The sequence below is a fragment of the Rutilus rutilus genome (genome assembly GCF_951802725.1).
Source record: "Rutilus rutilus genome assembly, chromosome: 13".
NCBI classification, from domain to species: Eukaryota; Metazoa; Chordata; class Actinopteri; order Cypriniformes; family Leuciscidae; genus Rutilus; species Rutilus rutilus.
The window spans coordinates 9,466,859-9,538,947 of record NC_140218.1 but is presented as its reverse complement, the minus strand read 5'-3'; the positions used below and the strand labels follow the sequence as shown (position 1 = coordinate 9,538,947).

The window sequence follows — 72,089 nt, the reverse complement described above, 5'->3', positions numbered from 1 at the left end:
TTTAATAACCACTATTAGTCCAAAAATAAATACACAGTATACAGAAAATAAACTTAAACAAGGCTACAATGATAAATTAGACAATATATATATACACACTGTATATATATTGATAGATAGGCCTAAATACAATATATATACTACAGGTTTTCTTTTATTACTGGCTGAAAGCTTTGTGCCCAAGATTTAATTAGATTGTTTTAAAGATTTATGAATACATTTCTCTCTGGTTTTGTTTGGCAGCTGTAGTACATGTTTATGATTAGAAGAACATTAGAACACAAGCAAAAAAAAAAGCTTTGTAAAGCAGAAGTTAAAATCACAAAATTAAAAATAAATAATTACAAAAGCACAGTATAAATTTTAACTGGTAAGATGAATCTGAGCTTAGTAATTGACAGTGTATTAGCCTACATTTGATTTACCCCATTACAATAGTCCCTTTTACAGTTATTGCCATCATAAAAATACACTTGTAGGTTTAAAATTCTAAATAAGGCACATCTAATGTCCAAATAACAAATATTTTAGCACACACACACACACACACACACACACACACACACATGTCTGGTTCACTATCTTTGTGGGGACTCTCCATAGACGTAATGGTTTTTATACTGTACAAACTGTATATTCTGTCCCCTTACACTAACCCTACCCCTAAACCTACCCATCACAGGAAACATTCTGCATTTTTACTTTCTCAAAACAACTCATCCTGTGTGATTTATAAGCCTTTTGAAAAGTGGGGACCGCTGGCTGGTCCCCACAATGTAGGTGATCTCAGGTTTTACTATTCTTATGGGGACATTTGGTCCCCACAATGTAATATAAACAAGGGCACACATACACACACACACACACACACACACACATTATATATATATATATATATATATATATATATATATATATATATATATATATATATATATATATATATATATATATATATATATATATATTATTAAGTACTTTATTATGTCTTTCAATTCAAACACATTTAACACAATTATACAAATTGACAGTTCCTTTAAAGACATCATATTTTCCCACAGTAAATATTCCTTATTTTTCCTTCTACTTTTTTTCTTTTGTGATAATACCCGCCAACACACATGATTAGAACAATAACCAAAAAGTACATAGTTAGACACTTTTACATATGATTTAAGGGGGAAAAGACAAAAAAACAATAAATAAATATTAAATGTAACATTCACATATTTATATCAAACTCGTATGACACATTATTCCTAATAGTTATTCAAGTAACATTATTTGAACATCAAATATTCAATATTAAATAAGTAAATAAATAAAATAACAAATAACTAGGCTAGAAATAAAAGGGAGGGAGGGTTATATAAAAATTAATGTAGGCTAATATATATTCCTTTATTTTATGGAATATTCTTTGATTTAGAGTTGCACATATCTTTTCAAAATGTATACATTTGCTCTTAATTTCATGTTATCCTCTCCATAATGTACTTTAGAAACTAAATCTAACCACTCATTTAAAACTGGGGTTCTTGCTTTCTCCAAAAAATTATTTCATTAAAAGCTGCAATTCTCAGCATTCTAAATACTAGAAGTTCACTGCAACTTATCCAACATACTAAAGATAAATTATTATAATTAGAAGATATTTCTAGTGTTATAAAATATCGCATATTAATTTTCCGAGCAAAATGTATATTTTAGTCAGAATTATTGCGCTCCTATATGGCGCGCATGCGCGCAGCAGCGCTCGTTCAATATGAAGATTAGCAGCAAAATGGATACATTTTACATCTAACATTTACAGATGGAGAATATAACTGTAAAATGTAAGTTTTGCACTGAGGGGGAAAAATAAACATGTCACAAACGCATAAAACAGCACAAAATATAGGCTGTTTGATGGTGGATCGATTTGATCCACGATCGACCTCTAGGGCTGCTTCAGAAACGCGTGCACACGCAATTATCTTGACTTGATAAACCTGGATCAAATTAGTGAGATTGGGTGAACTTCAATTACCTTTTATGGAACCACTTTAGCCCCAACTTATTTGTTAGGCTCATTCAAGTCCGGTTTTGGACTTTAATCCCCGCTTTTCTACGCGGCTTTTATGGAACAGCCCCCATGTCAGACATGGGCATTTGAATATGTTTGATTTATATTGAAATTGCTGTGGTGGATTAGAAAAGTGGAAAAAGTTTTTGTTATGAATTGTGGTCTCTGTTTGAATAGTAAAACAACGCAATTAAGTGATTAATTAAACTAGCATTAATCGTGCTAGTTTGGGCTAGCGGGTGTTTCAAAACCAGGGCCCGTTCTTCGTATGTTGCTTATTACATCCGAGATCAAATGACACATCCAAGATGATATCATCGTGCGAATCATGATCTGGCTAACTCGGTTCTTCGAACACACTTGCCGGATATGATTAATATCGCTGGATTGAGTTATCTGAGATAATTGCGCGTTCAAGCGCTGGTTAAAAGGGGATATGTATCGATAGTAGAAACATTGATCAGCAACGCTGCTATTGGCTGCTCAGCGTGGCCAAAGAGCGCACAGTTTTTCTCCTCAGCAGAGCAAGAACTAATAGTCGAAGTTTATTCGGAATTTTAATGTTTAATCAAAACGCCAAGAAACACCTCAAAGTCTGCAAAAGCCAGGAGAGAGGGCTGGCAAAAAGTAGCAGACAATTTAAATCCGTTAGAAGTGGCCATGTTAGATGTTTTTATCACTTATTAGCCTATTGTTGGCGCACATTTAAGTCGTTTTTGTACGCGTGCTTACCGGCGTGCTGTTTCCTTGTAGCTTAAACTATAAATAATACACTTTCAAAACTGTGAACTTAAAGTTGGATATACCAATCCATTTAATAAAATAACAAAAAACATAAACAATTCGCCGTGTCTCACGGCTCACGCATGGGTTTCACGGTCAAAAACCATATGCCTCGCTGTACGCCACACCTGCACTAATTAACCCCAGTGTTAAATAGACCTGTGGCAGAAACAGCGCCATCTCATTCCATTACTCAGAATGGCTCCAACACAACCGGCCCCTAATTGTTCATGGCACTTCAGGACATAACAATTATAAACATATTCATGTATGGAGACATTCATACAACAAAAAACATTTTGCAATAAAAATAATAATCAAATAAACAAACAAATAAACCCCTCCTTTGGTGTATTCGTTCACTTTTATATTGACTGCTCTACCAATAGTCCTAGTTTTGTAACTGGTCTTTCAATTACATTTGTTTTGGTTTTGATTTGCACAGATCTAACTAGGCCTGATTTGTCTGGAAAGCATTTAATAATCCTTCCAATTATCCAAGAATTTCGGGGTGCTGTAGCATCTGCAATAAAAACAATATCTCCTGCTGTAAGATTACGTTTTGTTTTGTTCCACTTTTGTCTTTTCTGTAGAGTAACAAGATACTCTTTTGTCCACCTCTTCCAGAATAAATCTGAAAGATACTGAGTCTGTTTCCATCTTCGTCTTACGTATTGGTCCTTTTCATCAAACAGACCTGGAGGCAAAACTGGCTTCCTTTTCAAAGTAAGAAGATGATTAGGTGTTAGTGGCTCTAAATCGTTAGGATCCTCAGAAACTCTCGTAAGTGGTCTATCATTTAAGATTGCTTCAGCTTCGCATAAGACTGTAACTAAGGTTTCATCGGTTAAAGTCTGTAGATGTAACACAGATACCAAGACCTTCCTGACCAGTCTGATCATGCTTTCCCAAGCACCGCCATGATGGGAAGCTGCAGGTGGGTTGAATGTCCACTTGATGTTATCATGAATTAGAGCTTTCTCAATTGATTTGTGGTTTAATTCTGCAATTGCTCTTTTTAGTTCTTTTTCTGCACCTGTGAAATTTGTGCCATTGTCGGAGCGAAAGTGTGCTACAGGTCCTCTTCTGCATATGAATCGACGAATAGCACTGATGCAGGAGTCTGTGTCTAAGGAGTGTGCCACTTCTAAATGAATAGCCCTGCTAGCCATGCATGTAAAGATAACCCCATAGCGTTTCACATAAGAACGTCCTTGTTTTACCTCAATGGGCCCGAAATAGTCCACTCCCACGTTAGTAAATGGAGGAAAGTCTGGAGTAATCCTTTCTTTGGGCAGATCAGCCATTTTTTGATCGCACAATTTTCCTTGGTGACGTCTGCAAAAAGCACAATTTGACAAGATTTTCCTTGCTGCTGCATTGGCATGAGTTACCCAGAACTTTTCTCTCAATTTGGAAAGGATGTAATTTCTCCCGCCGTGCCTTGTCTGTTCATGAATATTTTTAAGAATTAACATGGAGATGTGCTGATCTTTACACAGGATGACTGGATGTTTGCTCTCTTCGGGCATTGCAGTCCTGGACAATCTTCCACCAACTCTTACCAGTCCATCCTCAAGAACAGGATTAAGCTTGTAGATAGGGCTACACCTTTTTACAGGTTTTCCTGTATTTAGTGCACAAATCTCTGTGTCAAATCTTTCTCTCTGACAGAACTGAAGGATAGCTTTTTCTGCTGCTAATAGATCCTCAGTTGATACACGTTCACGTTTCAATGACTTTCTGACTTCCAATATTTTCTTGTTAACATCAAGATTAGGCATTCCATCTTTCACAAGTTGCTTCCTTCTTTGACTCAACTCCAATAGAGTCTTTTTTATCTCGAGTAACCATGCAACTGCGACCTTCAACCTTTTCCAGTCAGAGAAATAGGTGATGAGTTGGCTGGTCGCATTATCCTCTTGAATGGTTATTGTGTTTGTAGAGATCTCCATTTTGACCTCTGGATCATCCTCCTCCAATGTGGGCTCTACTTCATACTGTAACCATGTTTCTCTTGCTCTCCACAGGAATTCTGGACCTGATAGCCACGTTTTGCTGTTCAGAAGCTTATGGACTGTCAGTCCTCTAGATGCGTCATCTGCAGGATTTTGTTTTGTGTGAACATACCGCCACTGTGCTGGGTCTGAATCTTCCCTAATGATGGCTATTCTGTTGGCCACAAATGTTCTAAACCTTTTGTTTTCATTGATGATGTACTTCAAGACTGTACTACTATCAGTCCAGAAACAGGATTCTGACAAAGAAAGCTGTAACTCTGATTTTACCATCTTGTCCACCCGAACAGCCAAAACAGCAGCAGTGAGTTCCAAACGAGGAATGGTTACAGGTTTAAGAGGTGCCACTCTGGACTTTCCAAGAAGAAATGAAACATGAACTTGACCTGCTTTGTTTTGTAACCTCAGGTAAGTTACCGTGCCATATCCCCTTTCGCTGGCATCAGCAAAGTGATGTAACTGGGCATGGACTGGTGTTCCAAAGTCGTGTGGTTTCAAGCACCTACTCACTCTGAACTCTGAGATCTCTTTCAGGTCAGTTAACCACTTTATCCATTGCTGTTTTAATGTTTGTGGAATTTCTTCATCCCAGCCATAATTCCTTCTGCACAACTCTTGTAATATGTGCTTAGCTGGAAGAAGGACTGGCGCAACGTACCCTAAGGGATCGTACACTGAACTAGTGACCGATAGAATCCCTCGTCGTGTTTGCATCCGTTCTTTGCAGTTCACATGGAAGTTAAACTTGTCATTTTCCAGACACCAATGTAGCCCCAATGCTCTTTCAACTGGAAGTTGGTCTATGTCCAAATTGAGTTCACTCACACTTTTAGAATGTTCTTTTTCAGGAATTGTTTCAAGGACTTTGCGACTGTTACTTATCCACTGTGTAAGATGAAACCCTCCTTTCTGGCAAAGGTCAGCCAGGTCATGGACGATCTTTACTGCTTTCTGCACAGACGGTGAGCTTTTCAGACAATCGTCCACATAGAAATTTCTATGTACTGTGTCAATTACTTCATCTGAATAACTCTTCCGATTGTCGTCTGCAGTCTTCCTTAAAGCATAACATGCACAACTAGGCGACGACACTGCTCCAAAGAGATGTACAGTCATTCTGTATTCTTCTACTTGCTTGCACAGATCACCCTTAGGCCACCATAGGAACCTTAGAAAGTCTTTGTCTTCCTCAGCCACTCTAACTTGATAGAACATAGATTTCACATCAGACATAAAAGCAACTGGTTCTTGCCTGAATCGTAGAAACACTCCTATTAAGGAATTTGTGAGGTTCGGACCCTGCAGAAGTTGTTCATTCAGAGAAGTTCCTTTAAACTTAGCTCCACAATCGAAAACAACTCGCAACTTGCCCTTTTGTGAGTGATATACTCCATGATGAGGAATATAAAACAGGCTATCTTCTCCACAACGCAATTCATCCTGTGGTACTATTTCTGCATAGCCACTACTGATGACATTTTCAAGAAAGCTTGTGTATTCTTGATGGAACTTCTCATTTCTTTCCATTTTCCTTTTTAGTCCAATGAGGCGCTGTTGAGCAATACAACGATTGTTTGGCAGAGTAACCTCTTGGGCTTTGAATGGCAACTTTAAACTGTAATGTCCGTCCTTTAACTTTACAGATTGGTCCATTATTTCAATAAATCTTGCCTCTTGCCTTGACATTTCTTCTTTGTCGCCTGCGATTTTTTCATTGAAGTCACTTTGGTACTGCTTCTCCAATAGCAGCTGAAGTGATTCTACAGATAATCGGTTTACAGTAACAGTAGGATAACCAATGTCATTCATGTTGTCTTTGGAATCCTTTCCTAAGCCATTGATCACCCACCCTAATAGGGTTTTAACAGCAAAGGGACCCTCACCTTGGCTATTCACAATGTCCCATGGTTCTAGCAACTTTGAAGCATTAGTACCTATTAATAACTCCACGTTAACATCAATTTCAGGGATTTCAATGTGATCAAGGTAAGGCCACTGAGTAATGTCCTCTTGTTTTATGATGTTTGCTGTATCAACTGGCATCGTTTTCTGTGTGTAAACATCTGGAAGACTGTAGTACCTTGTTCCATTAAAGCTTGCTACTTCAAGTCCATTTACAATGTAGGTTGACACTGATGTTTTTGGGCTCATTGTTAACAAACATATTTTTGACTTTGTCCCAGAGAGATTAAGTCTACGCATAAGAGCTTCAGAGCAGAATGTGGATGTTGAGCCATTGTCCAGAAAAGCATAAGTCTGAATGACCTTGTTGCCCTTTTGTGCTTTTACCTGAACTGGGAGGATGGAGAGCATTCCACTACTACCGGCCCCGGTCTGGCTCCCAAATGTCTGAGCTGACACAAGTGTATGGTTTACAGCTGGTTTAGGTTCATAGCTGTTGCCGCTGATGTTCATCGATTTGTCTTCTTGTTTGACATAAATGTGTAAAGCTGTTGGATGGCTCTGTTTGCATTTTTTACAGGTTTTACGCTTATCGCAATTTTTGCTCAAATGCCCAATGTTGAGACACCCAAAACATACCCCTTTTTCCTTTAAGAAGTTGATCTTTTCACGATGTTTGTTCTTTGCAAATCGTTGACACTCATCCATACTGTGATCTTGTAAACAGAATAAACAATTGATGTTGATGTTGTGGTCTCTTGGTTTATCTTCTTGTGTGTCCTTGTGTTGCACTTTGCTAACAGCACAGACGTTTGTAGCAAAGTTATCTCGCTTCAACTTAGACTTGGCTGTATACACATCCCTTTTAACCTGCTTTTCTCTTTCAGTAGTTTGAATATCACCAAAAATAGGATCAGACAAGATTTTGACTTGATATTCCACAAAGTGTACAACGTCTTTAAAGTTAGGTCTGCGGAGGTGTCGCTCCCGAATATCACATGCAGAACTTCTAAATTTTTCCCTCAATTTAAAAGGAAGTTTTGAAACAATAATTTTGAGGTTAGCCGGCAAGTCCAGCTCTTTCATGTCCTCCAAATCTGACATTGCATTATAGCATCCACGTAAAAATAATGCATAATCCTGTAGTAACAAAACACTTTCAGGCTTCACCGCAGGCCAGTTGAGAACCTTTTCCATATATGCTGCTGTAATCTTGGTTTCATTACCGAAGTGTTCACGTAGGAGAGCTTTAGCTGTTTCAAAGCCTCTCTCCGCACTCATATGTAAACAGCTTTGCACAAGGTCGTGAGGGCGCCCCCTGGTGTACCTTTCTAAAAAATACATGCAATCACCTTTAGATGCAGCTTTCTCCTCCACACAATGCTTAAAGGCTTGCATGAACATTTCGAACTTCAGTGGATCACCTTCAAAAACAGGTATTTGTCTTGGTGGCAGTTGGCTTGCTTTGTGTTGTTGTAAGAGCAGCTCGGATATTTCATTTTGCCTTTGCAAAATCTGTTGTGTAGAATTGTCATCAACTGCATGTGCAACATTAGCAGTGGATCTTGCAACTGCAATAGGTAAATTTTTACTACTCATCAATCTGGTAGATTTCTCAAACTTTACATCAGAAATGTCAGATTTTTCTTTCAATTTTTGCTTCTCAAAGTAAGATTCCATACCATCCTGATCTGAAAATGTTTGCAGTACTGCCAACTCTGCATCTGAGGCTTCAATCTCAGCATCCATTTCCACTTGTTCCAGTTTTTTACGTATTGACTCCGCCTCCTCTTCCAATTCATGCTTCTTTTTTAATGCTGCTGCACGTGCTATGAGTGCAGCTTTCTTGGCTTTTGCTTGTGCATGTGCAACTTCCAATGCAACTTTGCTTGATCGACTTGATCTTTCACTGGTGCGGCTTTTAGTGCTTGATGTTTCAACATTTGATACACTGTCCGTTGGCTTTATATCATCCACAAGGGAAACAGTTTCAGTAGTACCATTTGTACTCTTAAAATGATTTTCTACACACTGGCAAAATTCATTCACACTTAAAAGCTTTGCTTTGAACCAGGTTTCATGCTTTTCTTTTTCATCCGCAGGTAGCAACTCAAGCAGCTTGTTATGTGCAACTTTTGCTTCTTTAATCAAGGCTTGATATTTGCTGAAGCTACTTTTTATTTCAGTTTTATAACCAGACTGACATATTAAACCCTGAACAGTTTGTTTTATGTTGGCAGCTTTACTTAATTTAGATTTTCTTAACGTCTCTAGGTCACTTAGTTTAGAAAGCAGTGCTTTTGCTGTCAGTTTTATAGATCTTTTCCTCACAGAGGCTTCATCCTCATTAACTTTTTGTAAGTCAGCTGAAACCACATTTGTTACCTCAGTACTTTGACTATTTTCATCCATTTTACCTCGTTTTTAAATCAACAACCCAAAAACAACAGCAACATTTCAAAATATCATGGAAACGAGCATCAGAATCAGAAATAAAGCATAAACACTTTCATCATTTTTTTTTTTTAAACACAAATGTCTCTTATTTCAAGTCCTCGTTTGAAAATGTCAAGTTCAATAAATCAAATGTCAATGCATTGTTCTTGTCACTCTTGCCGTTTACACTTTAGTAACTGCAGGCAGTTCTGGTTCATGTGTCTTCTTACGTGTGTGTGTTCTGCTCATACCTCATTTACTCGTGCAGGTCCAACAGAACTTTCCTTCACTTGGTGATGTGTCCAATCCTCACTGACCAATGCGAGAACGCTCACCAACCTCCGTCGTGACCGTGTCCAATCCTCACTGACCAATGCGAGAACGCTCACCAACCTCCGTCGTGACCGTGCCCGGACAGCCACACCATCCACTGTGAGGCTCAAAGGGTTTTAATCCGTCATCCGCTACCGATCGCCGCTCATCCGTCACCGACCTCCGCCCATCATCACTGCATGGCTGCCTCACTGTCCAGTGTGAGACCCGCTGCGCCAGTAGCATAGGCCTACTATATCCAATGCACGCGCCAGCGTTTCCACTCAGCCGATCGCCGTCAAAGACAAGGTGCTCACACCGCACAAGGATCGTGTAGTTAAAACTTGATCAGTCTTTTTCTCTTACAGAGGTGGGTTTTTGACTAATTGTTGGCGCACATTTAAGTCGTTTTTGTACGCGTGCTTACCGGCGTGCTGTTTCCTTGTAGCTTAAACTATAAATAATACACTTTCAAAACTGTGAACTTAAAGTTGGATATACCAATCCATTTAATAAAATAACAAAAAACATAAACAATTCGCCGTGTCTCACGGCTCACGCATGGGTTTCACGGTCAAAAACCATATGCCTCGCTGTACGCCACACCTGCACTAATTAACCCCAGTGTTAAATAGACCTGTGGCAGAAACAGCGCCATCTCATTCCATTACTCAGAATGGCTCCAACACCTATATTTTTGTATTTTAATAATTGCATAATTACTTTGTGCATTGTAATGTCAGTCACCACACTAGAACATGGGAACAAATAAAAGTGAAGTACAAAAATATTCTACATAAAAGTCTCTTTTATAAAAGGCACTGTTAAATAAATGGTTGTCTGATTATAAAAGCAACCAAGAAAAAAGCTGAGAAAAAAAAAAGAAGAAAAGATCTTACTCTCCTACACCGTAAAATAATTTTTGCTGCATTAAATAAAGGTTGTATAGTCATTTCAACTGTTAAATCTTGAGTAATGATGAATTGCTTTGACTTGTGAAAGTGAAAACTGATAAACTTATGTTAATGTAAAAATATTTTGCCATGAGTTATTGATCACATTTTTCCCGAGTGTAGTTCATTGTAATGACATTGTGTTTTCCTCTTTTGTGCAATTTACACCAACACTTGTAGGCCTATCTGTTCCCAAGAAAGTGGTGGCTGAAATATGTGCAGTAAGTGGACATTTTCTAACTTTCCAAAGGAAAGAAAGTATAAGACTTTGTAATGTCCATTTGTTTCCATTGCACTGGACAGTGAATAAACCCTCTCAGATAACTGTCATATGGAGGAACTAGCCTACCTGCAAGTGCATAAATAACTTTACTTCATTTATACTTGTATGCTTTATGGCTGCAATATAAGTTGCATGATTCCACATCTACAGAAAGGCATACAGAAGAGTCTGCACAGACAGAGGACACATAGGCCTACAGGTGGGCAGTGTATAGACAACTTCTCCTTTTTATTTGTTGCATGAGGCATGTGTCTAATATCTCTTGTTGCAGGCACTTGACCACTGGCTTTTCTTTACAAAGAACAATTGAAATAAAACTCAAGGAACTAAGCATATTTGTCTTTTATTAAACATTTAATGAAAAGTGTTTTTTTTTTTTTTTTTTTTTTTGGCAATGTTGTGTAATATGGCACATGCAACACAGGCCCTGTCAGGTGTGCAACCCCTCAGACTTTTCAGACACTGAAATCTTCCCTTTAGTTAGTAAGTTCATTTCATTGTGTGCCCTTGTCCTGGCTAGAGATGGTGGTTTGGGTCAGGGAATGGGGTCATAAAACACCTGTCTGCAGGCAGGAACATGTCATAATCACCTATGAAAAAATGCAGTTCTGTTAGGATCAGCATAAGTGTATGTAATACAGTGAGCTTGATATTTAATTGTGGAACTTTTCTTACCACTTTCAAATAATGTGCATAAATGTGAATCTCTGAAAATTCTTAAGTCATGCACAGATCCAGGCCATTTTGCTTTCACATTTGTGATATGGAAGATTTTAGTCAATTGCCTTTTTTATTTTATTTGATATAATATTACTAATCTGGAATATTAAGAATCACAATAGTAACTGGGCTGCACATTTACATTGTGAACCCCCTTTCTGTTCACATAATCCCCTTCATTGAGACCTTGATGGCAGTCTATGGTCTAGCTAGCCTATATGGTACCAATCACGTTATGCTGGGTACACACCAAAAGATGTTTTACATCTTATAAGATTTTCAAAATGTGACAGACCACAAACATGAGGACAAAAAAATCCTAGATTTAACCGTTTTGCTCCTATAGTGTGTGGTGTGCCATGATGTGACAAAGACAGCACACCACACACAAACAGATTTTCAACCAGAGTCTCGACTGTGAACACAGGAAATCTCGCAAAATCTCGCGAGACTTCAGAATAAGCATGGCGGACGATATGCAGGAAGAAACTGCGATGATAGTTTTTGGAATGATTTTCACAGAACACGTTGTATAAACATTCGTGCTGTTGCCACAAATCAACAAGCTGATCCTCCATCTCTACTGTCCACATCAATTTCACTTTGTTTGTGCAGCGCCATGACTGCGTTTGTTATGCTTCCGTCTTCCATCATCTCGCTTTCTGATTGGATATTGTTTCTTTCACGTGATAATCTCCAGAGCCTGCACGCGTTTGTCCTCGGGGTTCCCCCCCACACATCAGGATATCTGATCATAAATATTCAACATGTTGAATATTTACGATTCGCGATCGGGGTGGCTCCGACGTTCTTCCGAGCAGGTTCAGACACTCTTAACACACCTCACACCAAGGGAAAATCTGATAAAATAATCTGTAGAACCATCAAGATAATCGGGACATAGCTAGGATCGTCGGAAGGGGGGAAATCGGCCCAAAATCAGCCCGATTATCTTTTGGTGTGTACCCAGCATTAGTGAAGCCTGAGTGACATATACTATTACAGTATATGGCATGGTCATGATTGAATCATCTTCATAAAAAATTATGATAGCCTAAAAAAAACCTGCTTTAAAAAAAACTGCTTTACAACATTGGGTCTTAAGTGGCTTGGAAATGCCACCCCCCCCAAAAAAAAAAACTATAACTGTTTTTTAAACCTAAGTGCCAGGTAAAGTCTGAATGACACGACAGACAGCACTTTCCATCAAGTTCTCCGCATCTCCAGTAGTGTAAAGGAAAGAGCCACTCGCAAATAATCTTAGGGCAATGCAAACAGTTTGTGCTGTAGTTAAAGCCCGACTCCGACAAGTCTAAAATAAATGTGCGTTTCCAACAAATTAATAATGTAAACGACAATCTCACGAGTCACGAGAAAAATATATATCTCAGAATGTGCACTATCGCGCTGCGCTGGACTTCCCGTATCAGCTCCGCTTATAAAGCCGCAGTCTAATCCTGATAACATGAAATAAGCCTGCTCCCGAGCAGGTTTAAGATTGCGCACCTGTTGCTATGACAGCAAGTCCAGGATGAGCGTCGAAGAACCAAACAATCCAAGATCATGCCAAATCGCCAACAATCAAATCCAGCTAACTGAGTTAGCGACGTACGAAGAACGGGCCCCAGATGACAGTAATACATAGATAAAACCTATATTAATAGAAAACATTGGGAAACATCGTGTGCTCCATTCTATGATAATGTACTGCGTAATGATGTAAAAGGCTGATTTAAAAAGTTATCGGCACCGTCATAGAAGTTTGTTCTGATATGTGCGCGATCAGACAAAACATTTATCATAACGACTAACTTAGGGTATGGTGGGGGAAAACGCCCCCCACCTGTTTTTCCCAAAATAACCACTAAAAGTAGTCAATATAGGTTTTTACTGTTGCTATGCACTACGTTGATAACGGGGATATACAAATCTCTATGGAGAAGCTGACACCAGCGACACATTTGAAGAGAAGAGGATTACATGGTAAATGCTATAATTTTCAGATATTAGTAAATAAGTGTTTAAGAGAATATTGTTCTGCAGGATATCACAGTGATGTATGATAGATGAATAGTGAAGTCTGTAGTTTGAGATCATATATTATTTATAAGGAATATAATTATATTTTAAAAATTAAACATTATTTTAAAAAACTCATAGCTTGTGGGGTAAAATTAATAAATATTAATATATATACATGTTGATACATTACTTGCCTTTTACCTTTAGAGATTAAAAACTATTGTCTGTTATTTTTGCTGTTTATCTATGAAGCAAACTGGTTGGTAAGAAAGGGGGCATTTTACCCCACCTTGGGGGGCGTTTTACCCCACCGCTGGGGCAAAACGCCCCCTTTGTACAAAAATATTTTCAGTGGAAATACTAATTAATTATGAAGGCTGAGCAATTTTAATATTTGGTGAATAACTCCTGCCATAGTCACTCAAAACCGGGATGGCAATTCTAGTCACATTTATGTTTTGTTTCACTGTAATGTCACATTTTCCTTAAGGGGGGCGTTTTCCCCCACTCTACCCTACTTGCGCGAAAGACTAAACATGAAAACTTGAATCACTCTTGCGAGAAATTTTGAGGCTGGAGAGTGGAGAGTATTAGAGCAGGGGTTTTCAAACTTTTTGTGTGTGTGGAGTGTGGACCACTATTTGTAATCAAGAATTTTCGCGGACCACCTCATAATACACATAATAAAATATGTCTACACACAGTCAATTACTCCGCACCTCTAAATAGGCTTACTAGCACTAAACCTATAACTGGTCATCACATCAGTACAACAGGCTTGTTAAAAGAAAGTTTACTGCACACAACGGCTGCCACATATTTTATTTATTTATTTACTCAAGCGCCCGAGGGCATAATCAGGTTCATTTGAACAACAGGCTTATTTCCATAGCAATGGACTATATGAAATCTATAAGCTACAGTAATAAGAACACTTGGATATAGTCAACATTTCAAAACCTTTGGCGATTTTAGGGGATTATTAATCTTCAGAGTTTTACAAGTCCTCAAAAAGTACCTAGGCTTGAGTTTGTCCACTTAACAGCACATCCGCAAAACATTAAAGAAACGCGAGATCAAGAAACTAACTGGAAATTAAAATAATAACAGGCCTTATTCATTCCATTTATAAACATTTCGTTTCATATAAACTGCCTATAAAGGCTATGCGTGTGATGTGATAATGAGAACATATCTGCCTCTGCCACTTTTCTCTTAAGAGAACCTGTTGCTATCCACCGATCCATGTTGTGGTGGTTCTATCGGCACTGAACTTACGTCACGGCCGAGCGCCACTAGCCTATTTTAGTAATCACACAATAACTTGACAATTTAATTTAAATGTTATATCAATATAGGCCTACATATTCTTTTTATTTTTTATTTTTTAATGGTAATTTCCTGGTAAAATGAAGGTAAAAAAATATTATTTTATATTTTATTTTGCCTTTCCACGGACCACCTGCAGTACCCTCACGGACCACTAGTGGTCCGCGGACCACAGTTTGGGAATGGCCGTATTAGAGCACACCCTCACCCTCGACTATTACCACACATGACACGACACACACACACACAGGCACAGGCGTGTTCTGTTCTCCATCTTAGAACAAACTTTTACTTTACTTTTTGTTACGAACATGCAGGCTAATGGCGTCCAGTTTAGGTAAGACTCAAATCAGACCATATAAATATGTTTAACGAGCCAAAATACCATATTTACTGAAATCCTAACTGCAATATTCTTTTATTTTTTAAATAATACAGTAAATATCTAAATGCTGGAAAATATGTCGGTACAAGTAGGATAAGGCCTGCTTACAGAACGCGCTTTTCTTCTATCGTAATCTAACGGAGCAACGCCGTTTGTTCGCATGCGTTTTCTTGTGAATAATAACACAGCGAGGCATGTGGTAAATGTGATATAGCCTAGGCGGAATTAATAATAATAAGGGAAAGTTTGTCACCTCGAGAAATCATAGGTAGCACAATTTTTTCAGTAACATTTTGATTAACCATTTCATCAAAGGTTGTAACGTTACCATTTTATTTCCCCTTTCGTCATTTCGCAACAATCATACAGGACTAGTAGACCTATTCCTGCAATATTTTGCTCATACTGTAAAAAGTTTAATTTTTAAAAGTTTTTGAGCATGTTGGTCAGAATAAAAAGGGTTATGGAGATCCACCCATGCGCTTCAGAAAAACATTTTGAATAGGAATAAAAGCAAAAAATAAATAAAGAGCATATTTAACTAAAGATATGCTACTAATCTTTGGCATGCATTGCCTTCAATTAGTAAAAGTATCGCGATTCTCGGAAATTAAAAACGTCACGATTCCTAAATGTATTAGTATCGATACTTGTAAGAATGACCGCGTTCCAGATTTGTAAGGCCGGCGACACACTGGGTGCGTGGCGTGCCGCGTGTCCGTTTTTATTTCAGCTCCCATGTTAACAGGTTAGAGCTAGCACACTGCCTGCGTGACACTCGTGCATGCTAGAAATAGAACCGACGCCTATTTTTCACGCGACTCGCAAGCGTGTTGGAATCTCTAGCACCTGTCAATACAGAACGAAATATGCTGTAGCCTATTTTGCCGTCAACACTGCCACGTTGTCTTTGCTGCTATATATTTATGTTTAACATGAAGTATAGGCCTTCCACAACTCTCTCCCCATATGTCAAATATATCACCAATGAGGCTTATCATATGTTACCAATATTAAACATTGTTTAATATAATAATCACTGTTCATATTTTTATTCAAAGTTCAGAATCAAGATAAAGGTATTACCGGTAACTCTTATGTTTCTTATGATAACTGAGATAATGCTGCTAAATTTATTATTTTTTTACCTTGAATGTCATTGCTCTAATTTATTTTTTATATTTTGATATTTCATATTTTGTTCAAATGTTTAATATATCTGCTGTTCATATGTTCATTTATTAGTGTGTTATATGATTAGAATGTTGTCCCGGTTTTAAAATAAAGCACTGCAATGATATTTGAGAGTGTTTCTCCCTTTTCAGGAAAAGTATCGAAATCGCAATTCTTGACTTGGTATCGGTATCGAAACAATAATTTTGGTATCGTGACAAACACTAGCTTTAATATTAGATATGGTCATACACTGCAGCCATTCATATACCTCTCAATCAAAAACAGGGAAAATAAAAATATATTTATTGTTTCTTTTATGTGCAATATTTTTCCCCCCACTTGTATTCAATTGACAGATTTGTATTAGTCTGCAAAGACAATGCAAAGAATTGCACCCCCCCCTAAAATAGTGTATAATTTAATTATCCCCATGCAGGAAATCCTGAGGTGGAATAACATGTCGACAAATTGTTCTTTCTGTGTGAATTATTTATTTAATATAAAACATAGAATTAAGTAAAATAATTTGTGAATTTTTGAATTGCATGTTATTTTCTTTTGCAGTTAAAAGAGGACAGCGGAGTCCATCTCTTGAACGACCTAATAGTAAGTAAACAAAAATGATAATTCATAATATTCAATACTGAAAATATCATCAAAATCCTTGAGTGTATCAGGGAGGTTGATATACTGTATACCTAGAGAAAGGAGGGGGTTAACATTTCCACTCATCTCAAAGGCATTTACTCAGCTGGTCCAGGAACTGAAGTATGCAATCTGAAATCTGCCATGCTCATGGACTCACTTCAGGGGCAGACTGACCTCTGGACTTTTTGGAGAAGTCCGGCAGACAAAAGGAGGCGCTAATGCAATCTTTTTTTTGTGCTTATAATAAACCGAAACTGACGCAAATGAGAGTGGTACGGTGGCCCAGTAGTGCACAACACAACTAAATTTAAAAAGCAAACAAAAGTTCACAACACAACGAAATTAAGCCACAACACAAACGGAAATGAGCCACAACACAACGGAAAATGTAGCCTACAACACAACGGAAATAAACCACAACACAACGGAAAATGTAGCCTACAACACAACGGAAATAAGCCACAACACAAACGGAAAATGTACAACACAACGAAATAAAGCCGCAACACAATGGAAATGCTCCCGACCACTAGAGGGCTCTCGGAGCGCGGTAAAGTTAGTTTTCCATGCCATTGATAGAGTCGGCAGTCTTAATATATCAATACCACGTCCACGATTAGTTTTTACAGTATTTAACCATTGTATATCGACATAAAATATACTTCCAAATCATCTACATGAATTATAGCTGCGTATTTATACCCTAGAATGCTTTGACACGCTACTACAGCGCATCCCTAAGGGAACCTCTGGAAATTCCACCAAGTGGTTAAAACATATAATTTATTATAATATAATATAATTTGATAAATAAAAATAAAAAACATTTGGTGAATTGCAGAATTACAGGAAGGTATTGGCACAATTTCACCTGTAATAAGTCAGTCTGGTCACTAGGAACCTACCACAAGCTTTGGGACATGAAAAAAAAGAAAGAAAACCTTTAGGTGAATTACAGTAACTTAGGCCTACTGTTTTTATGAAAAATAAATTGTTTACTGTGCATATAGGGAGCTATTGGCACAATTTCACCTGTTGTAAGTCAGTCAGGAGTGCGTTTCCCGAAAGCATCGTTATCCAACTATGATCGCAATGTCCATTGAACTCTATTGGTAACGACGGAACTTGCGACCATAGTTGGCCAACGATGCTTTCGGGAAACGCACCCCTGGTTAATAAGAACTACAACCTTTGAAACATGATAAAAGAAAAAAAAAAACATTTTATTACAGAAATTTCCTACAAAAATGATTGTTTACTGTAATGAAGGGAGGTATTGGGTAAAAGTCAGCTGTAGTAAGTCAGTCTACTACCAATCAAGCTTTGGAATTGGAACATGTCTGTTTTTGAATGTTAAAATTAATTTGAATTAATAAACAACTTGGAAGAATTGGCGGACGTTCCCTTAGGGATCATGCGCTGGTGGCGCGTCAAAGCATTCTAGAGTATAAATATGCAGCTGTAATGCACGTAGGTGATTTTGAATTAATAAATGTCGATATACAATGGTTAGCTACATACTGTTAAAACTAATAGTGGTGTTGATCCATTTTTTAGACTCAGTGGCATGGAAAACTAACTTTACCGCACTCCGAGAGCCCTCTAGTGGTCGGGAGCATTTTCGTTGTGTTGTGGATTAATTTCCGTTGTGTTGTATATTTTCCGTTGTGTTGTGGCTTATTTCCGTTGTGTTGTGAATTAATTTCGTTGTGTTGTGAACATGTGTTTGTTTTTTAAATTTCGTTGAGTTGTGTACTACTGGGCCACCGTACAATGGGCTTCTGATGGCAAGCAAAAAAAACGTAAAGATAAAGGTGGTTGGGAGAAGCTAAAAGAAACAAAAAGCGAAGTCCTTAGAGACCGACGCTACAAAATGCAAAAAAATAATAAAGATGTTTGGCAATAGTTCTGCAGTAGCAGTAGCCCTCATCTTGAGGCTGATGAGAGAGCCGATGGTTCTGGTGAGTCTCCTGTCAGGACAGTAACACCAGGTTACCTTTGCTCTCCTTCTCTCACTGTAGAGCATGTCGCCTATGAACAGAACTATAGTAAAATCCCAGGACATCCCTATAGTCCGAACGTTTACTTCTATTTATCACTCGCATTGTCTGACGTGAATATTCTATTCATTCGTAACGAGACAGCAGCGATTTTACAACGGATTACATTACATTTGACAGCTACTGAGTTACAAAATAGAGTAAATGAAGTAGCAGGGCTCCAGACTAACTTTTCCACTGGTTGCGAAGTTTGTCTGAAGTTTAAAATCATTGGTTCCCGTAAGCCAATCACATGACGTTTGGTTATAGCGTGTGTTATGCGCATGCTCAGCCGCATCTAACTTCCACTGTAAACACATGTATGATGCGAAAACAAAACCATCGAGCGAAATACCGGAGTGAACATGGCTGTGAACGACTTTTGCAGATTATGTGAAGTAAATCTATGCATCCACGGTACAATCAGTGTCTACGTCACGGCTCTCAGCCCGCCCTCTGTTCGTTGATTGGCCGGCTGTTTTCAGGCCGGAGGAAAACGTAAAGCTATTACGCTGTCTCAGACTGAGTACAGAAGCGAAATGAAATTGAGCGGAAGTAAGAAGTCTGACGTACTCAGGCTAACATGACCATGCACTCGCACAAATGCGACCACATAAAATTTTAACTCGCACATTCTCAAAAAATGGTCGCAGTCTGGAACCCTGAGTAGCCTAAGGTGATCGCTCCGATTAACATGTAACAAGAGAATGAGTTTGCAAATCATTTGTGCACACATGGTCACTCTCACTCAGCTTGGCTGCAGCGTGACTTTTGTCATTGCGTGGCAATAGTAAACGCCAAAACTATATTATGTTGATCATGCATGTAGGCTAACCCATCCAATATCCAAATTCACACCCATTCACACAGACGTATGAATATTCAAATTGTAGAATAGCTCTGTTGTTTCAGGTTTCTAGATTCTAGGTCATGTTTATCATTATATGTCATACTATAATACATTTTTGCTTTCTGCTCTTTTGTGTAGATTTCAAGTATTTTAGTTCATACAATAATAAATTGATTTCAATCACCATTGGTTTTGTGATGTTATTTGCCATAAATGCGATACATTGACTGCTATAATATTGTGAGATAGTAGTGGCTGTTTGTAGTTGTGGTGGGGCCTATTAGGGGGCAAATCCAGGGCCGTTTTTTACTCCCAGTCCGTCCCTGACTCACTTGGTCGAGTATTATTTCTGTGTTCTGTGTCCAGTGAGTGATTTGAGGATTGTTCTGCTGGGGAAGAATGTAACAGAAAACAGCAGAGTGGGAAACTTCATCTTAGGAAGAGCAGCGTTTGAGAGTGAAGCACCTGCTGATGTAGAGCTGCACATTGAGAAACACAGAGGAAAACTGAAGGACAGAGACGTCAGAGTCATCAACGCTCCTCAACTGCTGCATCCAAACCTGTCAGTCTCTCAGATCACACAGAGAGTGAAAGAGTGTGTGAATCTGTCTGATCCTGGACCTCATGTGATCATACTTGTCCTGCAGAAGAACGACTTCAGTGATAATGACAGACATAGAATGAAAGGTGTGCTGAATGAATTCAGTGACGAGGCTCTTAAACACACTATAGTGCTGACCAATGTGGAAGAGATAAACAATAACTGTATTCATCAATTAATAAAGGAATGTGGAGGTGGACATCTTCAGTTCGATGAAAGAAAATCAGGATTGCACTCTGAGATACTCGAGAGAGTAGAGAAGATACTCAAAGAAAACCAGGTCCAATTTCTTATCTGTGACTTGTATGAGGAAGCAGAAGAAGCATCAGAAGATGAAGAGCAGAGCAGATCTGGAGTTTCAGTCACAGCAGAAGAAGAGGGAGATCTTGATCATGAAGATGATGGAAAAATCCAGAATACCTTGTGTAAGTATTGTTGGCAAGAAAGTTAGTTTAACCCACACATACACATCACTTCCTTCAAGAGAAAGAATAAATTGAGAAAATAGAAAAAAAAATTATAATGATAAATGATAATACAAAAACAGTATTATCATTTTATAATGTAAACTCATACAGTAAATTTACAGTTGTTGCTGGTGTTTATTTTATGATTAAAATAAATATTAAAATGAATATTTTTATGGAGTAAACTTTTTATAAAAGCAATAAGCCCCTTGAAGCCGTTTTACAGTGGATTTACAAACAACCGCTCTGCATCGTAGCTAACAGCGCCCCTTAGCTGTTCTAAATCCACTGTAAAACACGGCTTATTGCTTAAATAAACAAACAACAAAACGAAAGTATCATTCAATTTTAATTAATACAAATTGTATAAATCACATGAACATTTTTATGTAACTCATGTAATTGACCCAATAAGCTTATTTGAAAATTTCTTTTTTTTTTTTTCTTTTTTTTTTCACTTGTCACTAACTAATAAACGTGTCATTCAATTGACAGATTTGTATTCATTCTGTAAAGACAATGCAAAGATCCCCCGGCAAGGAACCCAAAAACACGACTGGTGGTAAAAAATTAAAATTTAGATGTAATTAGTCTTGAAAAAATGAAAAACGTGTAATTTTCTTATTCCACATGCAGGAAAAAACGTTTGTGTTTTATGAAAGAAAGAATATAATACTGAGGTGGAATAACATGTTGACAAATTGTTCTTTTTGTGTGAATTATTTCTAAAATATATAAAGATAACAGAATTTGGTAAAAGAATTAGTGAAAATTTTAATTCCATGTTATTTTATTTGTAGTTAAAAGAAGACGTTCATCTTCATCTTCTGACCGACCTAATAGTAAGTAAACAAATTTGATAATTCATAATATTCAATACTGAAAATATAATCAAAGCCCCAGAATAGGACAGAATCTTTATTTCTATTTCAATGTTGTACATTAGCTAAATGCTGCTGCACATTATATAATGACTGTTGAAGATGTATTAATAGTTATTGTAGAGGTGATCATTCTATTTAAATGAATAAAAATGGAATAAATCACATGAACATTTTTAGTTGACCCACTAAACTAATGTCATGTTTGTTTCTCAGTGGCAGAGAGTGTCTGTGCTTTGTCAAAGCTGAATGTGGTTCTGTGTGGGAGAGACAGAACATTAAAAGCCTCCATATCAAACCTCATCCTGGACCAGAGAGACAGAAGATCCGAGCTCAGCTCAGAGTGTGTGAAGCTGGAAGGAGAAGCTCATGGACGTCGGATCACTCTGGTGGAGCTTCCAGCTCTGACTCGACTCTCACAGGAGGAAGTGATGCGTCAGGCTCTCCGCTGTGTGTCTCTCTGTGATCCTGGAGTTCATGTTTTCCTCTTTATTATTCCTGACAGTCCACTTACTGATGAAGACAAAACAGAAACAGAGGAGATCCAGAAAATATTCAGCTCAAAGATCAACAACCACATCATGGTCCTCATAATCCAGGAGTCAGAGCATGAGACAGAAGAACAGAATGAAGCAGTGAAGTCTGTCATTCAGTGTTTTGGGGGAAAACATCATTTCCTTGAGCCAAACACACAGGTGTCCGTGTTGGTGACTAAACTGGAGCAGATTGTGGAAGAAAATAGTGGAATCTGTTTCTCCACGGAAACATTTTTGGATGCACAAATAGAGAAATTTGAAGAAATGAGGAAGAAAATCTCACTAGACACACAGATTCAACAGCAAGGTAATGATCAGAAAATGTGTGTCTCACACCCACTTTAAATGATAAAACATGTGGACCGAAGAGTAGTTGCTCAGTTACTCATTCAATACTGGCAGGGGGAGAAAGTGCTACTATTGCACTACTAGAAATTGCAGACTAAAAGACCAGGAGAGGCTGTAGCTCAGACCTTATAACCTGCTTTTTTCATATTTTCTGCAGTGACTTTATGGCTTGCAGAATCTGGTTATGGTCCACCTAAGTTTTGGTGCTCAATAAAGACTTAAAACCATACAGTTGCTGTAAAATTTAGATACATTGAGAATTGTTTTGGAATCAGATCTCAACACCCTCCAAACAGAGATTAAAACCAGTTTCATTAGGCCATAAAAAAATGTTAGTTTGGATAAGCAATTTCAGGAAATTGTCATAGATGTTGTGTTAAATACATTTTCTTCATGTCAAAATAAAACATTAACATAATTGTCAAATTCACGTAAAATTCTAATTCTCAATATATTTGATTTCAGTTTGTTCTTTTGTAATTTGTAATAGTTCAGACAGATTGCTCTTAAATGTTTGTTGTATCTGACTTTTAAAAGACTAGCAGAATGACTCAGCAGTTTTCTCTTTTTCAGATTCAATAGAGGATTCAGATGATGTGAGGATTGTCCTGCTGGGAAAAACTGGAGTTGGGAAGAGTGCAACAGGAAACACCATCTTAGGGAGAGAAGTATTTATAGAAGACGTGTCTCAATATTCAGTTACTAGAGAGTGTCAGAGAGAGACTGCTAAGATCAATGGCAGACAGATTACTGTGATTGACACTCCAGGATTGTTTGATACTAAACACAGTCATGAAGAGATCCAGAGAGAAATCACCAACTGCATCTCCATGATTCTGCCAGGACCACATGTGTTTCTGTTACTGATACCAGTGGGACGATTCACTGAGGAAGTTGAAAATGCTGTCAAGATCATTCAAGAGACTTTTGGTGAAAGCTCAATAATGTACACTATGGTGCTCTTCACCAGAGGAGATGATCTGAAGAAGAAGACCATTGAAGAGTATCTGGATAAACCTGGATCTGGTTTGATGAAGCTCGTTGAACAGTGTGGAAACAGATATCATGTGTTCAATAATAGTGAGACTCGAGACCGTGTGCAGGTGTCGACATTACTGCAGAAAATCAATGACATGGTGACAGCAAATGGAGGGAGTTACTACACATGTAAGATGTTCAGACAGATGGAAAGAAAAAAACAAGAAGCACAACTGAAGATGCTAACAGACGAAGTGGAGAAACTGAACAGAGAAAGAGAAGAACTGCTGGCCAAACATGAAGAAGAGAAAGATAAAATAAAGATGAAGATGGAGGGAGAAAGACAGAATCATGATGCAGAGAAGAAGAGAAGAGAAGAAGAATTTGAGAAAAAGAGGGAGAAAGAACAAAAAGTGTGGGATGAATCTTATCAGAGACTTAAAGAAGAAAAAGATGAAATCAACAGAGAGATTGCGAGAATAAAAAGAGAGAAAGATGATCTTCAGGCCAAATATAAAATAGAAATAGAAAACATAAAAACAAACATGGAGGAAGAAAGACTGAATCATGACAGTGAGAGGAGGAGAAGAGAAGAAGTCAAAGGGAATGAAGAACAATACCGAAAAGATATCAAAGAAAAAGAGGAACAACTGCAGAAATGTAAGGGGGAAATGCTAAAACAGATGCAAGATGAAAGGAGGAAGCGGGAGGAAGAACTATGTAAGTATGAAGACAAAATTAAGTCAATAGAACAACAGAAGCAAGATGAACTAAAGAGACTAAAACCTGCAAACTATGAAGAAGACAGAAGAAAAGACATTGAGAACATGAAAATCTGCTGCTCTCAAACAGCCTCTTCTCTACAGGTAAGTGATCAATGTAAATCAAGGGTCAGGAGCATTAGAGGACTTAGAGGTTTTACAGTATAACCATTAAGAGTTGAGTTCAGATTCCCTCATTCACTTTTTTTTTCTCTGTATGGGCAATACTACACATGTACAACCTACAATCATAATCTATTCACTAGACCTGCAAATATAACACCACAGAGAATTACGTTTTCATCTCTTTTAAAGGACAGGGCCCTAAGTTTAATTCATTTAGTCTATAATCACCAAAATGCTTATTGCAAAACTATTTCTTATCTAAATTTTCATTGTCGTAGGTCTTCATTATAATATGTTTTTTTTTTTGTTTTTTTTTTTAATCTGTGTATCAGGCTATTATCTCTACTAAAGTGACAATAACAAATTACATTTATTTGTTTAATGTGAATCTGTTCATGTATTTACAGAAAGCTGAAACTGGTCAAAACCAAAACCTTGGACCAAGAACCAGTGAACAGCTCGAAGAACTCTATGATAGATTAGATCTGAAAAAAAGACATCAAGATAAAATGAAAACAGCAGACATTCTTCAAATCACCAAGTCTTCATTTCAGTCCCAGGAGCCACAGAAAGAGAATGAACTGGTAAACTCATTCTTACAAAAGCTGATTAACATGGACTACAGAGCAAGATACACAGCCATAAATCACAGAGAGAAAGAAGATAACACAGACAGTGTAAGCCCTGATATTCACCCAATGGATGTTCAGATGGCCGTGTTTCATTGTGCTGATGGTCTCCTGAAGCAGCTGATGGTGACTAAACTCTCACAGTGTCAGTATTCACTGCCTCTGCTTGTTCCTGATCCATTCACACAACAGATTGAGTTTCCTCTCTGGACATTCAGACAAATCAACAAGAGCTGGAAGAAGAAAGACTCCAATAATGAAATCATCAGTCAAACTCAACCGGTCTACAAGGCTGAGACTCCAATGGTGGCTTTCTTCAGGTTTGGTTCAGTGTCTTCATCTAAGTCCCAGCTGATAAACGGCCTCATCAATGAGAAACACCACACGTTCTTCCACAGGAATTGCTCAGGCAGCAGCAGAACCAGATTACTGATGGATGGAGTGGTGGAGATCGCCTGGTACTGCCCTTCTGGGAAAAAGACTGATGCATTTGATGACTGTGTTGCTTTCTGTAATCTTCATGGTGATGCAGCAGCCAATGAGAAACAATATGAGATTCTGACCAGCATGGCATCCGTAAACGTCCTCTTCTTACCTGATTTCGGACAGAAGAACCAGTACAAGGGTTTGGTGAGATCACTCTTCAAATCTCCTCAGCCGCTCATTTGTCTGCTCACTGACAATCACTGTGGTGAAACCGAACTCGGGAATGGAAAATTTGTAACTGGTCTTTTGGACAAAAATAAATCTGATGTATCTAATCAGATAAGGGAGATGATCAAAGTGAGTTTGAGCAAACAGAAAATTATCTTCAAACTTGAAGATGTGGCCAAACACACAGGAATCAGAGTAGATGAGGACGATCCAGAGTGCCGGAGAGGGAAAGAGGCAGCGGTTCAGATCATGGGATTACTGAGAGGAAAGGATCCATCAACAGTGAAAGAAACAAACCTGCCCTGTCAGGGGAAACTGTGGCATGACTGGTGTAAAATCAACAAAGAGCTGTATCATCTAGAAGGAGAAAATCTAGAGGAAGATAAAAGTAACAAACTCAAGAACATGAGAGAAATAAGAGAAAAGCAGATGAAACAAGGGCCGAGTGAGTTTATGAGGACATTTATCGAAACAATGAAATCACAGAGAGAAAATGAAAAAAACTATTTCCTCAGATGGATTATGAACATGTTGGATGGCTTCACTTCAGAGAAACTCTTTGATCTTCATAAAGATTATGACAAGAAATGGCATGAAGTCTCAGCACTGAAAAGAAAGCCTTATAATCTAGATCAACTGCAGCATGAACAAACAAACCTGGAAAACATATCAGAGCAAATCAATAGAACAACATTTGGCTTGGAGCACATCCTGAGAGAGCTTGGTCAGATCTATGAGTCGTGGTCGTCTGTGAAGAAGAACAAGAAGGACAATCTGCAGTTTGACTTCTGTTTTCTCCCGAGTCTTGCAGCAGAGATGATGATCTCTGGATCTCCAATGGAGCTGATGGATGGAGATGCTGCTCATATTCCTCTCTCCTGGGTCACTGCTGTTCTAGATGAACTTGTTAAGAAACTGGGAAAGCAGACCAGAATCTTTGTACTGTCAATTTTAGGGATTCAGAGCTCTGGGAAATCCACCATGTTGAATGCCATGTTTGGACTGCAGTTTGCCGTCAGTGCTGGAAGATGCACCAGAGGAGCTTTCATGCAGCTGGTCAAAATATCAGAGGAGATGAAAACTGAACTGAAGTTTGACTATATTCTGGTTGTTGACACTGAAGGACTTCGTGCACCAGAACTGGCTGGAAGCTCAACAACACATCATGACAATGAAATGGCCACATTTGTTGTTGGTCTTGGAAATATGACCCTGATCAACATCTTAGGAGAAAACCCATCTGAGATGCAGGACATTCTTCAGATTGTTGTTCAGGCCTTCATGAGGATGAAGAACGTCAGACTGACTCCCAGCTGCATATTTGTGCATCAGAATGTCTCAGATATCACAGCTGGAGAGAAAAACATGGAGGGAAGGAGACGTCTGCAGGAGAAACTGGATGATATGACAAAACTCGCTGCTAAAGAGGAAGTCTGTGATGCAGAAGGATTCAGTGATGTGATTGCGTTTGATGTACAGAATGATGTGAAGTATTTTACTCAGCTCTGGGAGGGCAGCCCACCCATGGCACCACCAAACCCAAACTACTGCGAGAACATTCAAGAACTGAAGAAAACTATTCTTTCACACGCTTCAAAATCAGATGGCATAATGCTGACACACCTAAGAGACCGTATTCGAGATCTGTGGGAGGCTTTGCTTAATGAACAATTTGTGTTCAGCTTCAAAAATTCTCTGGAAATCGCAACATACAAGAAACTAGAGACTGAATACAGCAAGTGGACCTGGAGCCTCCGGAGTGCCATGCTGGAAATTGAAAACAGACTACACAAAAAAATTGAAAATGAAGTAATTCATGATGTTGAGGAAACTGATCTTAAAGCAGAACTGAATGCAAAAAGTGAAGAAGTGAAAAAGACAATGTCTGATTTCTTTGAGAAAGACAGAGACGCAGCTGTACTGAATCAGTGGAAAGGTTTCTTTGAGATAAAAGTCAAACAGCTTCAAGAAAACATTGTGAAAGAAACCAAGAGGAAATTAAATGGGGTTCTTCAGCAGCGTCACCTGAAGAAAAAGATGGATGCTGAGAGGACAAAACATGAAAACACACTCTTTGAAAAGAGCAAAGAACTTGCTTTACAATTCAAACAAGCGAATGATGAAAATCTCATGAAAACACAGTTTGATTCCTTTTGGAAACAACAGACAGCTGAGATCATCAGAGACTCTCCTTTAGTCAAATATATTGACATATTAGGAGATGTGAAAAAGCTGTTCAGTGAGACCTATGCAAGTGTTCCTTTAGACCGCATGAAAGAGAGCAGTGAGCACAAAGATATTATCGGTTTGACAAGCTATTCAGAATATGTGCATTTGAAGAAATCCTGTGGATTTACAGCACCTTTAATAAATGTCTACAAACAAAGTAGAGAGATGATCGGTCTTGTTTTATCTGAAGAGGATGAAGTCCAGATAAGATCTTTAATCACAGACATTGCTGAACACACAGATAAAATGATTCAGTCATATAACATTGTAAAGATGGGCTACAACAACAGCTGCGTTCAACAACTGGTAGATTACATAAAGGCAAGAATAATGCAGCATGAGGAAGGGCCAGATGTGAAATATGTGTTCAAAAGTGAATTCTTCATGGATCTGGTACTTTTCATATGTCACAGAACAAACAAGACATTCACTGATCAATACAAAATGTTCAGGGAAGCCAATGATCCTGTTCTCTATTTTGAGAGGAAGAGTCAAGAGTATTACAGGATTTTCAAGAAATACTGTCAAGGAGCATCATCAACTGCTGTTTTTGGGGAATTTGTTTGTAATAAACTTAAAGAGCCCATTCAGCAGACAGTCTACAAAACAACTGCCAGAGATTTAGCAGATGAAATGAGGACAAACTGTGAACCATTAAATGGGAACCGATCAAACCTGGAGAAACACATCTTGAGGAGACTGGCAGAAAAACATGATTTCAAAGCTTACATGACTTACATTAAAAATCCCAAAGAACACTTCAAGAATTTCATCAGAGATGAAGTCAGTCAGTACATCACTGAAAGATTTGAAGATAGTGTTCGACCCAAGATGGAAAACAGCATTAAACTGCTGGAGCAGAAGATCACAAACGCAGCACATCAATCCACCAAACATGTTAAAGAAAATGGAGAAGCTGATTTGTGGTTGTGTCATTTCACACAACAACTCTCTGATGAGCTGGTATTCTCTGTAAGGGACCTCACTGGAGTGAATCATAATGATGTTGAAGTCAGCTTCTTAGAAGAAGTGATAAAGAAAGAACTTCCTTCTATAAAATCTGACATATACAGTAAATTCAGCACAGAAACTTTTCCAGTAAAGCTGGAACACACAGACAGACCAGATGAGCTTCTGATCGATCACCTCTGTGACTGCTGTTGGGTTCAGTGTCCTTTCTGTGCTGCGATCTGCACAAACACAATAGAAGACCATCATGGAGATCACAGTGTTCCTTTCCATCGTGTTACTGGAGTAAATGGGTGGAGTTACAGAGGAACAACAAACCTATCTATCAGCATCTGCACATCAGCAGTAGCCAGTGATCGATCTTTCTATCCAAATAGCTCAGATGATAAAGTCCTCTGGAAGGAATACAGAGAAGGAGGTCCTAAATATGCGTCATGGAGTATCACCCCGGATCTCTCTGAGCTGCCGTACTGGAAGTGGTTTGTGTGTGAATTCCAGGAAGATCTGGAAAAGCACTATGGAAAAACCTTTCAGGGACGTGGCGAGATTCCAGATGAATGGAGAAGATACTCTCAAGAGGAAGCTATTGAGAGTCTGGATAAATACATTTAATGAAACAATTAACAATGACTCTGATACACAATACACAGTTGAAATGAGATTATGTCTCACACTTCAGTGAATGAGGAATATACTAAACTAAATATAGCACACTAAAACAGCTCAAAGAAGTTGTTCACAGAATAGATTCTATTTTTTTAATAGATCAACACTTTTATTATATCTTTGTTTAAAATAAGTGTTCAATTCTACACAGCAGAAACTGATCTATGCTTACAGGTAGTGACGGCACTTTCAAAACACTGCTTCATGAAGTTACCAACCCTTACGAATCTTTTGTTCCGAATCAGTGTTTCGGAGAGTGCTTCAAACTGCCAGAGTCACTGATTTCAGTAAACGAGGCTTCATTTCGTCATAACTGTTTCGAAACTCTTCAATGGTTCACCGCTGGGAGCTGATCCTTGTCAACCAATGAATCTCTGAGAACCAATGAACAAGTGTCTGTGGGTTTTACCTGATCTCTGATCAGTTTTATACATTTGCAGACGTTTTAATTAGACATTAGTATAATTAAAATGAATAATGGTAGTTAATATTCTCTTATTGGCCTGTTTAGCTGAGCCATTCAAAGAACACACCCTGACAATTGATAAAAGAACATATATACACTTGATAATCTTATAGGATGATTAGATAATTGCATTTGAAAGATTTTACTTTCTATAAAAAAACAACAAAAAAAGTGCAATAGATTTGTAAAAGGTGTTTTTATGAATGTTTGGCCTGGGTTTTTGTTGAAGTTACACTGTTCTGAAGAGGGTCACATTTCTGTTTATATTTACATCTGTGTGCAATATTTCACTCACCTACAGCTTCCTGCTAGTGCTGCAATGTTATAGAGAACTAGATGTGCATTTAAAAATAAAATAATTTAATAAATAGACACAAAAGAACAGTTTGTTTTGTTGTGTGGTACTTAATTCTTGGAAATCACATGTTTTGTGAACCCCTGTTCAAGATAAACTCGGCTGGAAAAATTGGACACCCCTGCCATGTGCTTTAATTTGATAGTGAAGCATTAATAGATTTGAGAAAAATAGATTAAATAAACAGAATTTAACAATAGCCTATTAAATCAGAGTTGGATTCCTTTGTGTTGAGCAAATAAGAAAAGTGAATCAAATTGTGTTTAGCATATTAACATTCTTACAGTAAATGTGACTGTTTGACAACTGAATTGACTTGCTCTTATAAGAAACATTTTTCTTTCTTTTTAAGATTTCAGAAACCCAAAGGAAAAGAGGCATCGTCTTAAAACCTGAACCGTTAGACCGCTTGTAGTCACAATGACATCAGACTTCTGAAAGTAATGTTAATTTTAAAGGTTTTAATGCTTTTGTCCTTTTTGACCCACTTTTTTTTTTTAAGAATGATCTTTTAAATATTTGTTTGTCATTGATAAACTGATAATTTAAATAAATTGACTCAATTGCAGGAAAGTCATTTATACTTTAAAAAGTTTCCCCCAAAATGTTAAATGGTCAGGAATTTGTTGATGAAAAGTGTAGCTGAAATATTAATGTTGTTTAAAAATTAACCTTGGTACATCAGGGGGTCAACATTGTTTTTTGTACATTTCAGTTGTATTTTCAATATTTCAACATTGTAACATTGATTGAACAACATTACCAATGATTATTTTTGTTAACTTGTTAATTTCAATGTTGATTCAACAGCAGTAATGTAGAATCAGTCATGATGACATTAGCATTTATGTTGTTTTTGTTGAAATTTCACCATTGTTTCAACATCATTTATGATTGCAAAATTGATTTTGAACCAACATCACATTCTAAAGTTAATTCGAAGCGTTGACGCATTAACATTGATTCAACATTGTTTCAATGATTGCTTGCTATCTGGGTTAACTGTTGTCCTTCATCCTCAATAAACAAGCTACAATTAGTCCAAAATGCAGCTGGTAGAGCTCTTACTAGGTCAAGAAAATATAATCATATAACACCAGTTTTATCTCAACACTGGTTACCTATTAAATTCCATATCAATTACAAATTATTTCTCCTGACCTATAAGGCCCAAAACAGTTTATCTCCTGTATTTAACCAATCTTCGATCGCCTTACAATCCACGCTCTTTAAGATCACAAAACTCTGGGCTTCTGGTAGTACCTAGAATATCTAAGTCCACTAAAGGAGGGAGAGCGTTTTCACATTTGGCTCCTAATCTCTGGAATAGCTTTCCTGATGATGTTCAGGACTCAGACTCACTCTCGCAGTTTAGATCTAGATTAAAGACGCATCTCTTTAGCCAAGCATTCACATAATGCATCTCATAACCTTATCAGTTATCAGATCAAATGCACATGATTCTCTTTTGCTTGAAATGTTACAAACAGCATCTTCACTAATTATTTTCCATGTGTTTAACTGTTTCTACCTCGGGATACCACACACACCAGCTCCAGTTTGGATCCAGACTCTTATGAAGGCATAATCATTACACCTGTGAAGAGATGATTTCAACTCCTGTGAAGACTTCAGATGATGCAAACTCTGAATCAACATGCACCACTGCAAAAAATGTTCTATATATTAATCATTTGTAAACAACATGTATTCATTACTTCAATAAGCTCATTGTTTTTGCCATATTTCTGAAATATATAACGGACACAGTCGCCTCTGATAACAGATCACTCTAAACTGTAATTTAGACGCATACATTTTCTGTAAAGCTGCTTTGAAATGATGTCTATTGTGAAAAGGGCTTTACAAATAAATGTGAATTGTTTTGCAGTGTGTCCTTTTATTATATAACTTTAACCCTATTGTTATTTAAGTCAAGACAGTCAAATCTACAGAATAAAGAGTTTTTCAGGAATGTCTCAAAGGAGGCAGTTATAACAGTCAGTCAAACACTTATTTTATAATAAGCAGTTCATGTAAAAAAAAAGCAGTATTGGAGATTCTTTTAACTAGTTTTTTTTATTATTATTATTATTTTACTTATTTCTTTATATTCTACATCATACATATTTTAACCATTTATGTATATGCTGCATTATAAACAAGTCTTGCAGGTACTTTCCAAACCAAAAGTAAATTGCATTCAAGTATTTGTGGCATTTGCTTATATCAAACACAAAGCAACATTTTGTCCTGCTTAAAGCTATCCAAAAATTAGTAATAGTTTAAACTAGGCAAAAAGTATTTCTTACAACAGGGGCTTTCACACCAGAGCATTTTAGTCGAGTCCCAAAATAGATAAATAGCCCTGGATAAGATGCAGTAGGCATTTTTGAGGAAAAGTACTTCAAGTGTTGTTTCTATATGATTTTTAGGTGCTGAATCCATTTCTGCCGTATAACAAGTTGTAAACATCACTGTTTTGGCATAAACAATAAAAACAAAATGGCTGCCAAAAATTTTTTTTTTAATTAATTAATTTTAATGCATTTATTGCAGTTTAAACATTAAACATTATAACTAAAGTATGCATTCTCAGAATATTTAAACATGTAAACAATGAAAAAACAACATTAACATGAAAGGGACAGTTTTTAATGGCTGCTGGAATTATGCCAAGGTACCATGGTACACTGGGAAGCATATATCAATGGAAATATGCAATTATGCCCAGCCCGAAGGGGGGAACTTGGAATACACATGACCCCAGGGGGCTGCATATTGAGAATCACTGGGGTGTCCAGCCGCAGGTGGAATATTTCAAACCCAGGGGTGGCAAGGTGGCTTGCCGAAGGAAAGACACATGCTCAGAGAGGCTTATAGTGGACTACACACGTGGGGGTCGCCCAGAGGCCGTGTTAGGTGTCGCCCAGCCTGCAGCTCTACAAATGTCTGTTAGCGAGGTGCCATGCGCTAGAGCCCAAGAGGATGCCACACTCCGGGTGGAGTGGGCCGTCACACCAAGGGGGCATGGTCGACCTTGCTGCTGGTAAGCCAAAGCAATGGCGTCCACTATCCAGTGAGACAACCTTTGCTTGGAGAGAGCCTTTCCCTTCAGCTTCCCACCATGACAGACAAAGAGCTGGTCTGAAGTCCTGAAACACTGCGTTCTGTCTACGTAAGCATGGAGGGTGCGTACTGGACAGAGCAGTGCCAAGGCTGGGTCTGCCTCCTCCGAGGGCAGCGCTTGCAGGTTCACCACCTGGTCTCGAAAGGGTGTGGTGGGAACCTTGGGCACATATCCAGGCCGGGGTCTCAGGATCACGTAAGAGTTAGCCGGTCCAAATTCCAGGCACGCTTCGTCAACCGAAAATGCCTGCAGGTCCCCTACCCTCTTGATGGAGGCCAATGCAACCAGGAGCACTGTCTTCATTGACAGGAACTTAAGGTCCACTGATTGCAGAGGCTCAAAGGGAGCACTCTGCAGAGCAGTTAAAACCACTGAGAGGTCCCAAGAGGGAACGAGAGGAGGGCGAGGAGGATTCAGTCTCCTCGCTCCTCTCAGGAAACTGATGATCAGGTCGTGCTTTCCAAGGGACTTACCATCAACTGCATCATGATGTGTGGCAATGGCGGCACCATACACTTTCAGGGTGGAGGGAGACAGCCTTCGCTCCAACCCTTCTTGCAGGAAGGAAAGCACGACACTGATCGGGCCTTTCGTGGGTTCTTGAAGTTTAGAAGAACACCAGTTGACGAAGAGGTTCCACTTCAACGCATAGGCATGTCTCGTGGACGATGCTCTAGCGGAAGTGATGGTAGCCACCACCGCTGGTGGTAGGGTACTCAAACCTGCCTCGTCCCGTCCAGGAACCACACATGGAGATTTCAAAGATCGGGACGAGGGTGCCATAGGGTGCCCCGTCCCTGAGAAAGCAGGTTCTTTCTCAGAGGAATTGGCCAGGGAGGTGCTGTCGCGAGGAGTACTAGTTCTTGGAACCAGGTGCGGTTGTGCCAATACGGGGCAACCAAAATTACCTGCTCCTCGTCCTCCCTGATGGGCGAGGCGAGTTGCGACATACGACGGGAGCACAGACCACCTTGTCGGTTGATGTACGCTACTGTGGTGGTATTGTCTGATCGGACTAATACGTGCTGACCCCTGAGCAACGCACAGAAGCGGTGCAGGGCGAGACGTACAGCCTGCAACTCGAGGCAATTGACATGCCAAAGGCGCTGGGGTCTTGTCCAGGAGCCCACGGCAGCATGTCCATTGCACATGGCACCCCAGCCCATTGTGGAGGCATCTGTTGATATAACAACATGCCAGGAAACTCGTTCTATGGGCACTCCAGCCCATAGAAAACTGAGGTTCGTCCACGGGGTGAAGGTCTGACGGCAGGTCGAAGTCACTGGGACTCGGAGCGTGCCGTGTTGCCATGCCCACCTCGGGACTTGATTGCGAAGCGGTCTCATATGAAGCAAACCGAGCGACGTTACTGCGGCTGCGGATGCCATATGCCCCAGGAGCCTCTGAAATTGTTTCAGTGGAACCGCACTCTTGCCCTCGAACTGACGAAGGCAAGTTAGCAGTGACTGCGCGCGCTCGCTCGTAAGCTGCGCGCACATGGCGACCGAGTCGATTTCCATACCGAGAAAAGAGATCCTCTGCACGGAGCAGAGTTTGCTCTTCTCCCAGTTGACCCGAAGGCCCAGACAAGCTAGGTGCCGGAGCACTAGGTCCCTGTGTTCGCAAACCTTGTCTCGAGAGTGAGCTAGGATCAGCCAGTCGTCGAGAGGAACAAGGGCTGCCTCGACAACCTTCGTGAAGACGCGAGGAGACAGGGCTAGCCCGAAAGGGAGAACCGCGTACTGGTATGCCTGCCCCTCGAATTATATATACTGGTATGCCTCATTTGCATATGTAAACATGACATTTCAGAAAACTTGTAATACAAAAAATGTTTGTCTCTATGTAAGTGAAAAACTGGAAAGGTTTTATGGTGATATCTATAACTTAAAATTTTTACCCTATCCACCTGTAGTGTTTCGGCTGTGAATAATGCACCTATTGTTTCAATAACAATTACAAGAAAATGGGACCCTTATTTCAATGTTATACGGTGGATCCTTATTCAGGAGACATTGAACTTTCTAAAAATGTGGTATAACAACTTTTCCTCAAAAATGCCTACAGGGTTACACAATCTTGAAGATTCGGACCTGACTATTTGGAGCAGAAGCCAGTCTGTTTCGGTTTATTTGGTGTGAATGCATTCTTCCAAACCCAGTGCTCACTTCAAGTCCACTTGAAAACGTAGGCTGGGGTTCAGTTCATGTTAAAGCTGGTTGATTTGAATGTAATCTGCTGTGAACCACAGAAATGAACTGCTCTTGATGATTGTGAGGTTATTTCTCAGCGCCCTAAATCTTCTCAGCCCCTTCAATCAGGAAAGCAAGTGCGGGAAGAAACACACAGAAGACAGTGTTTCTTGTTCAAGCTTCTTTAGAAGAAGGTTTATTGTTCAGATAGGGTATATATAATCATCACCAAGGATACATTAGTATAAAGAATATCATGATCTAGCAGGCAAAGAATGTTTAAGGATCACCAGGCAGGGATGTCTTCATATATAAGAAGCAGGGAGGGGGAGAAATGGTATAGTATGAGAACGGAAAACATGTTTTACCCTCACAATGATGTATAATTTTCTACTTTGCATGCTTTTGGTCATGTTAATAGTGAAATGTGTTTTCTTCTAGCTGTGTGTCTCTGAATAAATGTCATTTGTAGAGCAGTAAAATACATCTTGCAATACATCCACAAGAGACAATCTAGTGTGAAAGTAAATTAATGAAATAAAAATGTACATATTTGGTATAATTTTTAAACATCCACTGCTTTTAAGTAGCTAGTGATAGTCAGATCGAGGCTTTGTGAAACTGAAACGGTTGAAGCAAATGTGCAACCTGGTCTCACAGGATTCCGTGAAATGTCCACGGGCCCTTAACTCAAAATCCGTGGAGCCATCACGGAATCGCCCCAAATTCCGTGATGCTGCCACGGATATTACTCCAATGCAAGTCAATGACACTGACCTTCCGTGGTCCACACACGGATACCCGTTTCAATGACGGAGTACAGATCTCATTTTGTCTCGTCCTGTCATCATAAAATCCAGTTTGATGGCGTTTTACACCCATTGCTCGCTTGGCTATAGTCAGAACTAAAATCTGTGATAGGAGCACGGATTGAGTCTGCGGTGAGACCACGGATAACTCCAACGCGCAAGTCAATAATGACACTCATCTTCCGTGGTCCACACACGGATACCCGTTTCAATGACAGAGAAAAGATCTCACTCAACGGACGTGCTTTCTCATTTGGAAACACAACATTTTAAGTATTTATTTCTTTTCCAACACCAAATACCATAAAGACTTTAACCTCTCTGTTATTGTAGCTATTGCACTGTCCTGCCATCATAAAAATTCAGTCTGATTTTGTTAGCCTAACTGAAGTCCCGTGATGGCACCACGGACCTCAACAACCTGACCTCACTCACTGGATGTTGTAATGTTGCTCACTTGTTTAGACACTTGAAAGCTTTATGTCGACTGTGTTGCAATTTTGTCTTGTCCTGTCATCATAAAATCCAGTTTGATGGCGTTTTACACCTATTGCTTGCTTGGCTATAGTCAGATCTAAAATCTGTGATAGGAGCACAGATTGAGTCTGTGGTGAGACCACGGATAACTCCAACGTTCGTGATATGGTCACGTAATTTAATCTATTGATTCGTGCCACGGACACGTTTATTTCGTTATTTTTCGTCTTTCGTGATCACAGCTCGTTTTTTTCTGCCTGTCGGCTGCAGCAGAGAAGCTGTTTTTATGTTATTATTTCTGTCTTATTGCCAGGGAAGCTGGATTGCTTTGCTGTTTATTGATATTTTTTTAAATGATATTTTATCAGTAGGAAATCGCGCTGAAGAAGTCTCGTTCCGAACACATCGCGATATTTGGCATCAGTTCACGTGTGTCAGCTGTTGGTAAGTAGTAAATAAATACCTAAATACGCTGTCCTAATAATGTGTGATATAATGTCTTTTCTGTTTGTCGATATTTATCTGCCATTTCCACGGAGACTTTGCGTTTCATTGCTTTCTAATTCAAAATAGGGTGATTAAACACTGCCTGTCACGTGACGTGCTATAGGCCTAGATATTCATATCAGATTAAAAATAGTACAATTAGTTCCAAAGTTGTATTTGTAGTAGAAGCACAGTAAAAACAACACTTACCATGCTTTTACCACAGTAACATTAGTTTTGCTGTGATAAGTGTAGTAAAAAGACAGTAATCACAAAACTTACCATGCTTTTACCACACTATTGGTAGTTTTAATGTGATACTTATTGTAAATGCACAGTAACCACAACACTTACCATGCTTTTACCACAGTAACCCTAGTTTTACTGTGATAGGGTGTGGTAAAAGGACAGTAACCACAAAACTTACCATGCTTTAAACCTCAGTAACCTTAGTTTTACTGTGATTGGTGTAGTAAAGGACAGTAATCCCAAAATTTACCATGCTTTTACCTCTGTATTGATAGTTTTAAAGTGATATTTGTTGTAAATGCATATTAACCACAACACTTGCCATGCTTTTAATGCTTTATAATGTAACATCCAATATTTGTAAGGTAAATCAGTACTTTTTCCTTTAAATAATCCTATATATTATACATAATGATATTTTCTTTTCTCTTTTTACAGCTGAAAAGACCAAAAGGGCCTTTCAGACTCAGTCGGCCCATTATTGTTTGAGGAGAAGTAAACGGAAGAGACGGAAAGCTGCAAAGGCAAATATTCACAATGGTATGTCTTGGTTTTAACCCTAAATCAAACATTTTATCAAGCATTTGTTGTTTCTTAAAACTTCTCTCACAAAACCCATAGCCCAATCAGTACAAACATAGTCTGCAAGTTTTAATAATTTACGAGATTTAACAAGTTGTCAAATTCGTATGATACTCGATTGTACGAGTATACAAATATGTATATTTGTATACTCGTACAATCCTGCAGCTTTTACTCCTAGTGCTGTCATTGGCTACTGCCTCAATTCCTGTACATATTTATCGCGATATTTGTAAATCAGTTGCGCCACTTCTTGGAAAGTTGTCGGATGTCCCACACACTGTCAGAAAGTTTATATTAATTGCAAATTGGTCCCCGTCTGTTTATGTTCCAGTGATACATGATGTCTCTCCACACCTCATAACCTACCTCTGTTTGCAAGAGTGCAAAAGCTTATGTGACTTGTCACATTTCATCAGATACTCGATTATTTTGTCATAATCAGAACAGTTACACTGCTGATAACTGTCCCGTTTGCATGTAAATCATGTTCATAATATTGTTTGCTATTAAAGACATACTTTTATTCATAGAAATGCCCACATATCAGTGAACTTATAACATAAAAATGCTTTTAACATTTAATTATGCAACACTCTTTACAGAAAACATATCCCACGGTTATGGATAAACTCACAACGTCATCAAGTCCTGTGCTGGGCACATTGTTTGTGTCCTCCAACGTATTCGATCCGTGGCCAAGTTCTCCACATCTTCCCATGGGACACTGACATTCTTCAGGTCTTCATGAAACATCTGTCTCTGTGTCTTCCTTGGTCTTCCCTGTCTCCTGCATCCTCCTGGTGGTGTCCACTTCATCACTGTGTTTGGGCATGTGTAGGATGTGTCCAGCGAGGTGCACCCTTTGCTCTGTCACAGTTTCTGTAAGTCTTCATGTGGAGTCCCACTCCTCCTCAGGATCTCTTTGATATATGCAGAACCAATATTGAATATAGTGATTTATCTTTTTCCATATTGTTAAAGCATTTTGTTTTCTCTTTTCAGCTTCATAAACTGTACTTGATTTCTGCCTAATGCCTTTATAAAAAAGTGTCAGTGTTCATCAGGTGTTTTGCTAAAGGACATATTCATTGCATAGTTACAATAAAAGTGACCAATAATCACAAGGATATAGAATGAAAGTTGAGAATGTAAAATGTTGCGCTTATGTTTTTGCCTATTTGTTCTTTAAAGCGACGAAACAAATGTATTTTCACATAACAAAGTTGAATCTCATCCTTTGGTTTGTAAATATATAACTTCATCATAGCAATTTTTTTTTAACGTTAATGTATGTGTCACTATAATAGATTGCCCCTGTATCTGGATATTTTTAATTAACTGATTTTTATACTGTTGTGCAGTAGTTTTGGCGCTACATTTGTCTTTAAACAGTTTGACATTAAATATTGGAATAAGCTTTCAAAATTGTGTCCATTCATTGTGCTTTTGTTACATTTATTTGAATATAATTGATATATCTTTGACTATACATACACTGTAAATGTTAGAAACACTTTAGTAGGCCTACATGCAATTATCTTTTATTAAAATACTGCAAAACTACCCTGCTGTAGGACATTGCTTAGAAAAAAGTTTCTCTTTCAAATGTTTTTATGCATCAGTCTAATCAAATTAGCAAATTTGTGTCATTGATCATGTGAACTCATTTTTGGATGGTAACCACACAAAGGAGAATTTGTTTTTAAATATGAGCTTTATCATTTAATTAGGAATAATACATGTTTAACAGCCTAAATATTAAATATTTATCTATCCCTGCAGCCAGAACCAGAAGAGATCTGTCATCATTTGCCATAAATGGGCATGTAAGTGTGATGCATTTGTTCAGCTGGGTTTTTATTGGCTGAGACTTTATCGCAGAACTTGCTGTGATTGGACAATCGTTTAACCCATATAAACTGGCGCTTCATGTTACAAAGTATGGTTTGGTGTTATTATTACATTAGTTATACATTAAGCTAACTATAAAGTGTCTCTATAATGTGAGAAATTACTCCTTTACCGAGATCCTAACCCTAACCCTAAGCATGTCTGCACATTTCAATGAACTACAGGACAGTGTTTCCTGTTCCATTGATAGAATGACAGAGATATGTGGGTAATGTGAAACGTTTAGTAATAAAACAATAAATGTTAAATAAATAATATATTTAATGGACAACTGGATATCTTCATTGTGCAAACCTTAATGACATTGTAATGGCAATTTTGAAATCTCGATGAAAAACACAGCATCAACAGGTGCAAGAAACATTCAAGAGGCAAAACTGTAATAAAGAGAAAAGTTTATTCTTTGAGGATTCTTTTCACAAAAACCGCAGCTACCCGGTTTGGAAAACAGAATACCTAATAGACATAATAAAACATACAGATCTTATACAGTTTCTCGGCAAAAGAACTCCTCCTTCCAGGTTTCTTGTAAATTTCCAGAAAGATACCCCCTATCTTCAGCTAGTTCGGACTGGTTTCTACCCCCCTGGTGCAGGTCACACTGTTCTTTGTCCCTGAGACACCCAAAGGCCTTCATCTACGACCTAAATTGCCTCTCGCTTCCCTGTCCCTCCTCAGCTGCTAGAAAACCTCACAGAAACATATGATTAAACAGTTTGGAAACGAATGATAATAAGAAACGCTGAATTTTCCAAAACAATTCCTCCTCTTTATCATTCTCTGATAAACGTATTAAAGGAAAATTTACCCTTGTCTTCTAATTTCCTCAAAATCATTACATCATTACATTTCAAGAACAGAATTGATTCAAGTCTTTACATCACAGTTATACTCTTCATGTCTGACTTTTATATACCTGATCATTTTACTTGAACCTTCATTAAAATTTAGAATGAAAAAGCTTAGGCTGTTTTTTGTCGGGATAGGCCCCCCATGTTATAGCAAGCAAGTAAAGGTTTATTCTGAAACCGGGCTAGATGAATAAGCACTGTTATTGCATCCCCGACACTATAGATCGGACCCTCCGTCACCCCAGTATAAACAAGAAATAGTATAGATCACATTAGTATGGAAAACACATATCAATTCATAAAAAAAAATGCAAAGAAATAGTATACATAAAAATCCCTCAGCTCAAACCCTTCCACTTGTACGTCACCTCGTAACACGGATGACCGCTGTTTTTAACCTTCTGAACATATCATCATTCTTACAATGGAAAAAGAAATAAAAATAATGAAAACAATAATAATAATAAAAACAGTGAATAGAACAGTCAATCATTGACATCAAAACCTAAACAATCAAAGTTTAGAAAATCCCTTTCCTGGTCCCAGGAAGGCAACAAAAAGAAAGAAAACACATTTAACTCATGTCTGTATACACGTCATCGCTGTCATAATCATCACATTGCTCTCCATCAGTTATTGGGTACAGAGTCAGTTTCACTGCTTGGACTGACGTGCTAACCGTCCCTGCCCTGATCAATCTCTGCACTAAGCTGGAAAGGCACTTCATAATGCATGGGAAACAAAACAGAATCAGTAATCCCATACCCACAATTGGCAAGACAGTTTGAATTATTCTATAAAACCACCCTGACCATGCAGACATCAGCCACCCCACCCACTCACTATCAGTAGCTTGAGGCGGCTCTTTTACCGCTTTCCTTGTGCTCGATGATATTGGTTATGTTGTCACTATAATCAGGAATGTTGACACAACATGATACCCCCAACATTTTACAAGCTCCACATTTCTTTGAAGTCAAGGCTTCAGAGCACAGCTGCTTACAGCGTTTGCTCTCCTCTTTTCACTGTTTGTTTCAGGACTCTTCACAAAAGTATAAGATTTTGTACTACATGTCATCAATTTCATTAGCACTGGTTGGAAACAGTATTCCTCTATCAAGTTGTTAGTCTGCAGATTCAACTTAATGTTATCAATATTTCCTCAGCCCCACTTATCTCTGCTGTTTCACAAAAAACAAAATATCACATTACTCATCTCTCAATCCCTAAATCGCACAGGCTCAGTTAACAGCTTTTAGCTGACATTGAATGAGAGAGACTCTTAGGCATTTAGGACTGGCACACTGTACTCTCATAAACTTCTAAAATCAAACTTTATCTACCACTTAAACTTTTAACTCTAGCCCAGCAGTAAGGCATCTTTGCCAGAATTTACATCTATTTTTTTTAAACAACCATAATTTACATTTGTCTTTTGCCCACATCAGGGAACTTAGACATTACAAATTTACAGATCGTGTCTCTGTCGCACTGGACGTCTCAGCCACAGCACACACTAGATTCCGATAAGCAAACTGTTTCAGCCAATCACAAGCTTATCTTTTGAAAGCAAAACATCAGCTCCTATTTCTTTCATGGTCAACCATTCCTCCACGTTCAAAACATTAACAAACATTTATCAACTATTAATCCAGTAATACTGCTTCTACTGATTTGATCACATTTCATCTCAATTTTAGTTGTCAAGTTCTCAATAACTTCAATGTTTTGTTTTCTAGGAGTTTATCAATCTCCAATTAGGATTCACACTAACTTTTGAGGCTGCCCTCTCTGCTTGTGATACATTCTAATACATTCTATATCATCTAAAACCTTATCAAAGCGTTTCATTCTCATATTTTCATCCTTCTAGTTACCGGTACTTTTAAAATATTTTGCAACTCATTTGTTGGAGTCATCTGTAATTTTACATCAACCTGTATTCATCAATTCACTTTCCTTCAAAAGGATTCCCTTAAGACTTAAATCTTTCAACCTTCTTTTAACCTTCAATCTTCTTACGACTTCCATCTATCAACTTTCCTTTAACTTTCTTTTCTCCCTTATTTACTTGCAATTACGGACTAAATGGCCCTGCTGACCACAATTAAAACACTCACTTTGCCTATAGTTTGATCATTGAGCTTTCAAACAGCTCCAACTTACTGCACACCCTTGAAGCAGTGTGTCCCGATCAGGAATGTAAACAGAGCCACTGATAAGCAGTTCTCTGTATTCTTTTACACCAGTGGCGGATTCAATTGCAATAGCCAAATCATAATCTTCATCATTATCATTGGCAGCACATTCATTTTCATAAACTGCACAGAAAATCATTCAACATATTCTAAGGGGTTTTCACTAAACATTCTCTTTGTTAACTCCAACCACCTTGTTTGGCGGATACACAGAAGTTCCCACATTCATTAAAGCTGGATAACAGCACCCTGACCAGTCCTTTTTGCAAACGGTGATATGATATTACCACAAACCCAAACTGCCGCCGGTGAACTTTGATACGGTTTATCGAATGGACACTTAAAGTTGATTTCTTCGTGGTTGGTTTTAATTCTGCAGTCTGACCACCCAGTTTTCAATTGTCTCGGTCTGACCTTTGCTTGCCCCCTCGTCTCTCATCCAGGCCAGCTCCTCTCCAGAGGCCCGTTCGATCTCGGGTGGCCCTGGCAGCACGAGAGGTTTCGCCGTTGTTGTTTGTCGTCGGGGTTCCACCTCCTGTTGCTCTCCTGATATGGGTGGAACTCTCCTGCAGTGATTGGCATTCATGCACGTGGCTCGTTCTCCGAACTTCACCGCCGTATGCGTGATCAGCAAGACTAGGAATGGTCCTAGCCACCGTTTCGCCCTCCAGTTCTTCCTCCTGAGGTCGCGGATCACCACGTAATCACCCGGTCTGGTTTTGTGCAGGAACGTCTCTGCTACTTTGCCCCTGGTATTTCTTTCACCTGCACAGAACTGTTAGATCACAAACACAACATCTCTTTGCAGTAATTCAACATTTCATTCTCACACACATCTGTTGATGGAAGCCTCCTTCTTTCCCCCGTTATACCCATGAATGGTGGTCTACCAAAGAGGATTTCAAATGGGCTCAAATTTGTTTTGACTCTCTTTTTCATTCTCATGTACATTAACACAGTGGGGAGTGCGTTCACCCACGAGAGCCCTGTTTCTTCACAGCATTTTGCCAATTTGTTCTTTACCGTCTGGTTTTCACGCTCAACAGCGCCCCCGCTGGCAGCGTGTTAGGCACAGTGTGTTCCATCGTGACCACATATCCACGACTATATACCAAACAATATTTCTGTTTTCCGCACGGGGTTAGTTCAATTAAATCAATCATTAAATATTCAAATGGCCCCTCTGGGGCTGGCTGACTTGCCAGTGGTGTTTTAATGCCCCGTGCAATGTTATATGCGGTGCAAATCACAAATCTTTTGCAAAAATTCTCAGCATATATTGTGAAACCTTTGGTAAACCACAATTCTCTCATTTGCATAATCATCCCCTCTTTTAATGCATGGTCCCACCCATGCATTAATTTAGCCTAATGTAAGAAAAAATGGCTGGGCAGACATGGCTGTCCACCAACAGATCTCCATACACCATGAACAAGGCTGCAGCCTTCCATTTGTTTTTCTCAGCTCCTGTGGAAAAAGACTGCATGCTCTGTAAACAAGGAGAAATGTCATTGTTAAGGTTATTGTCAAGTTGTACGCAAGTGGCGCCAATGTTATCAGCTCCAGTTTGGGTTTGTTGCCGCTGCCTTCGCAGCCATACCAGCTCTGGCGTTGCCTGTTGATACGAAACTTTTATCATTAATATGTGCTGCGCATTTACAAATCGCAATCTTGTCTGGCAGCATAATGGCCTCCAAAAGGTCAGATACTAACAGATCGCTACAGTAGCGTTCAGTATTGGTCGTCCGTCTGACTTAAAAATTTTCTGTGCTTCCACAGAGCACCAAAGTCATGCGTGACCCCAAAAGCATAACGCGAGTCTGTGTAAATCGTTACACACTTGTCAGTCATCAGTTTACATGCTTCAGTCAAAGCGACTAGTTCAGCTGCCTGTGCAGAGTAATGACATGGTAATTTGCCAGATCTTACAGTTTCAAATTCAGTCGTCACCGCATAACCTACGTTATTCTGTCCTGTTTGTGGATTCTTCGACGCAGATCCATCCACAAAAAGGACATTGTCACAATTATCAAGCGGAACGTCCAACAAATCTGGACGCGGTGTGCACACCTTTTAACAGTGATATTTGGCATGTCAAACAAAATTTTATGATACCTCAATCGAGCTGTAGACAAATGTGACGTTCTCTGCTCCTGCAAAATCAAAGACACCAAATGTGAGACCCCTAAAGTCAGATCAGCATAGCCTACAAACTCTCTTGAGGCCATTGAGGGCCAGTTCAGCTACCACCACCGCCCGGAGACAGTGTGGCAATCCCGCTGCCACGGGGGCGAGTTTTGTTGAAAATAGGCTACCTTCTCATCGGTCACCATGCGTCTACAGGAGAACAGAAGTCATAAGGTCATGCTTTTCATCAACCATCTAAACAATGGATGGTCTACAACCAGAAGGCCTAACAATCGAGATATCTCATTGTGCTTTCATGTTATCAAATGCTGTCTCAGCTTCACTTGTCCAAACAAGTCTGTCACATGACTTCAACCCTTTCCCTGTTGTCAGGGCTCGTAAAGGCTGTTCTAAAATGGCATAATTGGGAATGAATGTACGACAGTAAGCACACATCCCCAAAAATGACAGCAACTGTTTTTTGTTACAGGCTTTGGGGCTTCTTTTATGCCCTGCACCCTTTTCTGTGACAGTGCTTTGCTGTTTGGTTTGATAACATGCCCCAGGAATGTCACTTCCTGTTTCACAAACTGCAGCTTTGAAAGGCTGACCTGGTGCCCCTCCCTTTCAAGATGCTTCAGGAGAGTCACAGTGTCAGCCCTGCAAATAGACTCACCTTCTGAACAGATCAAAAGGTCATCAACATAAGAAAGGAGTACGGTTAATTTCGGTTCTAACTTGTGAACCATCACAAGGCCTAATTACACCCTCTTTCAACAGAGCATCAAACACTGGTTTTATGCCCTCTATTGCTTCACGTTTCAGGGAATACTGTGCCTTACATGGTCTGAAATCAGATTTTGGTGTGATTACAACTGGCTCACATCCTTTTATCAGCCCCACATCATATTTGTTTTTTTTTTGCCCACAAGTTTGGTGATATTTGTGCCAAAGAAATATCAATTTCTGAGGCAGAAATATCCCCCTCTCCCTGTCCTGTCACATTTTCCCAATAGCAGTCACATTTCTCTGAACCCCAACCTCAAAGTCACATTTTGATTTAAATGCCCCCATACTCTGACTCTCTGCTGTGTGTGTGTCAACTCTCACCCAGTCTGTGGCCGATACACACTCTCTCACAAAAAGGCCCACATCTCTCCACTGCTGGCTTATGGCCTTGGAGACAGATAAGTGGCAGGCAGTGTTCTCTGTCATTTAGATAACAAGCTTTCTGACTTTCTGTCAACACTGCAGCCAATGCGCACACACACTTTCTGTCCAGAAAATCTGGTCAAATTTCACACTTTCATTCTTCACAGAATTAAACCACATCTTTTCAAAATCTGAATCTCGCTCTGTTACGACATGTGATGTACAATGCATTTTGTCATTTGTCATAAACTCTGTATTGACTGGGTCTGTACGATCTTTTGCCAATTTCAAAATCTTTTCTGCCCAATCAATATCTGTTACCTGCCAGACACAAGCCCACTTCGGCTCAAATTTAGAACAAGTAATTTGTGGTGCCTCCTCAATGCTAATTCCATAAGAATCAGCACAGAGGGACAAATTTAATTTACACTTTCCCGTAGAAAACATGGTAAATCACATGGTCGTAACGTGGACAGACTGATACCAGAATCGACAAAAAATTCAATAATTACCCCTTTGACTAATAACGGGTAAATTGGCATTTCAGGAAACCCTGTACTTTTGTACAATCTCATACATTCGTCATTCACAACACTGCTCAAAGTATCAGTCATAGCTTTGCTCAAGGTTTCATCAGACACACAAAAAGATTTGCAAGCAGTTTTTTCATTGCAGGTAGCAGAAAGAAGATCAGTGTATGTGTTTGTGTGTGCGTCGTGTGTGTGTGTGTTAGTAAAAATATTTTCACTTCCCTTTGCTGTAGCCAGAGATTGGCCAGAACCGGACTCTTTCCGTACCGCTCTCCAGCCCCCTCGGTTCAATCCGACTTCATGGTGGGACACGCGCTGCTCCAGTGTCCGTCTTCTTGCACACTCTATATTTTGTACAGTCTCGGAGCGAGTGGGCATTTGTGGCACAAACATAACAGCTCCATTTTCCTCCAGCAGCTCTTCTCTGTCCTCTTCGGTTAGCAGGGTTTGAACGGGAAGATGCAGGTTTGTTGGGTTGTTTAGGTTGTCGTTGTTGCATAACCACCATTGTGAGGGGTTTTTTCTTCTCCTTTCTGTCCTCTTCAGCGTGAGTAGCGTGCCACAGCATTGCACTCAAACGCCCGTGTAACTGTGCATGAAACTGCGCTGTTAGTCTGTGTGCCACTCGCTCTGCGGCCTCTGCCCCCTCTCGCGCTGCTCTTGCATCTGCCTCTGCCTGCGCTGCTCTTTGGGCTGCCTCTGCCAGTTCAATTTGTGCTCGTGCTTCTGCAAGTCGTGCTTCTTGGGCTGTTCTCGGGGCTGGTGGAAAGCGGTCCAGATCGAGCCTGAGGGCCGGTATCTCTGCTACTGGGTAGTGAGCTGTATTGTAGGCAGGCGGCGGAGCCGTTGCCACCTCAGTCACATGTGGAAAAGCACATACATTCGGTTCATTAGTAGCATTCTGTTCCAGTGGAACTGTTTTTACGCACACAACATTCTCAACATTACATGCCAATTCTTTTTGTATTTGCTCTCGTTCTCGCCTGTCAGCCTCTTCTACCCAACACATTATAGTCGGTTCACAGTTCTTACACACATGTTTAACACACACACAGCAGCTACTCTGTTTTCCCTCGTTCTTTTCTACTGACTCTTTTACTACATTTAGTCTTATTTTACTCAAGGTTCCCGCCTCGGGGAAATCGTGATATTTGATCAGTTTCTGTATGTCAACCATACATTTACCACCATAATTATTTCTCATTTGACAGAAAATTGGTGTATAAAAATGATCTAATTTACTGTTAGATGACCCCATTCTGGCTGAATTTCCCTTCTGGATTTTACTCTTTCGACACGTGTCTTAGTATCTGTCAAACGTCTTCAACAGACCCGATTTTATTCCACCCAAAACCGGTCGGGTTTCAGCAAATATGCTGTGCTTTTGTAATTATGTTTTACTCAAAATCTTCTATTCACCTAATTAATCTGGCGTGGCTCTTCCGTCCACCTTTGCAAGATTTCTTCGGGTTACAGAGACTTCGAGCAAAACTAATTAACCAGCACCTGTGATTCCCCTGAATCTGTGATTCCCCTGAATCACCTGTGGCCCTTCCGTCCACCAACGAGCTAAGTGAGGTAGAAACTGATCCGAATTCCTCAGCCCTTACCCCAAAAAATTGTGATTCCCCTGAATCACCTCTCGCTCGTACCCAAAGCAAATTCAGCCAACATGGTTCACGTTCACACACAATTATCAAATCACACTTAACATCAATAAAACAATTCTGCCGTTTCTTACCCAGAGATGCTTTCTCTTTTCTGTAATTGCCGCGGATTCTTTCTGATCCTGGTGGGAGTTCCTCCCTTGGTCCTGAACGCCGGAATTGGCTCTCTCCCTTAACCTGTTGAGTCACTATCTCAAACAGTCGGGGTATGAGACGGCTGCCTAATGCCGCCGGGTTTGCAGTTCCGTCCAAATCCGTTCTTCAGGACCAGGAGAAGAAGATCCGCACAGGACCCCACGTCTGACACCAAGTTGTAATGGCAATTTTGAAATCTCGATGAAAAACACAGCATCAACAGGTGCAAGAAACATTCAAGAGGCAAAACTGTAATAAAGAGAAAAGTTTATTCTTTGAGGATTCTTTTCACAAAAACCGCAGCTACCCGGTTTGGAAAACAGAATACCTAATAGACATAATAAAACATACAGATCTTATACAGTTTCTCGGCAAAAGAACTCCTCCTTCCAGGTTTCTTGTAAATTTCCAGAAAGATACCCCCTATCTTCAGCTAGTTCGGACTGGTTTCTACCCCCCTGGTGCAGGTCACACTGTTCTTTGTCCCTGAGACACCCAAAGGCCTTCATCTACGACCTAAATTGCCTCTCGCTTCCCTGTCCCTCCTCAGCTGCTAGAAAACCTCACAGAAACATATGATTAAACAGTTTGGAAACGAATGATAATAAGAAACGCTGAATTTTCCAAAACAACATATATGAGGGACAGGCTAAAATTTGACATTTTACTGTGAGCACTTTAAAAATAACCTTTATGCCAGCTTTCCATATATATCTGAAAACTGTGGCCAACATTATTTATTATACATAGCATAAGCAGTCGTCCTGCTGATTTTCTCTTTGATACACTAACTGGACTTTGAGTTACAGCCATTTGAAATGTGCATTTGTTTGCTCTTCTGGGGGCCATTGCTGGGCCGTACAATCTACACAGATCTACACACACTATTACTATTACACAAGGATAATGCACCATTCAGTAAAACAACAAAAAAACAGTGCCAACATTTCCTTTTCACCCCCTGATTGCTGCTTATATGCCTGACATCAGTTTATATATGCTTTCATTCGAAAAGCAGTTGTAGATGTACTAGAATGATCAACATGGATCATCTTCAATTAAGCGTTAAGTATTTATAGCAAGATAGCCCACTGCAGCCTCTTGTTATTCACATAGCTTCCTTTTATTTCACTGCAAACTGGCATACATGCAAGTATGTGCAACTTTTGTTGCATTGTTGTCCCAGATATCATTAACCAGATCTACATTTTTTTATGTCCCAAGTAAAAGAATCATGGTCATTAATTATATGTAGTAATTTATAAGTTATTAATTATATGTAGGCCTAGTTATTTTTTAATTAATTAAACTAAAGAAATAAGAAATTAAAATTTCTCAAATAAAAATGTCTATTTACTGTACCAAACACCACTTTCAATACACAATAGTCACCATACTTTATTAAACAACACTTTATTAGAGAACAAAGCATAAAGTTAATAAAGTAGCATAAAGACAAATGAGATTCAAGATAAATAAAAATGTGTCTTCAAAAATACATTAACATCATAATAGTCCATTCACAGCTGCTGAAGCCATAAAATTAGTGCCAGAGAATCATATTTAGTCACCTACAGAAAACAGATTTGATATTGTGTTGGAAAATATTGATTCATTATCACAGCTAAACTGGTTTCTTGTTCTTCCCTGTACATGTCTCTATCGTGTTCATGTTCTTCTTCTTTGTCTAAACAGTTTGTTCAGTTGAAGAACAGAAGATGTGATCACTGATGTGGTGTAGTTTTTCTCAACCAGAGGAAGAAGTCTCAACATCCCATTGTCAGGCGTTCTCCAGTCCTGGTCTGAAAGTAAAACAGAAAACAGAAACCATTCAAATGAAGTTGTTTAATGGATAGTCGGGTCAGCTTATGTTCTGCATGATTTAAAGCAGTGATGGTTTACTCTGGCCCTCAGCGTCCACTGTCCTGCAGATTTAGCTCCGACCACAAACCCTCCTGCCTATTGTCTAGAAATAAACCTGAAGACTTTGGTTACAATTTTCAGATGTGCTCGATTAGGGTTGGAGGTTAACTCTTAATTAACCTCAAAAAGTAGAATGCAAAGGGCCTGAGTTGAGATTTTTAAGAAAGGCATTGTCTCTTTTGAGCCTTTGCCAGTGATGCTTGATTTCTTTCCAGACAACATACTCTTCTGTCACTTGTTTCAAGAGCTTCACTTGGTCAAAAACCAAGTGAAAACCTGTACAATGTAAAATTGTCAACATCAAATTATGTACTACATTTTACAGCATTGTTTCAATTCAAGACATACCAATGGACTCACGCACCTTTCTGTCTTCTTTGGGCACCAGATGTTCCTTCCTCACCCGAAACAAAGGACTTATTCGATTAGCTTGCGTTGATATAAGGACTGGTATTCCTTCTCTGCTGTAAAACAAGAAAGTCTCGACTTACTCTATGTGCAATTACTATTGTTCCTGAAACATAAATTAAGACAGTATTAAATAAGTTAATTTACCATATGATTCAGGAGAGAACATTTGATGAGTAAATACTGATTGCAATATTCTAGAAACTTCACCTGGGAAGGGCTGATCACGGCAAGATTCGCTGCGAGTCACTAGTAGCTCTGGTAATGGTTGGCTCTTAAAGAGCTGTTGAGTTTGATATTGGTAGAGCTTTAAAAAAAAAGGACTAAGTAATCCTGCAAAACAGAAAGGAAGGTAATTTTAATACATTACTTGCAAATAGTCAGTTTATAACTGTATGATATGTTTTCTGTAAAGAGTGTTGCATAATTAAATGTTAAAAGCATTTTTATGTTATAAGTTCACTGATATGTGGGCATTTCTATGAATAAAAGTATGTCTTTAATAGCAAGCAATAATCATATGAAAATTATTTACATGCAAACGGGACAGTTATCAGCAGTGTAACTGTTCTGATTATGACAAAATAATCGAGTATCTGATGTCATGTGACAAGTCAAATAAGCTTTTGCACTCTTGCAAACAGAGGTAGGTTATGAGGTGTGGGGAGACATCATGTATCACTGGAACATAAACAGATGGGGACCAATTTGCAATTAATATAAACTTTCTGACAGTGTGTGGGACATCCGACAACTTTCCAAGAAGTGGCGCAACTGATTTACAAATATCGCGATAAATATGTACAGGAATTGAGGCAGTAGCCAATGACAGCACTAGGAGTAAAAGCTGCAGGATTGTACGAGTACAAATATACATATTTGTATACTCGTACAATCGAGTATCATACAAATTTGACAACTTGTTAAATCTTGTGAATTATTAAGACTTTCAGACTATGTTTGTACTGATTGGGCTATGGGTTTTGTGAGAAAAGTTTTAAGAAACAACAAATGCTTGATAAAATGTTTGATTTAGGGTTAAAACCAAGACATACCATTGTGAATATTTGCCTTTGCAGCTTTCCGTCTCCTCCGTTTACTTCTCCTCAAACAATAATGGGCCGACTGAGTCTGAAAGGCCCTTTTTGTCTTTTCAGCTGTAAAAAGAGAAAAGAAAATATCATTATGTATAATATATAGGATTATTTAAAGGAAAAAGTACTGATTTACCTTACAAATATTGGATGTTACATTATAAAGCATTAAAAGCATGGCAAGTGTTGTGGTTAATATGCATTTACAACAAATATCACTTTAAAACTATCAATACAGAGATAAAAGCATGGTAAATTTTGTGATTACTGTCCTTTACTACACCAATCACAGTAAAACTAAGGTTACTGAGGTTTAAAGCATGGTAAGTTTTGTGGTTACTGTCCTTTTACCACACCCTATCACAGTAAAACTAGGGTTACTGTGGTAAAAGCATGGTAAGTGTTGTGGTTACTGTGCATTTACAATAAGTATCACATTAAAACTACCAATAGTGTGGTAAAAGCATGGTAAGTTTTGTGATTACTGTCTTTTTACTACACTTATCACAGTAAAACTAATGTTACTGTGGTAAAAGCATGGTAAGTGTTGTTTTTACTGTGCTTCTACTACAAATACAACTTTGGAACTAATTGTACTATTTTTAATCTGATATGAATATCTAGGCCTATAGCACGTCACAGGCAGTGTTTAATCACCCTATTTTGAATTAGAAAGCAATGAAACGCAAAGTCTCCGTGGAAATGGCAGATAAATATCGACAAACAGAAAAGACATTATATCACACATTATTAGGACAGCGTATTTAGGTATTTATTTACTACTTACCAACAGCTGACACACGTGAACTGATGCCAAATATCGCGATGTGTTCGGAACGAGACTTCTTCAGCGCGATTTCCTACTGATAAAATATTATTTTAAAAAATATCAATAAACAGCAAAGCAATCCAGCTTCCCTGGCAATAAGACAGAAATAATAACATAAAAAAAAAAATACAACTTCAATACAACTAAAATATATTAAACAGCTTCTCTGCTGCAGCCGACAGGCAGAAATAATCGAGCTGTGATCACGAAAGACGAAAAATAACTAAATAAACGTGTCCGTGGCACGAATCAATAGATAAAATTACGTGACCATATCACGAACGTTGGAGTTATCCGTGGTCTCACCACAGACTCAATCCGTGCTCCTATCACAGATTTTAGATCTGACTATAGCCAAGCAAGCAATAGGTGTAAAACGCCATCAAACTGGATTTTATGATGACAGGACAAGACAAAATTGTAACACAGTCGACATAAAGCTTTCAAGTGTCTAAACAAGTGAGCAACATTACAACATCCAGTGAGTGAGGTCAGGTTGTTGAGGTCCGTGGTGCCATCACGGGACTTCAGTTAGGCTAACAAAATCAGACTGAATTTTTATGATGGCAGGACAGTGCAATAGCTACAATAACAGAGAGGTTAAAGTCTTTATGGTATTTGGTGTTGGAAAAGAAATAAATACTTAAAATGTTGTGTTTCCAAATGAGAAAGCACGTCCGTTGAGTGAGATCTTTTCTCTGTCATTGAAACGGGTATCCGTGTGTGGACCACGGAAGATGAGTGTCATTGACTTGCGCGTTGGAGTTATCTGTGGTCTCACCACAGACTCACTCCGTGCTCCTATCACAGATTTTAGTTCTGACTATAGCCAAACGAGCAATAGGTGTAAAACGCCATCAAACTGGATTTTATGATGACAGGACGAGACAAAATGTCAAGTTAATTACATGCCATTGCAACACAGTCGACATAAAGCTTATAAATTCCTAAACAAGCCAGCAACATTACAACGTCCATGAGTGAGGTCAGGTTGTTGAGGTCCGTGGTGCCATCACGGGACTTTGATTAGGCTAACTGAAACAAACCGAAATTTTATGATGACAGGACATTGCAATAGCTACAATAACAGTCAGGTTAACGTCATTATGGCATTTGATGTTGGAAAATAAACAAATACTTCAAATGTTGCGTTTCCAAATGAGAAAGCACGTCCGTTGAGTGAGATCTGTACTCCGTCATCGAAACGGGTATCCGTGTGTGTGGACCACGGAAGGTCAGTGTCATTGACTTGCATTGGAGTAATATCCGTGGCAGCATCACGGAATTTGGGGCGATTCCGTGATGGCTCCACGGATTTTGAGTTAAGGGCCCGTGGACATTTCACGGAATCCTGTGAGACCAGGTTGAATCTCATGTTATATTATTTTATTTCCACAAGAGGTCGCCAAAGACACGCAAATTTAAGATATTTTGAGCTGACTTAAAAGGTTTAGGGATAAAATTCTGAGTTATTTTTGAATTTAAGTTGAAAGAATGTGAGGAATGTGCTTAAACTAAATTACGATTTATTTATTATAAATTGATTTAATCTAGTTATTTAAAAGATAAATAAAATATATGGGGTTTTTTTATGCTTTTTTTTTTTTTTTTGTCAAAATAAGCTTTCTGGACAAAGAAAATTAAGTATAATTTTAGGGCTTCAGGTCATTTTGACCCACAGGTAAGGATTTGTTACAAAACACGAAGGATGAGGGTTACACTTGATCTGATGCAATGAAGTTCACACAATATACTGTCACAAAACATGTTTATGGAATAAAATATTTTATTTAAAGTAACAATTGTGCAAATGTTAAGTTTACATCATCATATACAGTAGCTGCAAAGGGGCCAAGCACCACAGAGGCAGAACAAAGTGTTAAAAATCAAGGCAGCGAGCATCCGACCAACCGCACAAATGAGTAAAGACATCTGGACACGATTTATAACATAATGGTTGAAAGCTTATAATTACAAATCACTTGTAATGTGACATATTTGCTTTTTACTTTTGACCAGTAGGAGTTGCTGACACCAAATTGATCTGGCATTAAATTGATGGTGTTAAGTGACAATTACACACAAAGTTTGGTGTCAGTCTCACCAGAGATACAGCCTCAGATGCAGGATGGCATTATGTGATCAATTTCATTGATACAAAAACACAATGGTTGGTCTATGGTCCGAAATCCATAAGTGTTTGTCGCCCTTGTGTGAAGATGATCTAAATCAAATTTGGTGAAAATAAGACAAACGGTCAAGGTGGAGTTTGACAAAGTATGTTTTTAAAGAAAACGTAAATGGCCGACTGGTGTAGGGAAGACGTCAAAACCTTCAGCATTCAGAAGTTATAAGCAAAAATCAGCCATTTTTTATATCTCCTGACCACTTGGTGTGCGCCGAGACTGAGCAGGTACCATCATGGTTTTCATAACACACCAAGTTTGGTCTCAATATGCTAAAGCATTGTAGAGATATAGCCTCACGTTCATTTGGCATGCTCTTCATTCAATGATTAGTTGCAATGCTCTACGAGGTTTTCCAGAAAATTCTAAATGGCGGACACATTTTCATTAGGGAAAATTACATCATAGGGTGCAACTGAATTGTCTTGAGCCAATGAAGAAGAGGAGATAAATGTTTGCTTACAGTTCAAAAGTTATTAGCATATAAATGAGTGAAAATTTGAACAGTTGGTGGTTCTAGATGAATTGGGGTATAGATCCACATTTCACAACTTTACCATAATTCTAAAGGCTGCCATGGACTTCAAGAGCAGAAGGAAACTACTAATGATTAAAACAGGTGCTTGACCCCTTATCAAGTTTCAAGTCAAATGTCTTTACTGTAGTGCTATACACACAAACTCATTTAAAGTAGATTTACAATTTGACCTGACATGGTTTCATTAACACAGTAAATTTAAGGTTATATTTTCATTTCTATTTATTTCATTTGTTTTTCCCCTGATATAGTATTCACCACTTTTCTATTTGGTGATTATTTTTCAATGAAGTAAAAAAAAAAAAAAAAAAAAGCAAAAAGAAGAAAGTGAAATGTGCATAGGTATAGGGTTCACAAGTGAACAGCCCTTAAAAGTAATACATTCTTCAAAACTTCAAATAACTGAAGTATAATAGCTTCTAAAAACATATACTATATACTTTACCATATATTAATTTGCTTCATAAAAATGTTGAACTTCATTACAACATCAGGGGTGGACATTTCTACATATTCTCATTAAAGGGCAAATAAGGAACAGGAACCCACTGGATTGACTAGAGGGGTTCATTCAATGCTAGCAGTTGAAGCATAAAATTACAAGTTACTTGCGGAGGAACAGTTTTGGTCATTATGCAAGTTGTGCTGATGAATCTGATGGCTGCTTCTTATCAGTGCAAACATCACTAACAACATAAAAACTCCATGAAAAACAAAAGACAAGTAAAAAATGTCTTATGAGCAGGCAAATAGCTTTATGCTGCTATTATTTTGTCTAGTTTAAAACATTGGTTTTACAATGTTACTACATTTTGGCTACAACACTGCTTTGCAAACTCTTCAGTTTGAGGTGCATTTGTTGTGTCTTCAAGCTACTACACCTTCTACTGCATATATTACGTAGCCTGACATCCTTTCCTTCATTTACGTATATTTAATACGGATTTGTGTTAATTTTTTCATAGCGTAGCTTTAAGTTCATTGTCCACCCTCTGTAGATTACACATAAATAAAATAAATAGAAATACTTCATGATAGGGTAACTTATCCCACGAGAGTAAACTTAACTTTCACACATGCAAACCGAAGTAGGTCTTGTCCTTTTTTCCTAATTTCTGCCTGTAATGAGAAACATTACAACAGATTAGTGTGACAAAAAGCTAAATATTTATATACACAATGGGTCTCATTCATGAAACACGTGCAGAACGAATTTTTGTGTAAATCGTGTGTAAAGTGGTTCTGCCGTAAATTTTCGGATTCATTAAAATTATTTTCCGTATTTTCCAAATGTTAGTTGGTACGAAAGAAATCTACACCTGCTCCCAGCCACGCGTAAATAGTGCGTTTAACATCCGAACGTTTTGCTCATTAATAAGGCTGCATTTTATTTCACCTTAATCGGGTACATATTTACACAGCATTTTGAAAAAATATTATATATAGTAATTACATACGTTTTTTCTTTTTACTTTTATTATGAGAGCCAGTAACAGCATCTGCAAACGAAGTCTGCAAGTCTTTTTAAAAAAAAATTATATTCAAGCTGTTTATTCATTTTTCTTTTTCTTTTTTTAATATTCAAGCTGTTTATTCTTTTTTTCTTTTTCTTTTTTTAATATTCAAGCTGTTTATTCTTTTTTTCTTTTTCTTTTTTTCTTTTTTTAATATTCAAGCTGTTTATTCTTTTTTTCTTTTTCTTTTTTTCTTTTTTTTTTACAAGTCCGCAAGTCACAAGTGTTGCAGTCAAGCTTCATGTCGAACCATTTTCTTTTCACTTCTGGGACTGTTCGATTAACAGATGAAACTCCATTAACTGCATCTGTAATATGCTGCCAAGCTTCCTTATTTTTAGGACCTGATACGCCACTATGTACACTTGAAAATAAAATGTGGCGTTTTGAATGAACTTCTGATAATAAAACTTCAATTTCTGCATCTGAGAAATTTCTCTTCTTCATTCGCTTTTGAGAAGACATGTTGAAATCCATCGTTTGGTGTCATAATATGATGCCCATATATAGTTGTCAGTCGGATTTAATGGGCGGGATTTATGGTAATTCGCGCGTCCCATTTACGACTGATTGGAATTCATTAACACACACACACACACACACACACACACACACACACACACACACACACACACACATTTCACTATCACATCTGACGTTTACGAAGTATTTGTGAATCAGGAGAATTTTCGGGAATGTCTCTTTAAGCGCAAATCACTCACATATTTACGAATGTTTCATGAATGAGACCCAATGCTAGTGGAATAAAAACATTGTGCCCTCATATATTGTGATTTAAAAATCTGATGCTACTGTATGCATTATGAATATGAAAATTACAACATGTACATTTAGCTTTATTTGTGTCTCTCAATTTTAACCAACAAAACACTGACACTTTTGACCACTGTTGTCTTTCTGGTTGAGCATCTGAGAGAATTATTTAAGGGAAAAACTTCTGCCTGATGGTGAGATTTATGAGACGTGCAATGGTCTTCAAATGGCACCCAATGTCTTGTACTTTCAGGTTTGTGTCCCACCTTCTTCAGGCCATATAACAATATATTGACTTCTATAGACTTCTGTAATTAAGTGCAAAATTCTGACTAAAATACACATTTTGCTAAAAAAAAAATATATATATACATGTAAAAGGAGTAATCATACTGTATGTATGAGAGCAGTAACAGCAAAGGCACTATTCTTAGAACAGCCCATTAATGTAATATAATTACAAGGAGAGACGAGTGAATGCGTGTTCTTCTTACCTCGTACAAGTTAACATTTTAAGTATACATTTTTATTTAGTTACTTTCATTTCTGCTTTAAATAGTAAGCAATTGTTAGTTTTTAGGTTTAAAAATGTAATGCTTGTATTTTAACCCTTTTTTTGCTTATAAAGTACAGCATAGACTACATGGATATATTCACTATATTGGTTTTCATAGGAACATTTTGATCATTGGCATTTTTTCATTTTATATTACACATTGTTTGGAGGACAGCATTGGGCAGGATGTGGAATAATATTGTTTAAAATAAGCGATTAATTAAATTAATTAATAAAAAAAAAATTATGTATAATAAATTTTACATTTTTCATCCGATTAATTGAAAAAAAATAATAGGATTTTTATCAGATTAATCAATTATTAAAATAATCGGTAGTTGCAGCCCAACATAAAACGTATGAAAGAAATTATTTTAGAAATGACTAACTAATGGGGTATTGATAATGAGTTTACAGGAAAAATTAAGGAGAGTAACATGTTACTGTGTTCAGAGGACTGAACGTATTCTTGCAGAACATCACCTCTGACCTGTTGGATTAGGCTTCGATTTCTCTTTATCTAGAATTTAGTATTTTAAAACATTCGTTACAAGAAGTGTTACTTATTAATGAAATTAATATACTATATTTTCCATAATATTTATTAATTTAGCATTTTTGGATTTCATGGTACTAAACAATATTGACCTCTAAATTATGCACTATACCACTAGACACCTATATACAGTATACACATTATATAAATTGGGTACGTTGCAATATTAAGATGAAATTAAAATGAGTTGATCCTTCAAACCTTAACTAGATGTGTGTGATTGATTTAGCTCATGTCATCAAAATCTCACTCCAACCAGGCAAAGTTGGCAACCCTGAAATTGTCCATGATGCAAAACAGAGAGTCATCTAGTGGACTGACCTCCATTGAAGATTGGTTTTAAATCACAGACTCCCCGGCACCGACACCAGCATCAGAATTATTTTGCTTCTTCTGTATGGAGTTGAGAAAGTTGCAAATCACAATCTGTTACTGCAACTGCACATAAACGTTATCAATATCAAAATATCATATAAACCAAATAAACCAATCAATGTGAATAATGAATGACATTTTAATGATCTATTATGACTTTAAATGGAATCCCAAAATATCAAGAAACTTCACAAGTCTTTCACAAATACTCAAACAAATGTTTCTAATAAAAAAAATGCACTGTTGAATACATGTTCTTCACTAAAAACTGCTGTTAAAAAGCATTACAATATCAATACAAAAAACAGAACTGTTGCTTAATTTTCCTGTGATAATACTTGCCTTTTGACACCTCCAAATGATGACAAAAATGACCACTCCGACCACTCCGATGATCACTCCGACGGCCACTGCAATTATTGTTAAGTGTTCTAGGCTGATTGTGCTGGGCGGGTCAGGCTGTGACCCCACAGACGATTCAGCAGGTGTAGTAGATGGATAGATGGATGGAGGATCTGGGCTGATGGTACTGGGCAGATTGTCTGTTTAGAACAAAAACAAAAGCAACTAAAGTTCAAGACAAAATTTGAGTCAAAGTGTAGACAGTTTGCTAAAGCACTGCTAAATGTCTGATAGTGTCCTGGGGTGTATTCCAGAAAGCAAGGTTATCTTACCGTCAAACATACCCTGAACTATCGGTTGATTAAACCAAACCTTGCTTACTCAAGGTATGCTGGTTCCAAAAACACGTCCGGGAATATGTTCATGGTCATGGTTAACACACCAGACATTCTCAACAGAGATGCGAATCGACGAGTCACCATGGAAACAGACGCTAAGAAAAAGCACGCCATACTACTTTTCTTCTTTTGTTAAATGCTGATTTACATACATGGGGCATTTTGCCACCTATTTGGTGGTTGTGCAATCATTTTTTAAATCTTTTCATTTAATAGTCTTTAATCACTGTGAATAATAGCTACATTAAAGTCCAACTGAAATCAAAATGGACCCTATTTACTTTGTTAGCGCATATTACTAGTCTTGTGGTGAACAATTAATCCGTGCAAGTTAAAACACAGAAAAAAAAAATTTGGCTTCGTAATCTTTAATCAAAATCTGAAAATGCCCCTCCCCTCTGCATTGGAGGACCTTCCCTGATGACGTAGGTTTGACGGCTTGGTTTGGGAAACACTTAACCACTCCCCTCAAATCGTTAGTCTGTAATGAGCGAGAGATGGAGAGGAGGAGCGCTAGAGTAAAACCCTGCCCTCTGTTCAATATTCCTTTTCACTGGGAAATACGTCACAGCACTGGAGAAAAGTCGTTTGCAACTTCCGGTTCAGGCGGACTTTAAACGTGGATCAAAAAAGTTCAACGTTTCTAAAAGATACTAGTACTTATTCATTAGATACTTGTTGTACTTATTCCAATAGTGTCTAGTATTTAATTATACCTAACTTGTTAAGAAAAATAAGAACTAGTATCTAATGAATAACTAATAGTATCTAAAGAATAGGCACTAGTAGCTAATGAATAGGCCTACGGCCTTGTTCAATTCAGTCCGTTTCCTGTGTCATCTCTCTTTAATGTTGTTGGTTCATTAATATTCAACATATTATTTGCATACTGATTATTTAAATAGTATTAGTATATATTATGGTAAGGATGTATTTGATCTAAAATGTTACTAGTAACTAAAAAATAAGAACTAGTTCTATTTTTTCTTAACAAGTTTGGTATAATTAAATACTAGTAGACACTTGTTGTGAATTAATTAGAATAGAAATGTTTAATAATCATCTTTAATAATAACAGAAACAGTTTAGTCATTTATAAGGTTGTTCAGCTTTAAGAAAAGTCTACCCATAATGCATAGTGGGCGAGAGCGCGCAGATAGAAAAAAAAAGAAGTGAGATTGACTCCATGTATGTTCGCTGTATACTCCTGTTCAAACTTCAGTAAAGAGTTCGTTTATTTTAATTCAAGTCGTCAGTGGTCATTACTGCTTGTTAAGGAAGAAAAGACACGACAATCTTTGGTGCCGAAACCCGGGATAACTTGCAGACAACATCCGAAATGGCGGAGCGACTTGAAAGACTCCGGGAAAGCACCAACAGCAGGCCGTGTGACGCAGTGCCATTGCAGCGCGGACAAACAGTTAAGTTACCCAAGTTAATTATCAGCAAGTTCAGCGGCGAAATTAGCTTGTGGCAAGACTTTTGGAATCAGTTTGAAACCGCTATTCACAGAAACGACGCGCTGAGCAAAACAGAGAAGTTTAATTATTTAAAGACATATGTAACCGGCGCTGCTTCAAAGGCAATAGCGGGACTGATGTTGACAGACGGCAATTACGATCACGCGATTGATCTGCTTCAGAACCGGTTCGGAAGAAAGGATCTGCTCATTAATGCGCATATGACCAAGTTGTTGAATCTCTGCCCAGTAAAGAAATCACACGATGTCAGTGCTCTGAGACAACTTTACGATGAATGTGAAGTACAGATCCGTAGCTTAGACTCGCTGGGTGTTGCATCAGAGGCATACGGCAGCCTGCTATGCCCTGTTCTGCTACAGATGATTCCAGACGACATTGCTCTTCAGTACAGTCGCCAAAGAGGAACCAGTGATGAATGGAAGGTCTCAGAAGTTATGGAATTTCTACAGAAAGAGATTCTGAGCAGAGAAAGAGCCATGCAGCTGATTAAGCCAGGTAATTCCAAAGACAGCCAGAGCTATCATAAACCATTTAAAAGACCAGACACATCAATTGAAATGAAGCAGAAAAAGCATCACATGCCGTCAGCTGCAGTACTGCAAACCACCAGTCAAAGAATACAGAACTGTCTTTTCTGTGACAGTGCAGCACACAAAACAGAACTGTGTCCAGGAACTGATATTGCTGCACGAAAGGTAAAATTGATGAAACTGGGACGATGCTTTGTTTGTCTTGGGCCAAAGCACATTGCAAGATTCTGTAAAGCCAAGGTGTGCTGTAATGTGTGTGGAGGCAGACATCATAGTGCTGTGTGTGAGAAAGGAGAAACAAACACTTCAGACACTGACTACAAAGATGATGTAGTTTCTTCATTTGCTTCACATTCTGTTAAGATCCAGCCCAATAAACAGAACACTGTGCTTCTTCAGACTGTAAGAGCATGGGCAGAAGGACCTGGTGGACGTAAAAGCATTCGCTGCTTACTAGATGGGGGCAGTCAGAGAAGCTTCATTAGTGAGAACACAGTAAGAGCTTTAAAATTGCCTGTGACAAAGCAAGAAACGTTCACTCTTCATACTTTTGGCTCTGCAGCACCAGTAACATCAAGGCGCAACACAGTTAAAATCATTCTGCAAAGCATCTGGAATAAAGAGCAGAAGGTGGAAGTAGAAGCACTCGAGACCCCTCAAGTGTGCAGTGCTGTGATGAAGATTCCAGGTGAGCACATCCAAGCAGAGTTGAAACGAAAAGGCTTGCAGTTGGCAGACTATACAGACCCCAGCACTTGTGATACAGAGTTGTCTATGCTGATTGGTGCAGACTATTATTGGCATATAGTGTCAGGCCAAGTGGAAAGAATCACAGATGCTCTTGTGGCCATTGAGAGCATTTTTGGATGGTCAGTGCAGGGCCCAGTCACAATGTCTAGTCTTTCTGACACAGCATGCATGCACATACAAATTAATGAAGACACGCTGGTCTCAGAACGTCTGAAAGCCTTCTGGGAAATAGAGTCCCTTGGCATTACCATGCAGCAGGCAGACCGCCCTGAAGAAGAGGAGGCTCTTCACATGTTTGAAAAAACAACTCAGTACAAAAACGGGCGATATGAAGTTGAGCTGCCATGGCGACCTGACAAACCAGAACTCCCAGATAACTACAGAATCGCAAGGAAAAGATTTGAAGGGCTTAAAAGAAAGTTGCAGTCAGATGTAGTGCTGTATCACAGATATAATGAAGTTGTGAATGATTACCTTGAGCAAGGCATCGTCGAAGACGTAATGGAGGATGGATCATCTCCAAACGCTGTAAAGTACTACATGTCTCATCATGCTGTTCTTCGAGAAGACAAGGTAACAACAAAGCTCAGAGTAGTGTTTGATGCTTCATCACATGACATTGGCTTTCCATCACTAAATGACTGTCTACTTACTGGTCCTAACCTGAATCCAGATCTGCTCAGCATACTAATAAAATTCAGACTGAATGAGATTGCATTTACCGCAGACATCAAGAAGGCTTTCTTGCAGATTTCTCTTGCTGAGAAGGACAGAGATGCAGTGCGGTTCCTCTGGCTCACTGCACCACCCCATGAAGACGCAGGTGAGAAGCTGCGTGTGCTACGGATGACGAGAGTTGTGTTTGGAGTGTCCCCCAGCCCGTTCCTCCTGGCAGCTACAGTGAGAAAGCATCTGAAGGAATACGAAGACCAACTTCCTGAGGTAGTAAAGATAATAAAAGAATCACTTTATGTTGATGACTTAATCTCAAGTGCAAGTGATGTCGAAAATGCCTTCTCCATAACTACTGGTGCAAGGGAGATTATGTATGCAGCTGGCATGGACCTTTGCAAGTGGACAACCAACTGTGCTGCATTGAAGGAGAAATGGAAGACAACAATGAGTGAACCTGCAGAGGAGACAGAAATGCATGGATCAGTGCTGAAGGTACTAGGCTTGGTATGGAGAACTAAAACAGATGAATTCGTCTTTGACCTGACTGCATTGCTGGATGCTGTAGCTAAAAGAGAGAATACTAAAAGAAGTGTTCTAAAGCTCTCTGCTCGTATATTCGACCCAATAGGCTTTCTTACCCCATTCACTGTGCGAGTGAAATGCCTTTTCCAAGAATTGTGGATACGAGGCCTCGGCTGGGATGAGGAGCTGCCCACAGATCTTGCACAAGAATGGCAAGGATGGTGTTCAGAACTTCCACAGATCCACCACATACACATTCCTCGCTGGTATGGAATAAAACCAGTGCACAGACACGACGCACATCAACTCCACGTGTTTTGTGATGCAAGCGAGAAAGCTTATAGTACTGTCGCTTACCTGCTACGAGTAGCTGATGATGGAGCAAAGACCACATGCCTTGTTGCTTCAAAGTCCAGGGTAGCCCCCCTGAAGAAGATCTCACTGCCTCGTCTTGAGCTGATGGGAGCAGTGATTGGAGCAAGACTAGGAAACAGTCTGTTAAAGCCTCTGAATATGGAGCTCCATCAAGTTCATATGTGGACGGATTCGATGATTGTGCTGCAGTGGATTCGCAGTCCAGCTCACAAATGGAAACAGTTTGTGTCAAACCGAGTGTCAGAAATCCAGTCTTTAACCAATCCTGCAATGTGGTCTCACTGTAAAGGCAAGTTCAATCCTGCAGACCTTCCCACCAGAGGTCAGACTGCAGCTAATCTGAAGGAAAGTGAACTGTGGTGGAAAGGACCTTCATTTCTGACTGCACCGAATCTATTGGAAGAGAGCGATGAAGATCAAAGCGATGAAGATGTGACTAGTGAGCTAAAGCAAGGTCAGCAGATCATCGTGCAACTCAGTAGCGGCAGTGATGAAAAGAGAATGGAACCTGTGCTGGATTTACTGAAGTACAGTAAGCTGAAGCGAGTTCTGCGAGTCACCGCTTGGATCAAGCGGTTTGTGCACAATGCAAGTTCAAGCTCCAAGATGCGAGGTGAGCTGACTGCTGAGGAAATGTTTGAGGCCGAGAAGTACTGGATAAAGGTGACACAAGATAGCAGCTTTGGTCATGAAATCAATTTGCTGAAAGCTGGTAAGACCCTGAACGCAGATTCAAAAATCAGAGACTTAAAACCTTTCCTTGACGAAGATGAATTGCTCTGTGTTGGAGGCAGACTGCAACAGTCAGACTTCAGTTACAGAGAAAAACATCCATGGATTCTGCCCAACAAAAACAGATATTGTGAGCTGCTGGTTCAGCACAATCATGAATTTATCATGCATTCTGGTCTGAGAGACACACTAGTACAAATTAGAAGTAGATACTGGATTCTGCGAGCCAGACAAATTGTGAAAACTATTCTGTCAAAATGTACTGTGTGCAAAAGATTTAAAGCAAAGCCCGCACAGCAGGACACTGCTCCATTACCACGAGACAGAATATCAGAGACCCCCCCATTTGAAGTAACTGGCATAGACTTTGCAGGTCCACTGTATGTGAAGAATGATCGTGCACTGTGCAAGGCTTATGTTGCTCTGTTCACATGTGCTGTCACGAGAGCAGTGCATTTGGAGCTGGTTTCAAGTCAGTCAACAGAAGGTTTCTTGTTAGCACTCAAGCGATTTGTTTCCAGAAGAGGGCTATGCAGGGTCATCTACTCGGACAATGCCAAAACCTTTAAAAGAGCCAACCAAGACCTTAGTGAGCTGTGGAAAGCCATCAAAGATCCACAAATTCTGGAATACTTCTCAGGGAAGGGCATCACTTGGCGTTTCATTGTAGAACGAGCAGCCTGGTGGGGTGGATTTTGGGAGAGGCTTGTAAGGTCTGTGAAAACGAGCCTGAGGAAGGTGCTAGGAAAGGCATCGCTCACCTTTGAAGAAATGTCTACACTCCTTGCAGAAGTAGAGGCCACACTGAATTCCAGGCCCCTCACCTTTGTCCACAATGAGCTCGATGAGCCGCAGCCACTAACACCAGCACACTTCTTGGTGGGTGAACGACTCACTTCACTGCCTCCAAAACCATTTCCGGCAGACTATGATCATCCCACTGTGAGTAAAGAGGATATGACAAAAAGGTGGAGATACAGGAACCGACTCATGACCAACCTGTGGAATCGCTGGAGGAAGGACTATCTACTGGACCTGAAATCTGCACATTCCTGCAACACACAGAAACCTACTGAGTTGAAGATGGGTGACATTGTTCTCATAGGAGATGCCAACATGCCGAGACAAACCTGGAAATTAGGAAAAATTGAAGAGCTGTTCCCAGGCCGAGATGGCAAAGTTAGATCTTGTGCTGTTCGCACATCCACAGGGACTGTGTTAAAGAGACCCATTCAGTTGCTTTACGCATTAGAGATTTAAACTGATGAACAGTTGTTCATGGGGGGAGGATGTTGTGAATTAATTAGAATAGAAATGTTTAATAATCATCTTTAATAATAACAGAAACAGTTTAGTCATTTATAAGGTTGTTCAGCTTTAAGAAAAGTCTACCCATAATGCATAGTGGGCGAGAGCGCGCAGATAGAAAAAAAAAGAAGTGAGATTGACTCCATGTGTGTTCGCTGTATATGTATACTCCTGTTCAAACTTCAGTAAAGAGTTCGTTTATTTTAATTCAAGTCTTCAGTGGTCATTACTGCTTGTTAAGGAAGAAAAGACACGACAACACTATTGGAATAAGTAGTATCTAATAAATAAGAACTAGTGTATAATAAGTACTAGTATCTTTAAAAAGGTACTACCTAAAGAATAAGCACTAGTAGCATGACAATATATACTAGTAGGTTTTAAAGATTAAATGTTAAAACGGCTTGACTACTCATACACTATGGGAGTAGTGAAAAGCTCATTTTTCCTAGGGTGTGCCTTTAGCCCTGTTGCACCCTACTAGCCATATCCATCTGTTTATCTGTGTGGATTCATCGAAGTTACTCATTCACAGGCTTGAGAGGGTTACTTTAAAAATGTATTCCGTTACAGTTACAAATTACTTCATAAAAAAAGTATTCAGTAACGTAATCCAAGTACTATAATATGAAAGTAATGCAACGGATTACTTTTGGATTACTTCAAGGTACAAAAAAAAAAAAAAAAACTTTTATTTATTAAGAATTTGGCCTTAACACAGGCCTGAATATATTTATGTAAAGGGATATACAGACATCTAGTGGCTAATGTATGGTATTACAGATTATTTTGTTTTATTTTTAACAAATTTTTAACAAAAAAATAAAAACACAACATTTTTACACAATCTACATATTAGTTTATTTTAAAATAGGCCTACATGTTGACTAAAGCCGTGATCTTTCTTAATTTGCCTGACTGAACTTGTGGCGTTGGCAGGGAGTTCCCCTACGTTACCTAGACAGCGAACATCCTGTTATGCGAGAAAAGATTAAGAAAGGACATTTTGGGTACTAAAAAAGCTACTCTCCTAATTTCTACAAAATAGCAGCGGGATTTCCATGAATTAAAAGCGATTTTACCCGCAGGCAGCATCATTTCTACTAGCAGCAGTGATTCAATCTGCGTCTGAGGAAATTGTAGAAAGCTGTTATTTGCGCATGCACCAGCGCGTGGCACACGTGAGTCATTACTGGCAACAGAACCAGGAACTACTGTAAGCAGCGCGCTCGGCTTAATATAGTGTTATTATGCCAAAATACTTATTTATTTCGTTTTAAATGAAACCATTGTAATCCTGAAAGTATTCCCCCTTTTTTCAAAATGTAACTATAATCTGATTACTACGTTTTTTGACGTAACTGTAACGGATTACAGTTACTGGATTTTTGTATCCTGATTACATAACGCCGTTACATGTATTCCGTTACTCCCCAACCCTGCTCATTCAACACACGTTGCTGTAATAAACGAATGTTTGCGTAATATGCTTTGACAGTGCAGACAGTACAATCCATTTTAAAAGCCACCACTTCACCTGAAATTACTTTAGAAAAATATGAATAGTATTGTGACATCATACTTACCATCATCTATAACTGCGACATTAAAACACTTCGTCTTGAGAGAGCTGCCAAAGTAGAGAATCTTGTAAATCCCCTCGTCAGATCTGCTGGAGTTCATTATGATCACTTTGCCATTTTCATGAACTATCAGACTTCCAGGTTTCATGCGGTCGAGCTCACAGGTGACATTAGAGCAATTTAGCTGAGCGATTAACGTTACAGTAACGTTACAGTAACGTTACCCAAAGTAATGGTGACATCGTACTCTTTTCCCGATTTGGTGTCGTGATCTATTGGGAAAGTGATGTTCTCTCCTCTTTTCACCACCTGAGAGTTGATCCCAGCAATAGGCTACAACCTGAATCTTAAACAAAATATGTGTACTGTCAATATACGATGTAAGTTAAGCAAGTATGACACTCACATCACTTTTTTTTTTTACTATTAACGAACTTCCGACCTACCTGCTACAGCAATTACCAGAAAAAAAGAGAGTAGATGACCGATCATCTTGATTATCATTATGTAGGCCTAGTCCTCCAATTCTGATAGTAAAAGCTGTTCTCAAAGTACCTTATCGGATGTGGAGTGGTGGTGGGGACTTTAAATAACACCTGCGTAGCTCAAACAACGCTGACTGGATTTATTTCCCGCGGAAAAGTAAAATATAAATCCCGCCCTACAGCCGATTTCATTGGTTTAGGTTAAGGCCCGTTCACACCAAGCACGATAACTATAAAGATAACGATAAAGATAACTATATATGCGTCCACACCAACGAACAATAACGGTCTTTTTATTCTAAGCACGCGCGCGCCCGCCCCATTTTAAATGCGCGAGACCTTTAAATTAGAATGGATTCTGATTGACTGTCAGTGTTTTATCGTTTGACAGCTGGAAAAAAATCGCTCTGAAAGTGATCCCAACGATATCGTTCCTCATATCTTTATCGTTATAGTTGTGGTGTGAACTCTGTTAAGGCCCGTTCACACCAAGCACGATAACTATAAAGATAACGATAAAGATAACTATATATGCGTCCACACCAACGACCGATAACGGTCTTTTTAGAAGCACGCGCGCGCGCGCCATTTTAAATGCGCGAGACCTTTAAATTAGAATGGATTCTGATTGGCTGTCAGTGTTTTATCGTTTGACAGTTGGAAAAAAATCGTTCTGAAAGTGATCCCAACGATATCGTTCCTCATATCTTTATCGTTATAGTTGTGGTGTGAACTCTGTTATTCTTTAATATGGAGAACGATTTTTAGAATTATATCTTTATCGTTATCTTTATAGTTATCGTCCTTGGTGTGAACGGGCCTTTATTCTTTAATATGGAGAACGATTTTTAGAATTATATCTTTATCGTTATCTTTATAGTTATCGTCCTTGGTGTGAACGGGCCTTTACAGTGACAGGTACTTTTAGCCAATCACTGACTCAACAGGGTGATCATGTTATCCTAGTGGTTGTTCTCGTGTGGCCAAATTCGAGAAGGTGTGTGTGTTCGCCAAACGCCTGAGGCTTGAGCTTCATAACCGGTTTAAGTATACCACTTCTCGGTATACTAGTTTTTCATCTCAGTTAACTCTCAGTCTCCATTCTGTTATTCTAAACTTAGGCAATCTGTTTTACTCATGTTTTTACTTATCGTGGACTGAACATAAGTCTAGCATAAACGAGTCAAATGTTGTACTCCCAAAGAACATGATAATTTATTAGTTTATATATCGTTTATTTTGAAAGATGTTTAATCGTATTCATTTCTACGCCATTTGTAGGCTATACGACGACAATAGGAGGACTCCATTAACAGGCTAGTAGCAAAAATACCTGTTACAAACAGTATTACATAAAAAGCTAGCAAAATTGTTTATGCATCATATATTTCTTATTTTCTAACCATAGAATATTTGATTACGTACTATATAATGAAACAATATTTTGTATAGGCTATATATATTATATTTGACTGTAAATGCCATCCACACAATTAGCCACAAACATCACTTTATATACTTAACATTCCTTTACCAAAGGAAATTTATGGTTTTAAATGCCCATGTTCACGTACCCTTTAGTTGTGATTCACTGGTATTAGAGATGCGTGTCCTGTGTAGCAGTAAACTCTTCACAACAAATGAAAGTTCACAGTTTGAAAAGAAGCCAATCAACTGTATAAGGTTTATTTTCCCATTGATTGTTTGTTTATTCAATAAAGTATTCACAAACTAGTTACCAAGAGAATGAGTTCATTTTTATCCTGCAAAAGAAGAATAGCAATCCATGTTGTAAAAGATCTGGGTTATTTCAGCAGAATTTTCAGATGTGTAATGTAGACAGTGGGCACAGAGCACAAGATGGCTTCAGCTCAATAGTGTGTCAAAATCACTATATCTATCCATCCAAAAATATATATATATATATATATATATATTTATAGATTTAAGGATTCTTCCCATTTGATGTTTTATCTCAGTGATGATCAAAAGCATAAAAACACACACACTGTATGTTCCAGTCATCTGCAAATTAAACATTAGAAATTGTAATTTTACATAGAGTCTGGCCACTTTATATTTTTACAATACAGTAATCCATTCACATTTAATCTCAAGAATTCACTCAAATCAAAATGCATTTTGTTGTTGAATGTGTTCGGTCATTTAATGAGAGACACTGTAAACATACAGTGACTATAGGAGACAATGGGATCACACTGTATTTTTTCCACAAATATCAGCACATCTGTTGTATTTCTCAGCAAAATAATCATTTGAAGAAGAACAGATCAAGTTTGTAACCAAAATATATCAGTTTGATGATGAGCATGAGTTACCTAATTAATTTCTCTTGATTTCATGAACTTAAAATCGAATCCTCATGTTTAGTCTCTTCCAAAACCAAAATGAAGCAAAACTATACTTGAAGCATTAAAACTAAAAACCTACAGGTATAAGACAAAAGCAAAAGAGGGTTGCTTTCCACAGCAAAGTCACACCAAAACAAAATCTCCACACTCTGAGTCCGGTTTAGTGACGGGTCGACTGGTGGGTTTGATCTCTGTGAGGTTTCGTATAACCTTGTTGGCTGGCATGAGAACTAACTTGCATGAGTAACCTTAACATCACAGTTTAAATTAGCGTTAACGTTAAATCTGCGTGCATTGATGTAATGGTAGGCCTACTTACAAATTATAATACTCTTAGAATAATGCAGAAAGTGTAAAAAAAAAAAAAAAAAAAACATTAATCACCATTCTGAAACATCCTTTTGTGCTTACAAAAGCGTTTGAGGAGGTGGTTGTTTGTCTCCTGTCGTCGCCGATTCGGGGTCTGAGTCCGACTCAAACATATATGGCCGGATAACATTTCCCTCAGCAATGTCCATCATTACAGGTGTTTTATTAACATTACTTGTGAGCATCACCAGCAGGATACAGCATGTACCCTAGTTACCTGTGGTTGGCCTGACCGTGCGTCACTCAGAAAACAACAGGCAGAATTACAGGAATTCAGATTTTTAATACTGAAACAACTATTTATACAGTATTTTTCTGTTTTCTTAAA

The 72,089-nt window shown here is 38.6% G+C and overlaps 1 protein-coding gene and 3 long non-coding RNA genes across 12 annotated transcripts; 3 read left to right on the top strand and 1 right to left on the bottom strand.

Annotated features, from left to right (window-relative positions):
- The first annotated feature begins 15,042 nt into the window (after positions 1-15,042).
- LOC311302138 (interferon-induced very large GTPase 1-like) lies at positions 15,043-32,470 on the top strand. Of its 5 annotated transcripts, XM_084427775.1 has the most exons (9): positions 15,046-15,160; positions 16,949-16,990; positions 20,288-20,608; positions 20,707-20,947; positions 21,485-21,551; positions 21,790-21,831; positions 22,087-22,713; positions 23,328-24,598; positions 25,027-32,470. In XM_084427775.1, the coding sequence occupies exons 4-9, from the start codon at positions 20,828-20,830 to the stop codon at positions 29,710-29,712; spliced, it is 6,813 nt and encodes a 2,270-aa protein (XP_084283901.1). In that variant the 5' UTR covers positions 15,046-15,160; positions 16,949-16,990; positions 20,288-20,608; positions 20,707-20,827; the 3' UTR covers positions 29,713-32,470. The 5 variants fall into 5 exon arrangements, with proteins under 5 accessions (XP_084283903.1, XP_084283900.1, XP_084283899.1 ...); XM_084427777.1 differs by lacking the exon at positions 21,485-21,551 and having other exon boundaries at positions 15,043-15,160; XM_084427774.1 differs by having other exon boundaries at positions 15,043-15,160; positions 20,288-20,947.
- A 5,012-nt stretch (positions 32,471-37,482) lies between these two features.
- On the top strand, positions 37,483-39,159 carry LOC311302146. The gene is made up of 3 exons (XR_014629543.1): positions 37,483-37,639; positions 38,369-38,470; positions 39,118-39,159. It is a non-coding gene; the product is annotated as an uncharacterized lncRNA (long non-coding RNA).
- Positions 39,160-39,336: 177 nt separating this feature from the next.
- On the top strand, positions 39,337-39,940 carry LOC311302148. Its single transcript, XR_014629545.1, has 2 exons — positions 39,337-39,396; positions 39,518-39,940. It is a non-coding gene; the product is annotated as an uncharacterized lncRNA (long non-coding RNA).
- Positions 39,941-50,483: 10,543 nt separating this feature from the next.
- Positions 50,484-54,703, bottom strand: LOC311302145. Of its 5 annotated transcripts, none has more exons than XR_014629538.1 (5): positions 53,299-54,703; positions 52,473-52,574; positions 51,628-51,750; positions 51,358-51,473; positions 50,484-50,888 (listed from the first exon to the last, which is right to left on the bottom strand). It is a non-coding gene; the product is annotated as an uncharacterized lncRNA (long non-coding RNA). The 5 variants fall into 5 exon arrangements; XR_014629539.1 differs by having other exon boundaries at positions 51,358-51,470; XR_014629540.1 differs by having other exon boundaries at positions 50,795-50,888; positions 51,374-51,473.
- Positions 54,704-72,089: the final 17,386 nt, after the last annotated feature.

Excerpts from the sequence above, each read along its gene's own strand:
- LOC311302138 (XM_084427773.1), top strand. Across the intron at positions 20,948-21,789 it reads AAAAATCCAGAATACCTTGT|TTAAAAGAAGACGTTCATCT; the intron begins GTAAGTATTGTT and ends TTTTATTTGTAG. Across the intron at positions 24,599-25,026 it reads AAACAGCCTCTTCTCTACAG|AAAGCTGAAACTGGTCAAAA; the intron begins GTAAGTGATCAA and ends ATGTATTTACAG.